General features: G+C 37.9%; 1 protein-coding gene across 1 annotated transcript; it reads right to left on the bottom strand.

The window, feature by feature from the left end:
- Positions 1 to 36,271: 36,271 nt before the first annotated feature.
- On the bottom strand, positions 36,272 to 36,983 carry LOC137248830 (uncharacterized). The gene is made up of 3 exons (XM_067779726.1): positions 36,918 to 36,983; positions 36,662 to 36,839; positions 36,272 to 36,604 (listed from the first exon to the last, which is right to left on the bottom strand). Coding segments are annotated over exons 1-3 (513 nt in total). The 5' UTR covers positions 36,920 to 36,983.
- Between the last annotated feature and the right edge of the window lie 23,254 nt (positions 36,984 to 60,237).

Here is a 60,237-nt window from a genome sequence, read left to right as displayed (position 1 = left end):
CCTGCCCTCTTTTCTCTTCTCTAGTTCTTCTTACTCTTCTCCATCTTCTTCTTGTGCCAGCCCCTGCCCAAGTCAAAGTTCCAGTTCAAGTGTTGTTGTTGCTTTAAGGCACTCCCCGAAGGCCTTGGGGAGTGTTATCGATGTTGATGGTCCTTTGCCAGATGCAGATCCGGTACGTTCCGGTAACAAGCACCATTAAGGCACCAACCCGACCATCTCGGGAACGATTAATATGACCACATGAAACCTTCAAGGCCATCCCGCCCTCACACACCCTATATATATGAGGAATTAGGAGTCGCCAGTGCTTCTGCTGTTAAAGTAACAGGATTCGGCACGCGTAGGTGTGGCTAACAATTGGGTTGGAGAAGCTATATTTTGGAAAGGTTTGGTATTTGAGCCGCTTATTACGACAGGCATAATTCCCGCTGGTATATTCTAAGCCCCCTAACCCGGTGCGGGTCCCAGACCCAGTTCCAGTCCCAGCGCAGTTGGTCCCTGGTCCGTTTTCCAGCAAAAAAATGTCGTAAATACTACTCTTCTACTACTTCCGGGAAAAAAGATCGTAAATACTAATCTACGCAAGGGACTTCTTACAAAGGAAAGGAAAGGAAAAGAATATAAAGAAGGGGGAAGAAACGGAAAGAAAAGAAAAAAGGAAAGGTGGGTGGGAAAAGAAAACGAAATATTAGAACTCAAAACCGAAACCGGACGACATGTGATCAATTTACTCTCGAAGTGCAAACGGGTTGCTATCGATAGCTATCGGTTAGTTTGCCGCGGGTTATAAGCGTGTTATCCATTTCTTTTAGATAAATTATCAGTTTTTATAGTAAATAGTGTTACCCAGAAGGCATAGACGAGTTATCGATTTGTTATTGATGTTCTTAATATGCTATCGATGGATTTCCATAAGTTATCGGTTGGTTTTGAAGGCTAATCGATTTGTTATCAAAATTTTGTCGGTTTAATGTCGAAAGTTTATCGATTTATTATCGGATTTCTTATGGCGTGTTATCAATTTGTCATCGACGATTCTTCGGTGGTTATGAATCAGATACCAATAGAAACTATATATAAAATCGATGATGCAGATCGATAACAAGCAAATAAGAAACCAATAAGGAGCCTATATATGTTTTTCAGCGAACACCTAAACGTTTACACATCCAACTTTGCAAGTACTTGGTACCCACGCCACCAAGTACATAATGGACATCCCAATATACAAAACTAGGCCTATCCCTATCCCCAGGTAGGCTTGAGCATGGCGCTGGCTATTCAATCGACGATTTCTTGAGTGTGATTTGGAAAATTATCATTTGTATACTGCACGAAAATCTATCATTAATTGTTTAAGTATTTATCACGCGAAAATCACGCAATTAATCACTACTGTTTTGTTGACACAATAATTGCAGGACGTAGATATAAGAAAGTCATTTCTTTCCATTGAGATATAAGTAGACCCAATACAGCCATCCCTCCTTCGTTCTACACAATTTAAGCGTACATATTAATTGTGACACTTATATTATCATCGTTGTTGTTTCAAAGTATAGAATCTGATGAAATCGTTGTTGATAGCTGTTGCTGCTATTAACTTGCTTTGATAAATTAATGAAATGTATCTGCCTGTTTCTCGTTCTATGGCTGCCTTGCACGATTAATGTCATTAGATTGACTTATGCTACATAGTGACAGTGGGTCTTATTCAACACCTACGGTTAGTTTGTAAATGGTGTTTAGAATGTGACTGTGTATATTAACGTATCAGAGTATGTGTTTATGGTAACATTTCTTGTTCAAAGTAAATTTCGATACGTATATGTTTAACATCACTCCGAGGATTCACTCTTATTACAAGATCATTGGTTCGAATTGAGCTCGAGGCATAAACAATAATTTTTTTGTCATTACCTGTTATGATATATTAAGGGAGTTTAGAATTTTGTGTATTTGGTGTTGGAAACGTTGCTATAGCAAATTAAAATTACGGATCGTGAACAACTTTTTTCGTTTTAAATTTTTTTGCCAATTTGGTTTGGTTTTGACAGTTGTTAATTTGCTATTCAAAATTGAAATAATAAACTACGGTTTTTGTTGTTGCGTATTTTCCATGACGTAGCAAATGCATAGTCGTATAATTTTTGGGCGTCTTGTGTAAAAATACTACACCAGTTTGCAAATATTATGATGCTAGACCATTTTCTCAAAATCCTGAACTCCCCTATTGTTTTTCTTATCTAGAAAAAACAAATTTTTTAGAATATAAGAAAGTAAGTTCTAAAACAACTCGTATATCTCATTGTATATACCCATTTCGAGGACTGCTAAGCACATTTCTCAGGCCCATCAGCCACCACTCAGCTATCACAGCGCTGATTCTTTTGTCTTTATAATTTCTATTTCTGCTCTGTTTCTTGCCAAACGAATTTTCGTGTGCTAGAACATTTTTCGAAGAAACATCATGAGCATTAAAGGTCTTGAAGAAACGTTTAACCCACAGATTGGGATCTCCGTGACAAGCTTAGCTGGCAGGCTCTAGAAAAAGGCCTTATATTGCCTTTTCAATATTTCGGTAGCTACAAGAGTAAACTAATGTGATAACCTAAGACAGAAATCTTACCTACCACACCGAATGTCAGAAATTTAGTTTATGGAAAAAATACCATCTTATTTGGAATAAATTTTCTAAATGAGGTCACCGTTTGACAAACACTCCGACTGCCATAAAAAGCTTCTCAGCTTTTCAAGATATTTAAGATTTTAAGACTTTGACGTTGTTGATCGCTCCCATAACTGGCATATAGCAGCAGAGAAGTTAAAAATAAATAAATGCAAAACGCGATAATCTACGAAGCGATTTTCGGCCGAGCTTCTCTTCCAATTTTTGTTGTGCTACTTTTAACTTTTCCTAAAAATTGGCGGGGCAGGACGTACACGTCTTACGCCAACTCCGAACTGCATATAAAGGCAGATAACTTTTCACTAAGAAGCCTTTCATGGCAATTCACTGCTTTCGGTGCGACTGTTATCCCTTACGCCAAATACAAATAGACTGCAGGGAAGCCAAGTTCAGATATGATGATATCTTGGCGAGAAAGGTGATGCAAGTCAATTCTGTATTTTTCTCTGCGATTTTACGGAAACCGAAAATCTTAGAAATAGTGGGCATGCCAGGTCTGAAGCCTCATTGGCGCAATACTCTATACATAACCTCATATGCCTTATTAAGGAGATGGGAATACGGAATGTAAGCATAAAGTAAGTGTCAGCGAAAAGTGGCATGTTTATGGAGAAATATAAACACTAAGAAAGTGTAGGCTTAGCGCGTGGTATTGTTCAGGGCAAAGTAAAGCTTTGCTAGAGATATATTATCGACAAGGTATGGATGACCACGGCCACCTTGGTGTGATGGTAGCGTGCTCCGCCTACCACACCGTATGCCCTGGATTCACACCCCGGGCAAAGCAACATCAACATTTTAGAAATAAGCGGGGTCGCCCCTCGGCAGTGTTTGGCAAGCGCTCCGGGTGTATTTCTGCCATGAAAAGCACACAGTGAAAACTCATCTGCCTTGCAGATGCCGTTCGGAGTCGGCATAAAACATGTAGGTCCTGTCCGGCCAATTTGTAGGGAAAATCAAGAGGAGCACGACGCAAATTGGAAGAGAAGCTCGGCCTTAGATCTCTTCGGAGGTTATCGCGCCTTACATTTATTTTTTTTTTATTTTTATTTTTATGGATGAGTTATCGATTTGTTTGAAATTTTGTATCGATAACAGAGGTTATCGCTTTGTTATTAAGTTTTTTGTCGATGAGTCATCGGGTTTTCAACGAAAATATATCGAATGTCAACTGAAAAAACCGGAACTCGATCGGTTATTTATATAAAAGTTGTATAGATATTATAAAAAATTATCGCTTTTGTTATCGAAAATTTTTTATTAAATTAGAATAGAAGAAAGAAACAATTTTGAAAACTGCCAAAGCTCGTTGTATAGATCCATTTCGGGAACTGCTAAATTTCTTCATCGTATCCCTCCTTTTCTGATTAGCTGCAAAGCGAGATGATGAGGTGGAATCGTCAATCTTGTTCACTCCTTGATATCCAGTGAAAACATCATTTTCCCTGCTGGGTGATTTAGAGGTCAGTCTTTTCTCTAGTTATGTTGCTGAATTGCAACGCTGCTAAAGTTGACGTCAACTTTGGCTTGTATTATCACAAAAGCCGCCCATGTTTCCAAACCCAGTAAAAGCCCAAAAGTCCTCCTAAGTAACATTTGCGTATGCTCCGGTGGTTATTATTTGCTCCGGATTTACTCTCTGCTCATACTTAAAGTAAACCGCTTTAATAATTGTAGATCGCCCTTCCCTAAACAATTGAACTAGATTAATGAAGCCAGCATTTTAAACAAAGGCCGTTCATTTCAATAAAAGAAATCAAGACGATAACTATCATTAAAAGTAATTGACTTGAAAAGCCCATGACTTACTTTTTAAACGACTATTTACCTGCAGATTGTACGTAGGTTGGTGTTTAATATATGCCATTAGAAAGTTTCTTATTTGTGTTAAATATTTAATTCCAAGCGAAAAAGTTATTAAAGTTAATACAAGTGTACAAGATAATAAAAAAGTACAAACAGAAGCAGAAAACTTTTTAAAATACAAGAAAGTACAAATGTATTCCACTTATCACGACTCGACAATTCTTGTCTGCGCTCTTTCACCACCAACTGTCATTGTAAAGTTTGCACTTGTTATTATTGTGTTTTAAAGTTGTCATTATATGCCATTTTAGTGTTTACTGTTATTACCTTTAACTCGTAGTTCGCCTGAGATATGCGACCACCAGTGGCGTAGATAGTTGCGAAATAAAATGGGGATATGAAATCGTGAAACTCGATACTGATCGCTAATATTCTCTATTTCTATGATGACACTAATCATCCGATTGCTTGGAGTTGGTACGTAAGTAGCTCATATTCTGAAATGGATCAAATTAAAAAAATATCTTGTTTATGGTGCGACTTTTTTCCGAGGATAATTTTTAAACTACATTCTTTCAGAAAGTAGTGAGCCAGAAAGTAAGCCATGAAATTTCTTTAGTTATTTTTAAAATTATCCCAACATCACACCTGTAGATATTATGGGCAAAAACATCGCGTTGGCAACTGCAAGAAGTCTTATGGCCTCGGGGCTGCTTGAGTGCAGGCCTTATGGCCATAGCATATAACATAAAAACCCCCGAAGTGATTTCAAGCCTATATTCTCTTCCTTTTAATTTTTGATGTTGCTTTTCCCGCTGCGTGAATTCAGAATATTCGTGTGGTAGGCAAAGCACGCTACCACTACACTACGGCGGCCGTCATAGCAGTATAACGCCATCTAATATCGGGCAAATGGAATATTTGGACCCGTGCCTGAGCCTTGTAAGAGATCTTGGGGCCACAATTAAGTCCGAGATCTGATGCCAGGGTGCAGAAATTGCCGAACGTACTGTACACGTGTATACTGATGGCAAAGTAGCAGAAATTCTGGAGGAAGCGTGCTTAAGCTGCAGTCGCGTCAATATATATATTGATAGTCAGTGTGTTCAAGTGGTATTCTGGAATGCAAAGAAGCATTGGAAAAATTTGGTTCAGGTCGGACCATACATCTATACTGGCTTCGGGTCATAAGGGGACAGAAGTACTGAATAAGTTGACTCTGTGTACTTTTCTGTATCAAGTCATCAAAAATGCTGTCATATCACTTCACCTGTCTAAACTAAATAACAAATTTCAACTGTACAAATATAGAAATGGACAGTTAAGTAAAATAAAATTTTTCTTAGAAAAAGAATAGAAAACTATTTTACTAAGCTAATTGCATTTCGCTGGAATAAATATGACAACCTTAAATTTGTTATTTTGGTAGAGCAACGGTGTTTGTTGAATTGGTTAAGAATTAACACATAAAAAAAATTATTAATACTTGGTGCGATTTAGCTGTGAAAAGATCAAGGCCAAATTTCTTTCTGAGTTTGCGTCCTGAGTCCTTTTAATTTTCCTTACAAATTTGCGGGACGGTACCTACATGTCTTATGCCGAATCTGAATGGAAGCTGTTGCAAGGCAGATGCATTTTCACTGAAAAGCTTTTCATAGTAGAAATACGCAAGGAGTGTATGCCAAATCACTGCCGATGGGCGACCGTAGACCGGCTTAGACAAACTTTTTTCCAATTGTAAAATTCATTTTGAATTCTTGAGGACCTTCGGTATGGTAGACGAAGCACGCTCTCTCCACAACACAGCGGCCGCTTTTTATCAATAAGTGGTTTAGGATTTTGGCAGACACGCGTTTAAACGTTTGAACCTAAATCTCAAACTTTTTTGTACATGTGACCAAGCCAAATTTGATTTAAATATAGATTATACCATTCTTCCTGAAAATGAGTGCATAGAATTAGGTTTCAATTTGAGAGTAGAAAATATGCACCAAGTCGAAATATGAAGAGTGTATTTTATCAATTTAATTCAAAATGCAGAAAAATTAATATGGACATAGTTTAAATTAAACTGGATGCATCCCTTGGAAAAGAGTAGCGATATAAAGATAATACCACTTTGTGATATTGAACTTTTAAAGTACACAAAGATGTAATTTAGTGGATGGAGTGGACCACTTCAACGCTCTGCGAAACCTGTGAATGATCTACAAGCAACTTGCGTATCTATAGTAAAATAATTGGAATGCTAGACTGCTTCAAAAGAAAAGTAAACAAATAAAATGTGTTCTGCTAAAGGTAATAAAGTTTGTATCTGTAATAAAGATTGTGGAGCAACGGGCCTTGTGAATGGAGAACTTTGTGCGGTGGTAATATTTGATGAGACTTGTGGGAATCACATAAGTCCGCAATTATATGTAAATGCAGATGATAAAAAAGTTCGAGCTTTTATAACAGGATTGATGAGAAAATATGGACGAAAATGTTAAAAATCGAATGCTACTCTATCTCGGCTGAATGCTCCATTTCAGATTTATTTCATAAACGCCCCATATGTCCTGTAAAACGGGGGACAGTGTGGATACAAAATATTAAATTTAACCTTTAAATAATTCTCAATATCTGTGTTTTTTTTATAAAGTGCCGACTTAACTTTTTCAATTAGTTTCAACCTAATCGTTCTAAAAAAATGTCGTACGATTTTTTATTTAATAAGGAAAAGGCTAGCTGTATTCATATGTATTTAATGAAACTACTTTGAATACACGGTTAAAAGTTTGAGCCTAGATTTTAAACTTTTTTGTGCTATATATACAACCAAAGCAAATTTGGTTCAGATTTAGAACACCTAGAAATGGGTTTAAATTTTAAAGCAGAGAAGTCTACACTTACACCAAAACAAAAGAAACAAAAAACCTAGTGGACTGTGACCAGGTTTCTCTTCCCACTGAGCTGTAACATCGGTATGACAAAACATATATTAACACTTCGTAGGTATAGAGCTCGGATTCTTCCAGGTATGTACCATTTTTAAGGGTAAATACCAGCAAAATACCCGGAATATTCCTTTTTTGTATCTTTTGTTGGGTATTTAAAAATCATTTGAATCGAGGCTGCTTAGAATTACAATTCAGCAATTAAATGTATACGTCATTTGAAATTAAAAAATTTTCGTTTTTATTTTAAACAAAGAACCCAGCAAACAATTAGTCTGAAAGGAGTCAAAACTTTGGAACTTTTGCATTCGTTATGACCTCATTAAAGAGCCTGAAGCGAATGCTATATGCTCATATTTTTCCTCGGACATAAGTATTATACAGGCCTCCTTTCGATATCATATATGAGCCTTATTGGCGTCATATACTGCTAATTTTGAGTCTTTTAATGACACTATTTCAGGACTTTTAGGAAGAATTTTCGACATATATCCGAAGCGAAAAGCATAGGGGAGAAATTTTGTTGTGATAAAACTTCCATGAGGATAAGATAGAAATTAGATAAATATTAGTTGAATTAATTATTTATTTAGAATAAATTGTCACAGAAAAATTTGTGAGTTTTTATTCCGGAGCTGCCTAATTTACTGATTTTAATATTTTTCGTTTGTTCATAATTTCATCAAATTGCAGTCATAAAAGGCTCTAAGGTGATAGCATTTTTGAAGCTGATATTTTTCAGAGCCATACTGAAGTCAAGAACTGTAAGAGAATGTTTATGGGGTACACATGTTTACGCAAACAAAGCTACCCCTCAAACATGCTCACGGCGCTCATAATTTAAGAATCCGAAACGAGTCCAAAATAAGTGAGCAATGTAGGAATCACAAAACGGTCGAAACGCGTAGAAGGGTAAAAGAAAATTTAATTTTTGCCTTTTATTAAACAGCCTAAACGCTCCTAACCTAACGTGCAAAAATTATCATTTATCAACTATCTATGTTCGTCACAGCGAGTTTGGAACAAATTTTGAAACTATGTTACAATTTTTCATTTAATACAAAATTAATTATATTTGTACATTATTGTTGCCCTTGCTATTATCTTTTTGTATAAGCACCAACGTTTTTCCACTCATGAAAGCTTCTCGGCATTTTTAATGGGACCGCAAAGCTGCCATGCTCTGTGCAGGTGTGTTGAACTATATATGACCCAATAAATCAGATAATCAGAGTGTACTAGAGTTAGCAAGTAAGGAAGGCTAAGTTCGGGTGTAACCGAACATTACTCAGCTGAGAGCTTTGGAGACAAAATAAGGGAAAATCACCAAGTAGGAAAATGAAGCTACGGTAACCCTGGAATATGCTTGTATGAAATGTGCATCAAATGGAAGGTATTAAATAGTATTTTTAGAGGGAGTGGGCCATAGTTCTATAGGTGGACGCCATTTAGGGATATCGCCATAATGGTGGACCAGGGCTGACTCTAGAATTTGTTTGTACGATATGGGTATCCAATAAAGGTATTAATGAGGGTTTTAATCTGGAGTGGTGGTAGTTGTATATGTGAAGGCGCTTTCGATATATCTACCAAATGTAGACCAGGGTGACCCAGAACATCTTCTGTCGGGTTACGCTAATTTATTTATATATGTACTACCACGAACCGTATTCCTGCCAAGATTCCAAGGGCTTTCGATTTCGCGCTGCAGAACTTTTTCATTTTCGTCTACTTAATATGGTTGGTAGGTGTCACACCCATTTTACAAAATTTTTTTTCTAAAGTTATGTTACCATGTTTCATCCCTTTTTTCGTATTTGGTATAGAATTATTTCATTTTTTTCACATTTCGTAATTTTCGATACCGAAAAAGTGGGCGTGGTCATAGTCGGATTTCGGCCATTTTTTATACCAATACAAAGTGAGTTCAGATAAGTACGTGAACTGAGTTTAGTAAAGATATATCGATTTTTGCTCAAGTTATCGTATTAGAGGCCGAGCGGAAGGACAGACTGCCGAATATAAAACTGGGCGTGGCTTCAACCGATTTCGCCCTTTTTCACAGAAAACAGTTATCGTCATAGAATCTAAGCCCCTACCAAATTTCACAAGGATTGGTAAATGTTTATTCGACTTATGGCATTAAAAGTATCCTAGACAAATTAAATGAAAAAGGGCGGAGCCACGCCCATTTTTAAATTATCTTTGTATTTTGTTGCACCATATCATTACTGGAGTTGAATGTTGACATAATTGACTTATATACTGTAAATATATTAAATTTTTTATTTAATAATTTGGAAAGATTTTAAACAATTTTGAAATTTTAGACTTAATGTTCAAATAAGTTTAAAACTCAAGCCGAATGTTTTTTAAAATTTTGTAGGTCGTCCTTGTATTTGATATTCGTTGTACACTGTTAGAACTTACTTACTTAATTGCCGATTAACCGTTTAAACAGTTATGGCCGTCCAACAAGGTGCGCAATCGCTTCTTCGTTTGATTAACTGGCGCCAATTGGTCAGACGAAAAAAACTTAAGACTTTCTTAGCCAGAGCATCATCTTTTATTCGCATAACATGGCCTAGCCAGCGTAGACGCTGCATTTTAATTCGCTGGACTATGTTGAGGTCTGCGTGAAGCTCATACAACTCATCATTTTTTCGTCTTCAGTACTCGCAGTCGCCAACGCGTAGAAGCCCGTAGACCTTGCGAAGAACTTTTCTCTCGAAAACTGCCAGAGCCGCCTCATCTGATGTTGTCGTGGTCCATGCTTCCATGCACCATAGAGAAGGACGGGTTCGTTAAGTGCCTTTTGAAGCTTGACTTTCGTTTGCTATATATATATTTTAAATATATCCAACAATTCAGTTTTGAATTCTTTGAAGTTGGTAAGGAATTACTTAACAATTAGGGAGGACATTAACTGGTGATGAGAAAATCCGGTCCCAAACTAGTACGAAGTTAGTACTTGTTCGATAGACACTAGAGCTTTTCTACTTCGAAATTCTACATTTACGAGTTTTCGTATTTAATATCTGACATATATTTGATAAATATTCTATCTAAAATGCCGATGAGGTGGCAAAGCAAGGTGCAACACTCTCTGAATCTACGATAGAAAGCCCACTTGCTTATAATTTAGACCACGTCAGTAACAGCAGGTGTAGGAAGTGCGAGCTGCAGGGAGCAACGATTGAGCACATTTTGTGGTCGTGTCCTGCGCTGGCCAAGTCAAGGTTCCAGCAATAAGGGGCGGTGAAGTTGCCAGATTTCGAGGCAGAAATTAAGCTATGTCCTAGAAAATTTTTAGTATTTACTAAGAGGACGGAGTCCATCTATAACATAAGCCCTGACACATGATTGCGGTTCTGCCAGCACTATGGACATATGCAGTCTATGCGATGTCTAAACATCTTAATTAGGTTAAGATAAAGAATACATTTTTTCGAAGAAATGAACCAATAACCGATCTGTTCCAAATAATAGGCCAGAAACCTCATAAATTGGCCATTATATGTCAAATAATTTTTCCTGACAATAGACCAGGGACCGATCTTTTAGAACAAATTGAATTAATGGTGTAATTTCTTCATTGTAAGATGAAGAGAGTGAGAGGGAGGGAGGCAGCAATTTAAGGAGAGCGAGAGATATTCGCATACATGCTCTTGATGTTTGCAAAACTGTCGTGAGAACAGTTCCCCAGCGCATCTAATGAATTTGGAAGGTCTACAAAATGTTTTATAAAAGCTGACAACTCAGATTTGATTATGTTAGATTGATAAAGTGCGGAAAAGAACTTCTCACTTTTCCACACGGAGATATTTTTTTTAAACTGTTTTTCCTATATAAACTTAAGTCGAAGCGAAAGATCCATTTTCCCAACCCCCGCTAATTTATCGAAAAAATGCACCATGAAATCTGACTCGTCCCGTTTGCAGTTCTAGACATCGGCAGACGAAGTTTCGAATCGCCTTCTCTTCCTCATTATCTCTTCCGCCTCCTTAATATCTTTTTCTGGACCTTTATTTACTATCTCAGCAGCAAATTCATTTTTTTAAGTTTTTCAGTGCTCGATGGTACAGCAAAGGGACACATCCAAGCGATATCCAATATTATCAAATAGGATTCGAGCATGCCCACTAGGGCGTATTTCTTGCATTTCAGATATTTCTCGATAGCACTAACTATTTCGTGAAGGGTGTTTGAATTTCCGATAAGCGTGTTGAGCTATTCTTGAGAGGGTTCACAAAATCTTTGGCTGCCCAATTCTTCTGGGTTTACACCCCGGGCGAAGCAACATCAAAATTTCAGAAATAAGGTTTTTCAATTAGAAGAAATTTTTTCTAAGCGGGGTCGCCCCTCGGCAGTGTTTGGCAAGCGCTCCGGATGTATTTCTGCCATTAAAAGCTCTCAGTGAAAACTCATCTGCCTTGCAGATGCCGTTCGGAGTCGGCATAAAACATGTAGGTCCCGTCCGGCCCATTTGTAGGGAAAATCAAGAGGAGCATGATGCAAATTGGAAGAGAAGCTCGGCCTTAGATCTCTTCGGAGGTTAATGGGCCTAACATTTATTTATTTATTTAAATGTACCTCAGCTTATACTTAGCTTCGGGCTTCTTCTTTGTTTACTCACGTATTAAGCTTAGGTGTATATATAGGCAGTATACCATCTAGCAGTAGCCATTGAGTGAGTCCTCATTCCATTTAAACCTACCTTCCTAGCTTAGCTGGAAAGAACGAAGTATATTGGTAATGAAAATTTGTACAACATTCTTATTCTTCATTGTTGTTTCCTCCACAAATTCTCTTCTTAATTATATGTTACTACTACGCCCATGTATGTATGTAATGTATGTTGTCTTTGTAGAAATAATACTTGAGATGAAAAATGAATTGCCACGACTACTCAAGAACGTTCAACAAAAGTTCAAAAAAACCTTACGGTTTCAACAATATTGAACCATAAAATATTGCTGTTAGAAGCTTTGGTACCAAATTGCAATTGAAAAGATAATATTTGTAATTAAGAGTACGTATAAGTAACTGTTTATCCGGATGTGTGAAGAGATAACACTCAAGAAAACCAGGATCCGTCCCAAGTGCAACAAATCGCCTGTACAAAAACACAGTAAACACACACACGTAGCTTGAAATATTAGGATGACTACAGCTTTGAGCACCAGGAGAGTGTTAAGTGATGGAGCAAGGTGGCCTGTAGCCGCTAGAGTCATTCTGATAACGGTGTCGGATCCTGCGCTTCAAACCGCATTTGAATACATTTGTCACATTTAACAAACTCGACATTTTTTTATTTGTGGTGCTGTAATCTTTCCTGTGGATGCTGTAGCCATCGGAAGTGTGGAGTTTTGGTCTGGCGCTTAGCTAGTAGCCTGTTCATTAAATCTGTTGTTTTTTAGATATTTCCATTTGTTCGGTTACAATTTAAAAAATTACCCATATGGTATGGTATGGGTGCTGGTTCAGCCCTGAGGTACAAGATGTAATTGTTATGAGAAGTAGCCGTGTGAGCTGAAAGCGCCTTTTGACGCTAACAACAAGGGGTATTTAGTGTGTCTTCCTAAGCAACATCGCTTCTAAAAAGTAGTCGAGGTACGCTTGGGCGTGCACTACAGAACGTGCTTGGTTTTTTATTTCGGTTTTATTCTGCCTCAACTTTCCATTATGTGCCAGTTTTGGTTTAAGTTGCGATATCAATATCAACTTGATAGAATAAAGGCTCAATCGCGGTTTTAGTTTAGCTCTTAAATGTTTATGTAAATTTCACCTTTGTGAAGTGTTTCGTTTTGGCTTCTACTTTAACGGTTTCGGTTTCTGTTTTACGAAATGTTTTGGTCCAGGTTTTGGTCTCGTTCTTAAGTATTTTGTTGGGTTCCAACTTCAGTTTGTTATAGTTTCTGTTTTGTTTCGGTTTTAGTTTCGATTTCAGTTTATTTTTTTTTTTTTTTTTTGTTTCGGTTCTAGTTTCGTCTTCAGTTTGTTGCTTCGTTTTGTTTGTTTGCTTCGGTTTTAGTCTCGATTTTTGCTCCAATTTCACAGAATGTTTGAATCATGGTTTTATGTAGTTTTTAGAAGTTTTTTAATTTCAATTTTGTACAGAGTTTCAGTTGCGGTTTTTTTTGTCTCCTCGTTCCATTCCTTTTCACTTTAGTTTCGGTTTCGAATTAAACTACGATTTCATTTTCAATTTCACGAAGGTTTCAGTCCTCGTATTTTCACCATCTCACATATTTATTTCTGTTTCAGTATTGCAAAATATTTTGGTTCCGGGATTGGGTTTCGTTTTGAATAAGTTTGTTAAGATTTTCTTTTCATTAATATTCCCGTTTTAGTGTTTCAAATTTCACCTGTCTGCAGCATTTCAGTTCCAGTTCGGGAACTTCTGTTCTTGTTCCGTTTTAGTTTCGTTCCAATTTCAATTTAAGTCCCGATTTAGATTTCAATTTCACGAAGTGCTTCGGTCCTCGTTTTTTTTTCTTGTTCTTAAATACTTAATTCGATTTCACTATTCTGAATTGTTTCGGCTCCAAATTTGGTTTCGGTTTAACTTCAAGTTTGTTTCATGAAAGATTTCGGTTTCATTAAGATTTCGGTTCTAGCTTTGTTTTCTAAAATGAAATGTCTCAATTTCGATTTCCGTAGCGTTTTCAGTGTTTCAGTAGCGTTCAAATTTTTGTTCTTAGAAATTCTTTTGGGTAAAGTTTTCTTTTTCTTTTCTGACGAGGGTTCTATACCTACCAATAAATTTCAGTTTAAGCTTTCGTTTCCACATGGAAAGTAAATTTCAAAAATTAATACGTGGTTTGATCCGGTTCCATTTTCGTTAATATTTTGCTTCGTGTTCAGTTTCCTTCCAAATTCCGGTTCGTTTCGGTTTTGGTTTCGACAAACTGAATTTATTGTTAATGAGTGGTTTGCATGTGAAAATTCAGGGAAACGATACATCCTCCTCTACTGCGTAATTTTAGGCGCATTTTTTACAGATTTGAAGTATTCAGATAATTTATAGCTCATCATTTTTTTAATTACAAATATAACAGTTTAATATCAGTTATTTGTCATGCAACCACAATAGACAAATTAAATTATGCAAACCCTCGCACACATATCCATGGAATGCTCCACACGCGTATTAAAATAGTGAAAAGCCAATGTCACATGATTTTTAATTTTCACCATCATCATGTCCTTCCTTTTGCCCCCTTCATCCTCGGTATGCCAAATCTCGTTTGCTGACACTTAATTCGCGCAATTTAATTTTGACAGTTTGTTATTTGCAATCATATGTGGCAGAGCATGTTGCATGTTGCAAATTGCCTTACAAATGACATATATAAAATTTGAATGACATAGAGACTTGATATCGGTTCGTACTTACTTATGCATTCATGCCTATATGCAGTTGCCACATACGCACTAATATCGACAAAATCAAAGCATATTTGATAAGCCTGCAACGATTATACATGCAACATTGTATAACCTACATACTTCGATAAATGTACATGTGTGTATATGCGCGTGTAAGTATATACAATATACTTAGTTAATGCGTGGTCTGACCACACATATTGTGTACGTAGAGATATTCATTTTATGCAACAAACGTAAAGCTAATAGCAAAGTGTTGCTTGCATCATAATGTTGCATGTCATTGACTGTCACATGCGCGCCCCTTTTGTAGACGAGCACCATGTGCAACCAACATCATTGCGTTCGAATTTTACTAACATGAATGTTTATTGTTTTTATCAGAGAATGCAAATAATTTTTAGTGGTCAAAATTTGAACATAAAATCCAATTATCTGATTGTTATCGTCGTGTTATCGGCGAGCTATAGGCGATTTGGCGACTTTTTTCGAAGATTTATGAATTCGTTATCGAAAACATATCGACTTTTTATCTAAAAGATATCAATTCGTTATAAAAAAAATAAATGATTTGTTATTGAAAAGTTATCGATTTGTTATTGATTTGTTATCGAAAAAAGAATTAAAATTTTACGGAAAAACAACAATTTCTTATCGAAAAGTTGTCGATTTTATATCGAAAAAATATCGAATTATTACGAGAGTTATTTATAAGTTATCAAAAATTGTAGATTCGCTAGCGAAAACTTATCGATTTGTTATCAATGATCTAACCCGTGGAGTATACGCGAAAAATTCTCCGAAAGTTTATGCTCCTGTCCGTGATGCCGACGAAGAGCATCGAAGGAAGTTTAGTGCTGAGCTGTATGGGCTTTATGCAGATATGAACATAGTGCAACGAAAAAAACAGAAAGGCTTCGTTGGCAAGGACATGTTAAGCGTATGCACGACAACGCTTTTTCCATAACAAATCGATACTTTTCGCTAACAAATCGATATATTCTCGGTAGATAGTCGATATCTTTTCGATAACAAATAGATATTTATTCGAAATCAAATCGATGTTTTTCCTATAATGCATCAATTATGTTACGATAACCCATCGATAATAACAAGCCGATAACACGTCGATAACAAACCAATAACATGTCGATAACAATCATACTCATAACTGAATTGTTGCTGAACTCTGCTAAATGATTCCAGAATAGTCCAGAAGTGATCCTGAAATAGACGTGAATTATATTCTCAAATTATCTCGAAACCGCTCCGCAATGATCCCAAGGTGATCCCACAACGATCTCAAAAAATTCCGCCGTACATTATCTCTTTATAATGCCTAAATATTTCGTGACACTTTCCGGAAATGATGTCGAAAAACTACCTAAAGCAATCGCAACAAATCCACAATGTTCCCGAAATGATTTCAAAATAGTATCGAAATGATTCCTACAAAATTACAAAAAACTCTGGACAAGATTCCAAAATTTTTCCCGAACAGTCTAGTAAAGCTTTCAAAATGTTCCTGGAAAATAGCATAATGAAATATTTACATTATGTAATTGCAACAGAGCAGATCAGCGATTTACCATCTCCGAAACCTGCAAAATAACAATTTAAAAAAACCTGAAACAATGCATTACACCAAACCATCTCAGTGATGTGAAAGACGGAAGAAATTGAAAAAACAAAAAACAGATATGTGATATAGGTTTTTATCCGTGCTTTTTTCGATTATCCGTAAAATGCAAACTCTTTTTACATTTGTTACGATCCCTGGCTTATATGTAGCACACTTGTAGTACTATATTGTTAGTATAGGTCGTAACTTTTTTATACTCAGTTGAGCAGAGCTCACAGAGTATATTATGTTTGATTGGATAACGGTTGGTTGTACATATATAAAGGAATCGAGATAAATATAGACTTCCATATATCAAAATAATCAGGATCGAAAAAAAATTTGATTGAGTCATGTCCGTCCGTCCGTCCGTCCGTCCGTCCGTCCGTCCGTCCGTCCGTCCGTTAACACGATAACTTGAGTAAATTTTGAGGTATCTTGATGAAATTTGGTATGTAGGTTCCTGAGTACTCATCTCAGATCACTATTTAAAATGAACGATATCGGACTATAACCACGCCCACTTTTTCGATATCGAAAATTTCGAAAACCCGGAAGAGTGCGATAATTCATTACAAAAGACCGATAAAGCGACGAAACTTGGTAGATGAGTTGAACTTATGACGCAAAATAGAAAATTAGTAAAATTTTGGACAATGGGCGTGGCACCGCCCACTTTTAAAAGAAGGTAATTTAAAATTTTTGCAAGCTCTAATTTGGCAGTCGTTGAAGATATCATGATGAAATTTGGCAGGAACGTTACTCTTATTACTATATGTACGCTTAATAAAAATTAGCAAAATCGGAGAAAGACCACGCCCACTTTTAAAAAAAAATTTTTTTAAAAGTAAAATTTTAACAAAAAATGTAATATCTTTACAGTATATAAGTAAATTATGTCAAGATTCAACTCCAGTAATGATATGGTGCAACAAAATACAAAAATAAAAGAAAATTTAAAAATGGGCGTGGCTCCGCCCTTTTTCATTTAATTTGTCTAGGATACTTTTAACGCCATAAGTCGAACAAAAATTAACCAATCCTTTTGAAATTTGGTAGGGGCATAGATTTTATGGCGTTTCTGTGAAAATGGGCGAAATCGGTTGATGCCACGCCCAGTTTTTATACACAGTCGTCCGTCTGTCCTTCCGCATGGCCGTTAACACGATAACTTGAGCAAAAATCGATATATCTTTACTAAACTCAGTTCACGTACTTATCTGAACTCACTTTATCTTGGTATGAAAAATGAACGAAATCCGACTATGACCACGCCCACTTTTTCCATATCGAAAATTACGAAAAATGAAAAAATGTCATAATTCTATACCAAATACGAAAAAAGGGATGAAATATGGTAAGGTAATTGGATTGTTTTATTGACGCGAAATATAACTTTAGAAAAAACTTTATAAAATGATTGTGACAATTACCATATTAAGTAGAAGAAAATGAAAAAGTTATGCAGGGCGAAATAAAAAACCCTTAAAATCTTGGCAGGTATTACATATATAAATAAATTAGCGGTATCCAACAGATGATGTTCTGGGTCACCCTGGTCCACATTTTGGTCGATATCTGGAAAACGCCTTCACATATACAACTACCACCACTCCCTTTTAAAACTCTCATTAATACCTTTAATTTGATACCCATATCTTACAAACTCATTCTAGAGTCACCCCTGGTCCACCTTTATGGCGATATTTCGAAAAGGCGAACACCTATAGAACTATGGCCCACTCCCTCATAAAATACTCTTTAATGCCTTTCACCATTCTAGAGTCACCCCTGGTCCATCTTTACGGCGATATCTCGAAACGGCGTCCACCTATGGAACTAAGGATTACTCCCTTTTAAAATACTCATTAACACCTTTCTTTTGATACCCATATTGTACAAACAAATTCTAGGGTCACCCCTGCTCCACCTTTATGGCGATATCTCGAAACGGCGTCCACCTATGGAACTAAGGATTACTCCCTTTTAAAATACTCATTAGCTCCTTTCTTTTGATACCCATATTGTACAAACAAATTCTAGGGTCACCCCTGGTTCACCTTTATGGCGATATCTCGAAAATGCGACCACCTATAAAACAACCACCACTCCCTTTTAAAACCCTCATTAATACCTTTAATTTGATACCCATATCGTACGAACACATTCTAGAGTCACCCCTGGTCCTCCTTTGTGGCGATATTTCGAAACGGCGTCCACCTATAGAACTAAGGCCCACTCCCTTTTAAAATACTCATTAACAGTTTTCGTTTGATACCCATATTGTACAAACAAATTCTTGGGTCACACCTGGTCCGCCTTTATGGCGATATCTCGAAACGGCGTCCACCTATGGAACTAAGGATTACTCCCTTTTAAAATACTCATTAACACCTTTCTTTTGATGCCCATATTGTACAAACAAATTCTAGGGTCACCCCTGGTCCACCTTTATGGCGATATCTCGAAACGGTGTCCACCTATAGAACTAAGGGTTACTCCCTTTTAAAATACTCATTAACACCTTTCATTTGATACGCATGTCATACAAACACATTCCAGGGTTTCCCTCGGTTCATTTTCCTACATGGTTATTTTCCCTTATGTTGTCACCATAGCTCTCAACTGAGTATGTAATGTTCGGTTACACCCGAACTTAACCTTCCTTACTTGTTTATTTTCAAATTATGTATGTAGCAAATTTTAATGGTCAGTGAAATGTGTGTGGTGGCATCATTGCGTGGCAGTGGCACGCATTATGTGTGTCAAATGTGTCACATGCCACAAAAGTATTGCGTACACATGCATATGGGAGGATTTCATGTAAAAATTTGCTTTGCGCACGCATTACAACCACAATAATATACAGTGATGCCGTGGCCACTTTGAGCCGCCAAGCCGCAACAACATTGTTGCACTTTATTTGGTGTCGCATTGAAATAGCAATTAACACATATATACATTGCCCACTTACTTGATTGTGTATGTGTGCTGATGTGTTTCAATTGGTAAGAATGTGTAATATTATACCAATTTATTATCATGAATACAGTGATTCTTAAAATTAAGTGTCACTAATAAATATGGATCGAATTTATATGCAAAAGTTTATGCGCCTAATGGTATGCACTATTTTTAAGATTAATCAGTGGCGGGCTTAAAAAATTTACTAGTGGGGGTCGAATTAGTAAATTTATTTACTTTAAATACCTGCTCAGGATGAGGGACCAAAACTATTAGTTTTACTATAAAACCTCAAAATAATATTGCATTCGGTGGTCATTTTTTAAACTTGAATTGTTTTGACTGAATAATTTTGGAATAAGTGCAAAATGAACTAAGGATCAAAATGGGCAATCAATTATCGTATTTGAATTCACTAAATCTATCACTATCACGAATGGTAATATTTGGCTCTTGTCTGGGTGCTCAAAGCTGTGAGTGAAGTTTGCAACTCAATGGGCTTCCGCATCGCGATATTCCCGCCGTCCCTGCGATTTTATAAATACCTCGATCCGCGCTCCTTCTAAAAGAACATTTTGTGCTAAATATCTTTCTCCCTTTGGCTTGTGAAATATGTTTAAAATTTCAAAGCTCTACCTTTCAAGGAAGTTTAATAAAAGGTTGTATAAATTTATATATTATTTCGATTTGTGCGCCACCTAGCGTATTTTTTGCTCCTTTTATTGCATTATCTAGATCGTCTGAACTATGCGTAAGGTTGCAAATTTATAGCTCAGTTTACAAATGAAAATTGTTCTGTTGGTTATTGAATTTCTAGTATCCCGGCCCGGACGACACTTATTGAATTTTTTTCTCTACCGGTGCGCCACCTAACGCACATTTTTCTCCGTTTGTTGCATTGTCACGATGGGCTGCCAGGTATAACAGACTAGCTTTTATGCATTTACATAGGACTTAGGCGATTATTACTTATTGCCACATGGTAATAAATATTGCATTCTTTTCTGCGCACTTGATACAGTGCTAGGATATCTTTGGCGATGCGGTTTAAACATTAGCGAAAGCTAGAATTTAGTGGTTGCTTTTGCAAGTGTTTGAAAAATTCGAACGGCACCTAATTTTGAAACCGACTGTAATTATTCACACATGCACACATACGTGGATTTGAATGTCAACAATAATACAAATGACGAGCGTAAATTTAAATTACTTAGCGAACTTTCAATATTCTGAACTGTATTATGGCAACTTTTGGACAATAAATTAAAAAGTTTGTAACCATAAATCATTTTTTTTAATTTTTAGTATGGGATAAATTCCATACATTTTTGTTTTTCTGACTTTCTAAATAATTACAGATACTTACATTATGGCCGTGTTTATTTTTGCAGTCGAACCCCAATGCGCGGCGCGGCTGCGGCGATGTTCGGCGCATTTCTATATTTTCTGACTGTCTAGGCCATTTATTGTTCATGTCGATATGGTCGAAAGGGGTATCAACAGATAATCATCACTTCCAGTTATAAGAAACCGATTGCGAAATTTAACTGTTTAAAAGTTATCTAAAAAAACAAGCGCTTTCAATACTAGCATAACATGGATTTTGCATCACCGAATTCACCAAGTTATTAAAACAAAACACTAAAAGAAAAGTTATATAAAAAATCTAAAAGCTGACTTTGCAAAATTTATTCAAAAAATTAATAAGCAACATTTAATTCAAATCAAATGGCCCAAGTCGAACCTGTTTTCAAATTGTCCTTAAGTTGTTAAAAAAGCAAGTTACCCGAAAAATGTGTCGAATTTTTCAAAAATTCTATATTCAAATTGCCTAAAACAGCGATAGTCAAGCCATAAGCGCTTTCACGCAATTGATTTTGTAAATCGCTTAGACAAGTGCACCACACATTCCCACGCACACGCATTCTTTCTTCTCGCATACAACCGCAGGTAGTGTGCTGTGCCCATTAGGAACTTAACTGCTATAATTTCGTGTAAAATTACTTTTGAAGTGATATTTTTATACTCAGTTGAGCAGAGCTCGCAGAGTATATTAACTTTGATTGGATAACGGTTGGTTGTACAGGTATAAAGGAATCGAGGTAGATATAGGCTTCCATATATCAAAACTGTCAGTATCGAAAAAAAAATTTGATTGAGCCACGTCCGTCCGTCCGTTAACACGATAACTTTCAGTGAATCTCAGATCGCTATTTAAAATGAACGATATCGGACTATAACCACGCCCAATTTTTCGATATCGAAAATTTCGAAAAACAGAAAAAGTGCGATAATTCATTACCAAAGTCGGATAAAGCGATGAAACTTGGTAGGTGAGTTGAACTTATGACGCAGAATAGAAAATTAGTAAAAGTTTGGACAATGGGCGCGGCACCGCCCACTTTTAAAAGAAGGTAATTTAAAAGTTTTGCAAGCTGTAATTTGGCATTCGTTGAAGATATCATGATGAAATTTGGCAGGAACGTTACTCCTATTACTATATGTATGCTTAATAAAAATTAGCAAAATCGGAGAACCACAACGCCCACTTTAAAAAAAATTGTATGAGTCGAATTTTAACAAAAAATTTAATATCTTTACAGTATATAAGTAAATTATGTCAACATTCAACTAGAGTAATGATATGGTGCAACAAAATACAAAAATGAAAGAAAATTTCAAAATGGGCGTTGCTCCGCCCTTTTTCATTTAATTTGTCTTAGATACTTTTAATGCCATAAGTCGAACAAAAATTTACCAATCTTTGTGGAAATTGGTAGGGCCTTAGATTCTAGGACGATAACTGTTTTCTGTGAAAAGGGCGAAATCGGTCGAACCCACGCCCAGTTTTTATACACAGTCGACCGTCTGTTCTTCCGCTCGGCCCTTAATACGATAACTTGAGCAAAAATCGATATATCTTTACTAAACTAAGTTCCATTACTTATCTGAACTCACTTTATATTGGTACAAAAAATGGCCGAAATCCGACTATGACCACGCCCACTTTTTTGATATCGAAAATTACGAAAAATGAAAAAAATGCCATAATTCTATACCAAATACGAAAAATGGGATGAAACATGGTAATTGTATTGGTCTATTAACGCAAAATATAACTTTAGAAAAAAAACACCTACCAACCATATTAAGTAGAAGAAAATGAAAAAGTTCTGCAGGGTGAAATCAAAAGCCCTTGGAATCTTGGCACGAATACTGTTCGTAGTATTACATATATAAATAAAATAGCGCTACCCGACAGATGATGTTCTGGGTCACCCTGGTCCACATTTTCGTCGATATTTCGAAAACGCCTTCACATATACAACTACCACCACTCCCTTTGAAAACCCTCATTAATATCTTTAATTTGATACCCGTATCATACAAACAAAATCTAGAGTCACCCCTGGTCCACCTTTATGGCGATATCTCGAAAAGGCGTCCACCTATAGAACTAAGGCCCACTCCTTTTTAAAATACTCATCACCTTTCGTTTGATACCCATATTGTACAAACGCATTCTAGAGCCAACCCTGGTCCACCTTTATAACGATATCTCGAAAGGGCGTCCACCTATATAACTACCACCACTCCCTTTTAAAACCCTCATTAACACTTTCATTTGATACCCATCGTACATCGTACATATCGTACAAACAAAATCTAGAGTCACCCCTGGTACACCTTCAAGGCGATATCTCGAAAAGGCGTCCACCTATAGAACTAAGGCACACTCCCTTTTAAAATATTCATTAACACCTTTCATTTGATACCATATCGTACAAATAAATTCTAGAGTCATCCCTGGTCCACCTTTATGGCGATATCCCTAAATGGCGTCCACCGATAGAACTATGGTCCACTTCCTTTTAAAAAACTCTTTAATACCTTCCATTTGATACACATGTCATACAAACACTTTCCAGGGTTACCCTAGGTTCATTTTCCTACATGGTGATTTTCCCTTATTTTGTCTCCATAGCTCTCAGCTGAGTATATAATGTTCGGTTATACCCGAACTTAGCCTTCCTTACTTGTTGGTTATATTTTTGGTTCACCTATACGAAAACAAGAAAGCTTTGTTTCATTTATTAAATTGAAGACATGTAGAAGTATTTTTAAATGCATTCAAGACAGCAATGCGATACGTCAATTTTAAAAGATACCAAGTCCGACTGGGTATGTATACGTGCCAGCGCCATCTCTGCTCGCTGATTGGTTATCGTTATTTTTTTGAGAAATCAAAATGAAGAATAGACCTTCACTGACAAAAATTTAATAGAATATAATAAAGATTGCTTAAACTTTGATTGCTTATCGTATTTTTTTATTAGTGCGTCGCAGAACGTAAACTATTTCGTCCCTCTGTTGGCCAAATCCTCTGACGTACATGCGCAGACCGTATTTTTTGAATTTTGAAGTAATAAAATAAACTTTGAATATTTCTAAAAAATTAAATATATATTTAAATTTGTTTTTACAGTGTACTTTTCACTAGGTCCGTCGCCATTTTTTTTACTGTTGGCCATCAATTTTGTTCCATGTAGTTGTGCTCACGCATCCATAAGAAATTTCTGGTGATCGCTGATCTATACAATCAACTAGTTTTCTCAAAAACAGAAATGTTTTTTCCTTGGTTATGGGAATATTTTTTTAAAAGTACCCAAGTACTCTTGATAGAACAAAATTAAGAAAAATGTTTCCTCAAGTTAATGAAGTTTTATACAAAAACGAACCGACCCGTGCGCATCTTGCGGAACAAATATAAAAGTCTCATATCAAATATCAACAGAAATCAGCTGTTCTATCAATCAAGCATCTATAAACTTACATGCGCTCGCGCTGCCATCTGGCAGCAAATAATTAATTTCAATAAAATAATAAGAGGATTGGATAAAGATTGTCAACAAAAACAGTAAAGTTCAGTTTAAATTTGAAAAATTAACTAAATAACTATTTGTTTTCTTACATTAATTGCAGCATAAATTTGCGAACTAATCGAATGTTATTATTATACTCAGCTGAGCTGAGCTCACAGAGTATATTAACTTTGTTCGCATAACGGTAATCCGTAACGGCATAAACTAATCGAGATATATATAGACTTCTATATATCAAAATTATCTGGGTGAAAAAAGAAATTCATTTAGCCATGTCCGTCCGTCCGTCCGTCTGTAAACACGACAACTTCAGTAAATTTTGAGGTATCTTGCTGAAATGCGGTATGTAGTTTCCTGGGCGCTCATCTCAGATTGCTATTTAAAATAAACGAAATCGGAATACAACCACGCCCCCTTTTTCGATTTCGAATATTTCGAAAAACCGAAAAAGTGCAATAATTAATTACCAAATATGGCTAAAGCGATGAAATTTGGTAGGTGGGTTGACCTTATGACGCAAAATAGAAAATTAGAAAAATTTTGGACAATGGGCGTGGCAACACCCACTTTTAAGAGAAGGTAAGTTAAAGAGAAGTTAAGTTTTGCAAGCTCTAATTAGGCAGTCGTTGAAGATATCATGATGAAATTAGCGAAATCGGATGACGAACACGCCCACTTTCAAAAAAAAATTTTTTTTAAAGACAAATTTTAACAAAAAATTTAATATCTTTACAGTATAAAAGTAAATTATGTCAACATTCGACTCCAGTTATGATATGGTGCTACAAAATACAAAGATAAAAGAAAATTTCAAAATGGGCGTAACTCCGCCCTTTTTCATTTAATTCGTCTAGAATACTTTTAATGCCATAAGTCGAACAAAAATTTACCAATCCTTGTGAATTTTGGTAAGGACATAGATTCGATGACGCTAAGTGTTTTCTGCGAAAATGGGCGAAATCGGTTGAAGCTACGCCAAGTTTTTATACACAGTCGACCGTCTGTCCTCCCGCTCTGCCGTTAACACGATAACTTGCAAAAGACGATATATCTTAACTAAACTTAGTTCACGTACTTATCTGAAGTCACTTTCTCTTGGTATAAAATATGGCCGAAATCCGACTATGACCACGCCCACTTTTCCGATATCGAAAATTACGAAAAATGAAAAAAATGCCATAATTCTGTACCAAATATGAAAAAAGAGATGAAACATGGTAATTGGATTGGTTTTTTGACGCAAAATATAGCTTTAGAAAAAACTTTGTAAAATAGGTGTGACACCTACGATATTAAGTAGAAGAAAATGAAAAAGTTCTGCAAGGCGAATTCAAAAGCCCTTGGAATCTTGGCAGGAATACTGTTCGTGGTATGACATATACAAATAAAATAGCGCTACCCGACAGATGATGTTCTGGGTCACCCTGGTCCACATTTTGGTCGATATCTCGCCTTCACATATACAACTACCACCACTCCCTTTTAAAACCTTCATTAATACCTTTTATTTGATACCCATATCGTACAAACACATTCTAGAGTCACCCCTGGTCCACCCTTATTGCAATATCTCGAAAAGGCGTCCATCTATAGAACTAAGGTCCAATACGTTTTAAATAATCATTAACACCTTTCATTTGATACACATGTCATACAAACACATTCCAGGGTTACCCTAGGTTCATTTTGCCAAATGGTGATTTTCCCTTATTTTGTCTCCAAAGCTCTCAGCTGAGTATGTAATGTTCGGTTACACCCGAACTTAGCTTTCCTTACTTGTTTTTAAATTATATCCACTACCGTAGCATCGTCCAGTAATGATTGAATACTTCAGTTATCTATCAGTGGCTTATGAAAAAAAGGTTACCTATATACCAAAATTCAGGCAAATTGAATCACGAATATAATTTTTTGGAAGAGGCCGTTCCTGGCCCAATTACCAAAAAAAAACACTTAAAGTACTTATTTAGGCAAAGGACTACCTACAACCCAAAGTTCAGGCAAATCGAACATTGAACTGAATTTGATCGAATAGATCGGCCCCTAGAGGCGCTTTTTCTATTTTGTTGGTAGCTTTTTTTCGAATAAAGGCCCCTATTATGAGATAAATTCGATCTTCGACCGTGGTCGAACGAGTTCATCGAACGAATTTTCATTTGGTATTATGGCGTGCGTTCGATGAAGACTAGCGTCATTGTGAATTTAGATCGTTTCAATTATTCACAATAGCTTATTTCTATCAGCTGTGAAACAAAAAAAATAAACAAGGAAAATTGTAAAAAAGTAAACAAAATATAAATAAGGTAAGTGTCCCTAATTTCGTGGTACTAAAACAAATGAAGGAAAATTAAAAAAAAGTAATTTTTCCCATTTAGTTGATCAATTAAGATAATTTTCCACCTATTTTCAAACAAAACTAAAAAATATTTTAATTTATATAAATCAAAATGTGTGAGTACCTCAAATGTACCTAATTTCGTGGCAAAAATTTTCTGATGTACCTAATTCCGTGGTATTTAGTTAAACTCTAATTTTATGGAAAAAAATAGTTATAATTGATTTCAAACGCAAATTCCTAAAGATACACAAATTGATTTACTGAAATTCATATTCAGAAATTTAAAATTTGAAACTATTTTTTTTTTTTTATTGTTATTTTATTAATGAAAAGAAAGGGTTTCAAGAACAAAATTAATAAGTAAGAAAAATTAGTTTAATGTACGTACTTTTCAAAAACTTTTTATTTTTATTTTTTGTTGTTGTTTTCTTTTTGATTCTTTAGTTTTTCTTTTTTTATTTTTTCATTAAATCTAAGATATCTTAGAACTTTAGACATTATTGATATGAAATAAGTAACATTAAATGAAAAAGGTTTAAAACAAAAATAAACAATAAAAAAAAAATTATTCAATTGATGTTACTTGTTACTTTTATTTATTTTTACTAAAAATGTTTTTTTTTTATTTTTGTTTTTTATTTTTTTCATTAGTGACGGCGGCCACCGTGGTGTGATGGTAGCGTGCTCCGCCTATCACACCGTATGCCCTGGGTTCAACTCCCGGGCAAAGCAACATCAAAATTTTAGAAATAAGATTTTTCAATTAGAAGAAAATTTTTCTAAGCGGGGTCGCCCCTCGGCAGTGTCTGGCAAGCGCTCCGATTGTATTTCTGCCATGAAAAGCTCTCAGTGAAAACTCATCTGCCTTGCAGATGCCGTTCGGAGTCGGCATAAAACATGTAGGTCCCGTCCGGTTAGGTTAGGTTAGGTTGGGTGGTAGCTTCCCTGATGAGAGGAAGCTCACTTGGACAACATGACGGTCCGTTGTGATACCACATATAATAAACTAAACTAACGGTGACGTAGATATAACTACTTAGAGAATCGTTGGGTAGCAACGATAAAGTTCCGAATGATCCCGATCTCAACCTTGGATAGCTCCTCGGGAGATCCAAGTGAGTCACGACCAAAATACTTTCGCCTAGTTCTGGCAAAAGCTGGGCAGTCAAGCATAAAGTGATTTGGTGATTCCACCTCATCATCCTCCATACAGCTGCAGCAGGATGGAGTTTCCAATATATTGAGACGTACCGCATGGATACCCATGGGACAGTGCCCTGTCAAAACCCCAATGACCATTGATAGGTGAGCCTTAGTGAACCCAATTATTTCAGCAGACCTCCTGCCATCCACTTTCGGCCAGAAAGATCTTGATATCCTACAAGACGTAGTGTCCGCCCAACGTTTGCTGAGCTGACTCGAGGCCCAGCTATGGAAGAGCAATCCACAGGTGGCTAGCGGAATCCCGAAATCCCTACAGCCATCTTCATCCGGTTCAGTTGTACCGATTCGGGCTAAGAGATCCGCTTGACAGTTACCCGGAATATCACTATGGCCCGGGACCCAGATAATCTTAATTGTAAAATAATTCGATGCAATCGCAAGTGTGGTCAGGCACTCCCAGACCACCCTCGATCGCACTGTAGTTGAGCTCAAGGCCTTTATAGCCGCTTGGCTATCAGAGTAGATGTTAAATTCCCTAACCGTAGTAGCGCTGGATAGCATTTCATCCACCGCATCCTTAATCGCAGCAACTTCCGCTTGGAATACACTGCAGTGATCAGCCAACTTAAACTTGCGGCTTACATTTAGCTCTTGACAAAAGACCCCCCCGCCAACCTTTCCGTCCAACTTCGACCCATCCGTGAAAGAGTTAACCGGTCCCATGCCCCAGATAATTCCTCTTCTCCACTCCTCCCTCGGGGGAATGACTGGGGTGAAGGTTGTATAGGGAGCGGCCACCGGCATGCAATAGTCCGTCCTGTCCGGGATAAAGTCGAAACTAGTAAGAAGGCTAGAGTGTCCGAAATCAGAAAGCATATAACCCATATCACGAATCCTGACCAACGACCGGGCCGCGGCTGCCTTTCCCGCAATATCTACTGGATGTATATTCAGCATGACATTCAGTGCCAAGGTAGGTGTTGTTCTCATAGCGCCACTGATGCCGATAAGCGCCGTCCGTTGCACTGACACTAGCATTTTGGAGGTGCTCGCCGTGTCCTGTGCTTTCCACCAGACCAGCACCCCATATAGCAGAATCGGTTTGACCACCATCTCATAAAGCCAGTGTACTACTCCTGGCGAGAGCCCCCATCTCTTTCCGATAGCCCCCCTGCAGCAGTACAAGGCAACCGCGGCCTTCCTGGCCCTATCTTCCACATTGGGCCTCCAGGACAGCTTCTTGTCCAGAACAATTCCCAAATATTTAACCCTGTCAGTAAGTACCAACGGTACCCCTCCAATCGAAGGAGTTCTGAAGTCGGATATCTTATATCTCCTTGTAAAAAGAACCAATTCTGTTTTTCCCGGGTTGACCGCCACTCCACATGATTCAGCCCACCTAGCCACAATATCCAGGTATCCCTGCAGAACATCGCGCAGGGTGCCCAGAAATTTGCCCCTGACTAGGATAGCGAGGTCATCTGCATAGGCAACCACCCGACAGCCATTGGCTTCCAGCTCCACAAGAAGCTCGTTGACTACCACAACCCAGAGCAGAGGAGATAGGACACCTCCCTGTGGCGTGCCCCTGCACACCTTCCTCCTTATTATGGCTCCTCCCCACTCCGCTGCGACAATTCTGCCGCATAGAAGTTTGCTAATAAATTCAACCAGAGCCGCTTCGACTCCTAAACCCACCAGAGCTCTTTCGATTGCCCCCGGTAGAACATTGTTAAAAGCCCCCTCGATGTCTAGAAAGGCACCCAGAGCATACTCTTTATGTTCTAGAGACCCCTCTATTTGCTTTACAATCGAATGGAGAGCCGTTTCCGTCGATCTGCCTTTGCAGTACGCATGCTGTGAAGCCGACAGTAACCCCCCAGGTATCCTTTCTCGTAGGTACAGGTCAATCAGCCGCTCAAGCGTCTTAAGAAGAAACGACGAGAGACTGATTGGCCTGAAATCCTTAGGTGACACATGAGAGCCCCTGCCGGCCTTCGGAATGAAGATGACCCTAACCGTGTGCCACGACCTAGGGATATAGTTAAGCCTGAGGCAGTTAGAGTAGATGATGGCCAACCAGCGGCAGGAAATCCCTAAAGACCTTTGAAGTTGCGCAGGAATGATGCCATCCGGACCGGGTGACTTATAGGGCTTGAACGAATTTATAGCCCAGGATATTTGACTTTCCCGTAGTGGGATGGCAGGCATTTCTGCATGGCCAGCAACCGCCGATCACGCAAGCGAAGATCCCTGCGCAACTGGGACATCGGGAAAATGATTGTCCAGTAAAAGTCTCAGGGACTCCTCGCTACTCATCGACCAGTCCCCACCATCATCTCTCAGATACCCCCGAGGGGCGGGATTCCTAGAGAGTATTTTTCTAAGCCTCGCGGATTCATTGCAGCCCTCTACGTTTTCGCAGAAGCTTCGCCATGAATCCCGCTTGGCTAACCTTATTTCATATTTATAAATCCCCAGACTCACCTTATAGAGCTCCCAGTCCGAGGGTAGTTTACTCCTTCTGGCTCTATTAAAGGGCCGCCTACTGGACGCTCTTAGGTCGTCAAGGGAATCAGACCACCAGGGCGGCTTGCCCTTCCCCCTGTAAGTTTTCAGTGGGCAGGACTGTTGAAAGGCGCTATTGCTTGCCAAGGTGAAGTTTTCCACCAGATCGTCTATTTCAGATTCGGACAGGTCCGAACCAGCGATAGGCGCCTCAGGCAATAGCTCTCCCAACTTCCTACAATACAAGTCCCAGTTGGTACTTTTAGGGTTCCTAAAAGATATTTTACCGGGACGTTCTTCATTCACCGAGAACTGAATATATCGGTGATCAGAGAAAGAGTGCTCGTTGAGAACCCTCCATCCAGATATCCGATCTTCCAGTTCTCTGCTAACCAGGGTGAGGTCCAAGACCTCCTCCCTTACCGCAGTAATAAAAGTCGGGTCATTCCCCCTATTACATATACAAAGTCCCTCATCTACAATAAAAGTAAATAAAGACTCACCTCTGGTGTTCGTATCCGAGCTCCCCCATATGACATGGTGTGCATTAGCATCGGCACCTATGATTACGCCAACACCTCTCCGCCTTGCCTCAGCGGTGATTTCGCCCAGTATCACAGGCGGTGGTCCCGTTACGTCCCCATGGGGCATATACGCTGAGACCACCCACAATTCGCTACTGCCTCGCTCGAGGCAGACCGTGGTTACGTCAGCATTGCTGAAATTAGAGAGAATAAAAGCTTTAAATTCCTTTTTAATAAGCACACAGGATCTAGGCCTACCTGCCTCCCCATGCACCAAGGTGTTGAATTTTCCCGTCCTTAATCCAGAAATTTTTCCGCCGTTACTACTCAGCCACGGCTCCTGGACAAGGACAATATCCACTCCGCCTTTCTCAAGACAGAGCAACAAGTTTGCGGAAGCCGCCTTAGAATGCTGAAGATTGATTTGACGGATTTCCATCAACACCACTCTTCTTCTTCTGCACCCCATCCTTGGCGGCTTCGCCCTCGGAGACTAGGAGATCCTCCTCCTCCCCCAACAGACGACTTACACTGATGACGGATCCCGCCATCGATGATTCGCCCTCGGAGGCCAGGAGCTCCTCCTCGGCCCTATCAGCCAGACGACTAGCACTGATGACAGATCCCGCTATTGACGGGACGTCAACAGTGATTTCGCTGTCCAAATTAGCGGAGTCAGCATCCACAACCATGGGTACTGGCTCCCCTGCGGACGCCTCCACCTCCCGAACAGTCTCTGTGGGAGAGGAACCATCCCCCCTGGAATCGGCGTGGTAGATTTTAAGAACCACACGCTCGAGGCCATAGGAGATAACCCCCCTCGTGTCAGAGAGAGGACCGGTGGACTCTGCGTTTAGCAGAATCAGCACTTGCCTACGTGGCCCAACAGCCTCCTCTACTCTGAGGACCCTCCAGTTATGCGTCGGAAGGTTCGGGTTGCAGTAACGCATTAGTTCGAGTATTTTCTCCGGCTGAGATGGCCCGGCAGGCAACCACACCCGAGCCCTCGGTCGAAGGGGGAGATCCCTCCATTCCACGGCCTCGAGTCTGGCCCCCCTCCAGACCTCCCCTACCAAAGAAATTATTTTCTTAAAGATACAGGCCGACCGCTCGTCAGCACAAGTAATCAGTCTAAAACCATGATACCACCCCGAGTATTCGAAGCATGGCCGCGTACCTGGGCTCTCCATAACAGCGGTCATATAGGCCGCTGATATGGCGCTGGCGACCCACGGCCACTCCTCTCGGGAGATGGCACCATCCTCCCTACTCCTATCCAGGACCCCGAGGGTGATGGAGCCTGCACGTTTAGCGATTTCGCTAAACGAAATTGCGTCCCCACCTCCTCGGGCCCTTTTTGTCGTTGAGGCATTCCGCTCATCCGACCTTTGCCGCTTCATAGCCCCCAAACCCTGCTGCTCACCCTCATCGTTCGACACCGGTGTGTGGTCGTCGCAAGCTACGACGCTCCTGGCCCACTCCAGCGTCCGGGAATGCTTCTCAGATATCTGAGCTGTATCCCTTCCGCCGTAGCGCTCCAAGATCTTCTCAGCTAAGCGCCGATCACCCAGAGCTTTCCTACGCGGCGTCGATCGCCTACCTTTCCCGGCAGGCTTCGACCCCAGGGCTCCCGTTGGGAAAGCTCCTCGCGACAGGGCTTCCCTACTAGTACTGGGCTGCTCCGTCGCATTCGTCGGACCTCTGCCTTTCCCTGTCACAGCCCCATATGGGCCTACATTGGGTGTCGGTTTCGACACCCCTCCACTACCCGAACTACCCGTACCTACGGGGTTTGAAACCAAACCCCTGCGCTGATCCGTCTGATCAGCCCTTTTGACCCGCCGGGAGCTTTGCCGGCTGGCGGCGACCTGCTTCGGAGCACTCTCCGCACCTGTCGCGTCCCCCGCACCATGACGACTTTCGCCGTCACTCCTACCCTCCTTTTTATTCGTCTTCGTGTCCATTCTAAGAAGTCCCCCCCTCAAGGCCTCTATCCGGAGCCGATTGTGTAGTCGCCCTTCAACGGTCCCGTGGTTATCTATGCTGCGCAGGGAGGCCACGCGAGGGTTGACGCATTACCTTATGAGTAATGCGTTCAGAGCCAGACCGGACGCAAAGCGGGAAAATCTTCAACCGCACCTACACCACCAACTTAACGGCGACGGAGCCGGAACGTACCTTGAGGCCCGCCACGGTTTTAACGGGACGTGGACAGGTGCAGCATTAGCCTACCAGCCATTTCGATAGGGTTTCACCCCGACCTACTAAGGTGGCAGAATACTGCACCTACCAGCCCAAAGTCATCAATTCCTATCCATAGTCAAAATCAAGTCCCTAACAATCCGGTTCGTCACCGTTGAGTACCGATCTTGACCCTTAACAGGGTCCTCCCTCCCCTGAGCTCGGCACAATGACTCAGGGGTGCGGATTTTATCGAGTTGTCCTCTCTAGATCCGCCATTATCAGTAGAAGCAGGGGCACCTCGTGCAGGACGTGACAACCAATCACGTGTGACAATTCGTCACTATGGCCGGTCTAAGACTGATACCAGTCCCTGATCCAGAGCCTGGAACCACGTATGATATCCAAGCCAAGTATCTTAACCCCCTCCCGTCCGGTCAATTTGTAGGGAAAATCAAGAGGAGCACGACGCAAATTGGAAGAGAAGCTCGGCCTTAGATCTCTTCGGAGGTTATCGCGCCTTACATTTATTTATTTTTTATTCATTAGTGACACCATTAACCGCTTCTATCAAATCTTCTTTTGTGTAACGAGCTTTTGTAATTTTTTCTATAAAATTAAGTTATTAACCCAATAATCAACGAATAGCGATTGAATTAAGTTTGAGGCAGTTTTCTTAAATTTATTTGAAAAAAAAACGCGCTTAAATAACTCCACTCCAAAAATGCGTGCTTTCCTGCTGAAATGTAAATGCGCAGTATACCACGAAAATGGGGGCATGCACAAAATTTGGTGTACGTAAATTCGTGGTATCGCTTAAAGCGGTAATTTGAGGTTTATATTCAAAAAAATTTTTTTTCTCTTATCAATATGCATTCAAAATAATAGTAAAGAAGTTGATATCTTGATACATTTTTTTAAATTAAATGAAAAATTATTGAATAAACAAAAGTTCCATAACTCCATTATTTCGTTGTGTTTCGCAAAGTTTTTTGATTAAAATATTGACGAATAGATTAATAAAAGTGTACCACGAAATTACATCAAAATCTTCCTCGGGGGTTCACTTAATAATTAAAATACTTAAACAAATAGGGTTTCTTATGAAATGTTAAAGAAAATATGAAAACATAAAGTATTATATTACCCTAATTTCGAAATTAGATTCATCACAAAAAAAGTGTGTCCCTAATTTCGTGGGTTAGAAATATTTAAAAATAAAGTTAAAAAAAATTATTGGAATGAGTTTTGCAGTAATAGAAACGTTTAAGAAATGTTCACTAAATACCAAAAAATTATCATCATAAAAAAAAATTTACCGATACAATTTTTACAGGCTTAACAAATTACACTGGACTCCTTAACACTTTTCTTCAGAGGCCTCCTTACAACAGGCTCATTTTCCGAGCTTCCAACTTTATATTGCTTGATATTTAATATTAGGTTTAATATTGAAAATTAGTAAAATATCAATTATTATATAGTAAAAACCAATCTTTATTATGAAATTTAAACAAACACTCCCCCAATTCCTTGTTTGGAAGAATAAATCGAAATGCCACGAAATAACGTACTACCACGAAATTAGGGACACTTACCGTAAACCTAAAAATGAACACACAAAAAAGCCTCGACATATAAAAACATATCTTCAACGGAATTTTGGTTCGATGATTCGTCAGATGAGGAGGAAAGCATATTGGAATTAGCCAGAAATAGAAAACTATTGAGGGATGCTTCCAATCCTTTAGAAATGAATTCCGCAGCGTAAGTGTAGCGTTTTAAACAAGTCATTGAATGTGTGGCAATGAAAATTTTGTTTATAGATTTATCAAAAACTTCAGGCTGTCCAAGGAAGCTTTCATGGACTTGCTGTCCAGTACAGACAATCTTCTGCAGCAATGCTCAAGAGCTAAATCTATACCAACCATTCTAAAATTGGTCACATTTCTAAGACTTTGTGCTCAGGGAAGCTACCAATTGAGCATTGATAACGAGAATACACTCGGACTTGCACAACCCACGGTGTCTGTGGTGCTATCAGAGGTGTTAATTGAATTGGAAAACTCCTTTTGTCAGCGATGGATAAACTTCAATTACAACGAAGCTGAACTGCAACAAGTTAAATTGTATTTCTTTAACATTAGCAGAATTCCAGGGATTATTGGCTGTATTGACGGCACTCATATTAAAATTGTTGCTCCCAAAAAAGAAAAGGATTCTACAGCATTAATGCCATGATTGTAAGTATACCAATGTGATATTAATTTCAGGTTGTTTTAAGGTTTGCGACCTTTCTATGACTATACCGTACATAAATGCAAAATATCCGGGAGCAACACTTGATTCTATGGTGTTCAATATGTCGGCATTGAAATAACATTTGGAAGAGCAACATCAAGATGGTATTCGACCCACCTGGCTTCTTGGTATATGCTTTTTTTACATATAGATTAAATTTATTCCTATAAAACATAAATTTTCCCATGCAGGTGATGCTGGATATGCATTAAAGCACAACGTATTTACAACACACAGCATGCGAAAGGTAGAAATATCATAGAGCGGACAATTGGAGTCTTAAAAAATAGGTTTAGGTGCTTGCTGCAGGAGCCCTTCACTACACACCACAAAAAGCAAAAAAAATTATAAACGTGTGTGCAGCTTTGCACAATATTTGCATGTTTTACAAAGTAGAAATTTCTGTAGAAGAACTTTCAGATGAGGAGCACGACCATGATATCGCACTCGCCGAAATCGAATCAACCATCTACTCAGAAGCAGAAGAAATCAGAAATCAAATATTAAGAACTTTGTAGTTAATCAGTTTTATTGAAATATAAAACTATTATTCATGTATATATATTTTTATGTATATGCACTTATATTCTTCGTTTTCATTTCATGTGTGTATAAAAAAAAAGTTGGTAAATTCATTGATAATACTTAAAAGCTGAGCTTAATTCTATTCTAAACTGGGTAAAAAAATAACACTTCAGTTGCAATTTATTAGTTAACACAAAACATAATTCAGGTCATATTACAGATAAAGCGCGGAGTGGAGTTCTATTTTTGCATTTGAAGCTTGTACAATTCAAGCTTCTCTTTTTTTAATTTTATCATTTGTTTCTTATAATAATACTTCAACGCATACGTCCTTTGCGCATATTTTTCTGTCTCATTTGCACTTTTTTTTATTTCTTTTAGAGTTTCGAGCATTTCTTTATGGAACTTTTTTGATCACTGGTTTGGTCTTCCAATAACTTTAACCATTCCGTTCTGCTACATCTTCTTCTGGTATTTCCTCGAAAACAGCAACACTATGCTCGCTTACCTCCAAATCTTCAATAAGTTCTGTATTCTCATCGTCCAATCGCTCCTCATTCATGCTAACTTCACACTCGACGATCTCACTTACATTTAGCCCATGCTCTTCTCCAGGTGGATCTACGCTGGTGTGAAGCTGTAGTAAGCCCATTATAGCCTCTTCTGCGTGCGTATATGTATTCAGTCTGTTTGGCCCACTACCAGTTGCGCGATCTTCCACCATGTTCTCTGACATTTTCTTTTTCGTTTTCGACTTCATGTCAGCCCACACCTAAAACGACAAAAAAAATTTTTTATGCTGAAGGACATCTATGGTTCCTTAGTTTACCTTCATCCACTTCTTTGTCTCTCTTACGGGTGGTCCCAAGCAGTTCAGCTCCGCTGTTATCTCTTCCCACTTTTTTGTAGATTGGACTTTTGTGCAAATTCCTTTTGCTATCACGGGATTTTCCTCCATTAATGAAATCAGTCTTTCCAGCTGTTGTTTTGTATTCACCACTTTCGACCTATACAAAACAGATAAAAATAGTATAAGGTTACTATTAGGTACGAAAAAAGTAGAAAAAAATATACAAAAAACTTACATTTTAAACAATTTTCATTCAATTCGTTCGGCGTTGTCAACAAAACCTTGTTCGATTGAAGTTTAGATACACAACGAAAATTTCGACAGAGAAAGGTGTCATAATAACAATTTCAAATTCGATTTTGGATGTTCGATAGCCAGCTAAGATCGAAGATCGAAAAATGCTCACAATAGGGGCCAAATACATACATATATCCATATACATATAGACATCCCAATCAAAACAATGCTGCGCGTACAATTGACAAACTGACTTTTTCTAAAATTTCACTCTCATCAATTTTTCATAACGCGCTTAAAGAAGCATAACATAAATAAAATTTTAAGTTAAACGGTTTTATTGAAAACAATACTTACATGAAGTAATAATTTATACTAAAAGCTAGAAAATAATTAGGTAGGTCCTAGTTACTAGTCATCACACTCCTAATCAATCGAGGGCGTTGATCAGACAATTAAATAAAAGCGTTGGGCGCGTGAAATTTCTAAAAATGTGAGGCGTAGCATAACCTGATTAAGGTTCAGTTGGTCTTATATATGACTATCAATAGAAATTTGACGCGTCCATTTTGTTTAGAGTTTTTATTTTCAAGTTTTTAGTCTTTTTTTAATTGCTTATTATTTCTCATTGTATTTAGTTCATTTAGTGACTCATTATTACGGGGACCCTTTCCTGACAATTTGCTACGATCTAAGTCCTCAATACATAATACAAAATATTTTGATGTCACTTCTACCTGACTGTATGTAATATTTGTTCCAAATATAAGCCAAATCGGACCACAAATACGATTTTTTTTAATATCGCGATCCTTGCACCGCCTAGCGGCGATTTTTTTATAGCTCGCTTTCTATTCATGTATGTATTATGTGTTCGAAATATGACCCAATTCGGACCACAAATACGATTTTTTTAAATATTTCGATCCATGCGTCATCTATCGGAATTTTTTCTTATTATCGGCTGAACTATATTCCAAGTTTCAAGCTTGTAGCTTATCGGGAAGTTACTTAAATTTCAATTACAAAATTCGTTCACAACGGCCGTGCGGCCGGCCTGTCAAGTCAAGCTAAATAAAACCGTTTAAAAAACCGTTTAAAAATGTAATAACTTCACAAAATAGTAAATGCAAAAAACTGCTAACAAGCTGCACAATCATTAACTCACCTACTTAGCTAAAACATTTCAAATGAAAAATAATTATTACGTTCCATTGGTGCGTGAACCAGATACGTATAGAAATTTAACATGCAAATGCAACAACAACGTTGTGATCCTCATATTTATTGTGTATTGATTGTGTAGACCAAGGCTGACCTATTCTACATAAAACAGTTTATAGTGCGTTTTGCTTGAAATTTGGTATAGGGGTACTTCTTTATTTTCGGAAAGTGGACCAGGGTTTGATCAATTGTAATTAATCGTATTTATTCGTGCAAACCCTGAGAGTGTTCCTGTGAAAGCTCTTTCTAGGAAGTGGAGCAGGGACCGATTTATTCGATCAAATTCAATTCAATGTTCGATTTGCCTGAACTTTGGTTTGTAGGTAGTCCTTTGCCTAGATAAGTACTAACGATGTCTTTTTTTGGGGAGTGGACCAGGGACCGATCTATTCCAAAAAATTATATTCATGATTCGATTTTGAATTTTGGTATATATGTTTATTGGCGGCCACCGTGGTGTGATGGTAGCGTGCTCCGCCTACCACACCGGATGCCCTGGGTTCAAACCCCGGGCAAAGCAACATCAAAATTTTTAGAAATAAGGTTTTTCAATTAGAAGAAAATTTTTCTAAGCGGGGTCGCCCCTCGGCAGTGTTTGGCAAGCGCTCCGGGTGTATTTCTGCCATGAAAAGCTCTCAGTGAAAACTCGTCTGCCTTGCAGATGCCGTTCGGAGTCGGCATAAAATCATGTAGGTCCCATCCGGCCAATTTGTAGGGAAAATCAAGAGGAGCACGACACAAATTGGAAGAGAAGCTCGGCCTTAGATCTCTTCGGAGCTTATCGCGCCTTTCATTTTTTATATATATGTATATTTGGCTTTATTATCATAATCCACTGATAGATAACTGAAGTATTTGAAAAATATGAAATATGTATACGGATATATGTATTTGGCCCCTATTATGAGCATTTTTCGATCTTCGATCTTAGCTGGCTATCGAACATCGAAAATCGAATTTGAAATTGGTATTATGACACCTTTCTCTGTCGAAATTTTCGTTGTGTATCTAAACTTCAATCGAACATTTAATTACTTTATGCTACAATTAATGAAAGAAAACAAATATTTATTTATTTTATTTTTCAAATTTAAACTGAGCCTTATTGTTCTTGTTGAAAATATTTTGCGAGTCCTCTTATTATTTTATTGAAAATAATTATTTGCATGCAATTAAAAGCTATTTTTTAATGATGAGAAAGCAGTATAACCTCACGTGCGTACATAATTACATACATGTCTTTTTTGTTTGTGCCGATGTAAACTCAGTTTCTATATTCCAATAGATGTCGCCTTAAGATCATTAAAAAAACGTCCCATCAACACTTAATACAAGATCTTGATTATGTCAATCTACTTAGCTTCGAGCACTGTTGCTGCTCAAAATTTAGTGCACTGCCCCTAACTATGCTTTTGTGGCGGGAGAAAAAAAAAACATTTAGCAATTTGAAAACAGATAGAACTAATTGCAAGTGCGCTTTTGTACTTTTCTTTATTTATTCATTAAAAAAAACAGTTATTGTACACCTATCATATGATCGTTCTCAAATAAATAAATCTATTCAAATGTGCAAACGCTTCCGCATATAAAAGTAAACAACTACCGGGAAATTTCCACTAGTTAGTTTGATAGAAAAAAAGCTGTTTGTTCAATATTTATTGTACTTGAAATTTTATCAGGTTATTTGCCCAAAAACTTCCTCAAGCTAAAATGGACCGAGTGAATAAACTAATTAGTATCTACTTCAATTCATTTAACCTTAATTAAAAAGTATTGTTATTCCTCAGATTCAGAGGAAAAAGATTTTGTTGTTTTCTTTTCACACAACAAAATTTTGTATAAATAGCGCCCAGAAAATTTAACTTGCTTCACTTTAAACTTAACTATCGACGGAAAGTTTTAAACCAAAATGAATTTAAGCAGTTCTTTCGGCATCCTGTTTTTCGTTCTTACCTGCCTTTTGGCTAATACAAATTAGGAATATCGCGTTCATCATGGCAGTGATTGTGATATGCTGAAGAGCCCTTATTTGCTATCCATAAATTATCGCGACAAATATAACTGCACTGGTTCTTTAATTACTATGCAGTTAGTGGTTTCAGCAGCGCATTTTTTCAATGATTTAAGCGCATGTTACTACACTGTTGGAGCTGGTGTATCCACTTTATATGATTTACCGGCAAAAGGACAAATTCAGAATGCACAGAGTATACATGTTCCACATGAGTTTAATTTCGAAAGTTTTGAGATGGATATCACTGTTGTGTGAGCCCTTTATCGATCGTGATACAATAAAAGCAATACCATGTCGCACCCCATACACTAACTTTCATTGTCGTGCCCGAGTATAATGTAGTACTGCAAAGTGGTATTGCTTTTATTGCATCACGATCGATAAAGGGCTCACACAATTTAATAACAGTGATATCCATCTCAAAACTTTCGAAATTAAACTCATGTGGAACATGTATACTCTGTGCATTCTAAATTTGTCCTTTTGCCGGTAAATCATATAAATTGGATACACCAGCTCCAACAGTGTAGTAACATGAGCTTAAATCCTTGAAAGAATGCGCTGCTGAAACCACTGACTGCATAGTAATTAAAGAACCAGTGCAGTTATATTTGTCGCGATAATTTATGGATAGCAAATAAGGGCTCTTCAGCATATCACAATCACTGCCATGATGAACGCGATATTCCGAAATTGTATTAGCCAAAAGGCAGGTAAGAACGAAAAACAGGATGCCGAAAGAACTGCTTAAATTCATTTTGGTTTAAAACTTTCCGTCGATAGTTAAGTTTAAAGTGAAGCAAGTTAAATTTTCTGGGCGCTATTTATACAAAATTTTGTTGTGTGAAAAGAAAACAACAAAATCTTTTTCCTCTGAATCTGAGGAATAACAATACTTTTTAATTAAGGTTAAATGAATTGAAGTAGATACTAATTAGTTTATTCACTCGGTCCATTTTAGCTTGAGGAAGTTTTTGGGCAAATAACCTGATAAAATTTCAAGTACAATAAATATTGAACAAACAGCTTTTTTTCTATCAAACTAACTAGTGGAAATTTCCCGGTAGTTGTTTACTTTTATATGCGGAAGCGTTTGCACATTTGAATAGATTTATTTATTTGAGAACGATCATGTGATATGTGTTCAATAATAACATCAAGCTTCTTTGAAACCGCCTTACCAACGCATAACTTTACCACATGATGCCATACGACGTATGGACTGTGAATAAAAGAAAATATGCAAAGAAGACAATTGGGATAAGGTTTACAACAACTAAGGCATGACGTGGCTGAATGCGTTTGTAACACATCAACCATCGTAGGAGTGCGAGTTCAAATCCCACTCCAAAGAAGAAGAAGAACGCGCAAAAGACCTCAGAAGTCGGGAACGCACCAACGAAGGAAGTAACAGAGTTAGTGAAAGAACCAGAAAAAGGAGGAGCTTGGGCGACGGTTAAAAAGCAAAAGCGCCCGAAGCAGAGACCAGCCCGCCCCGACGCAATCCTGACCAAAAGCTCAGGCGATTGCTCATACGCGGATATCCCTAAAGCTGTTAAAAATGAAGAGTCACTGAGAGAAATGAACACAATGGTTCGTAAGATCCGCAAGACTGCTAATGAGAACTCCTCTTCCAACTCAGTAGGCAGTCGGACAATGACACTGCAAAACTTGAAGCAGCTGTAGGACAAGCTCTCTCAGGGAAAGCCGATGTCAAGTCCCGCAAGGAGGAGTCTCTGTGCGAAATACGCGATATAGACGAAGTAACGACGGTTGAAGAGGTCTGCCAGGCGCTGAACACACAGCTTGCAGGTTTCAATGCTAAGCCGTCTTGTGTGCGATCCTTGCGCAAAGCGTACGGCGGTACGCAGACTGCGACTATGTCTTTACCCACCGAGTTAGTTCGGGAACTTACGAGAAGTGGTAAAGTCCGAATCGGATGGGTCATATGCCGAGTCCGAGCAAAAGTTCAGCCGAAACGATGCTTTAACTGTCTCGAGTTCGGACACATAGCAAGAAACTGCGGCACCGAATCCAATCTCAAAGGCGTTTGCTTTAAGTGCGGGGGCCAAAGGTACGCGGCGAAATCATGCATTAACGCGCTTAAGTGCTTATTGTGCGCTAGAAGAGGGCTCAGCGGCACAGACCATCACACTGGTGGCTATAAGTGCCCAGTATATAAAGAAGCGGTCCAGAAACAAAGACCTTTATGAGATTATTGCAACTTAATCTTAACCATTGTGAAGCAGCCCAGGACCTTCTGGCACAAACAGTTTTGGAGTTGAAGATTGACTTAGCACTTCTTAGTGAGCCCTACAGAGCGAAGACTGCGAATTGGATACAAGACGAATTGAGCAATACTGCTATTTGGTCCTGCAGACATAATCCCTTATATGCGGAATTAATACTTAAGGAACGAGGATTCGTATGCGGTAAGATTGATGGCATTTACGTTTACAGTTGCTATATACCACCTAGTACGCCGCTGGACGCGTTCGAAGAAATCGTCGGAAAAATAGCCATGGATGCGACGTTGCGGAAGCGTTTCGTCATCGCGGGAGACTTTAATGCATGGGCTATAGAATGGGGCTCACAGAGAACATCTCCCAAAGGGAGGGCTCTGCTCGAAGCATTTGCATGCCTTGATGTAGCGGTCCTTAACGTGGGTGGGCAAAACACCTTCTTAAGAAGTGGGTTCGGCTCCGTAATCGACATAACGTTTGTCAGCGCCAATCTCTACAGGTTGGCTGAGTGGAAAATCAGTGATTGCTATACCCAAAGCGATCACTCAGCGATTGTGGTGGACATCAACCTCGAGGGGGGAGGGCGGTCCACTATACAGCCACCCCTAAAGAACAGAGGTTGGAATAACAATACTTTCGACCCCGACATATTCAAGCTAATGTTGACAACAGTCGAACATAGAGGAAGTGCTAACGACATGGCGAATAAATTAATGGCGGATATTAGAGCAGCATGCGATGCGTCAATGGCTAGAAAGACCAAGCGCAAACAACATTGTTCCACATTTTGGTGGAACGAGCGCATACACTCCCTAAGGAGAGAGTGTATTCAGGCTAGGAGGCGCTATCAACGAGCCAGAGGGAGACCGGAATTTCTAGAGTGCAGAGCTACCTACAAAAGAGCGCGACTCGCACTTAAGAGAGCAATAAAAGATAGTAAGCGCGAATGCTTTCTCAAGCTTTGCGATGACGTCGAGAATGACCCTTGGGGCACAGCTTATAAATTGATTTTTAAGAAATTGAAACACAAAGGAGAGGCGATGCCAACATGCCCCTCTTTTCGCAGAAACGTGGTAGATACTTTATTTCCCACGCAAAGGGAGCTAGTGTCTCCCACATCAGGCGCCGTACTATACTCATTTGACGAGGTTACCGTCGTCGAGGTCCTTCAAGCGGTGAATAGACTGCAAGACCGCAAGTCTCCTGGCCCAGACGGGGTACCAAACAGAGCACTAAAACTAGCTCTCACTTATAACACGCCAACATTTGCGGAACTATTTAATGCATGCTTGACTGAGGGGACATTTCCTACAATATGGAAACGACAAAAGCTGGTCCTGCTGCCAAAGTTTGGTAAAAATACTGCGGAACCATCTAGCTACAGGCCCATTTGCCTGCTCGACTCCGCCGGTAAGGTTCTTGAGCGAGTCCTCTATAATCGACTCGAAAAAGAAATTGAAGATGTGGGTGGTATTTCCGATAACCAGTTTGGGTTTAGGAAAGGAAGATCCACCATCCAAGCTGTGAACATGGCGAAGGAAGTGGCCCAAGAAGCCATAAGTGGCACCCGATGGCTCGAAGGATCTAAGGAATATTGCCTTATCGTAAAAAATGCCTTCAACACTGCCAATTGGGCAAAAATTCTAGACACGCTGGAGCAGATAGGCATATCCCTTTACCTGCGTAGGATCATACGCAGCTACTTTGAAGGTAGAGTGCTGGAATATGAAACGGCTGCTGGAGTAGAAAAGCTTCACATCACAGGCGGTGTTCCTCAAGGCTCCATGCTCGGTCCACTGCTTTGGAATATTATGTACGACGGAGTATTTCGACTCAAGGTACCCAATGGGGTGAAAATTATCGGCTTCGCGGACGATATCGCATTGGTAATCACCGCCAAGCACCTAGGCGAAATATGCGCCAAATCTAATACTAGCATAGCGATGGTTCAATCGTGGCTTACGAAAATGGACTGCAGCTGGCGGAACAAAAAACAGAGGCTGTACTCATATCAAGTAGGAAAAGGGTGGAGCAGGTCACTATAAGAATCGGCCGCCATGACATCGACACGCTGCCTGCAATAAAATACTTGGGGGTTGTGATAGACAGGAGGTTGTCATTCAAATCCCACTTAGAGTATGTCAATGGAAAGGTAGCAAAAACCGTAGCAGCATTATCTAGGATAATGATAAATGCAAGAGTACCAAAGCAACGACGGCGTCAACTTCTGGCTGGCGTTGTAAAAAGACAAATACTTTACGGGGCTCCTGTTTGGCATCAGGCCACGGAGTATAAACCATACTTCCGCGGGGTAAGGTCGACTTACCGCCTGTGTGCACTACGCGTCTGTAGCGCCTTTAAAACTGTCTCTGACGACGCAGCACTAATCATCGCAGGAATGTGTCCTATAGACATATTAGCAAAAGAAGCAGCGACGATTTATCGGGATCAAAGCTCAAGTAACGGAGCACGAGAGCGAAGCGTGCAGAACTGGCAGCTCAGGTGGAATGCCTCAACAAATGGTCGTTGGACACACCGATGTATCCCAGATATTAATATATGGATATCTAGAAAGCACGGCGAGGTGGATTTCTACCTCACACAGTTTCTGAGTGGTCACGGATGCTTTAAGGAATATTTGCACCGATTCAATCACGAGCCTAACAACATATGCGATCACTGCGGCGGCGATACAGTAGAAGACGTTTACCATGTATTTTTCGAGTGTCCTGGGTTCTATAGCTCGAGATGCAAACTGTGCAGAATATTTGGAGAGGATTACACTCCTGAAACAATTGTTGGATGCATGCTACAAAGCAAGGTAAAATGGTCAGCGGCGTGCGATGTAATAGCGGAAATAATTAAGTGTCTACGAAGTCTTGAAAGGCTACGGCGCAGCAGCGAACATTGAACAGTCGAGTTGTGTGGGTGGATAACAAATTGCTAAGGTGTAGAAACAACGAGTATGAGGGTAAACGTCTCACATGTAGTCTCACATGAAATCAGAGTTTATATTCGGATTGGAGAGAAGACCTCTCCAACCGGTGGAAGTACGAGGAAAGCCCCGTTACGTATTGTGGAAAAAAAAAACAAATTCAAAAAAAAAATTTCTATTTATACATATATAATTTATTTACACATATATACATATGTAAAAAACAAAACCCTACAATACAAGTAGTCGAACGCACAAGCATGCCACAAGCACTATATGCACAATGTTTAAGGTAGGCTTGCAAATATTCGTAGAAGTGGTATGCGTCAAGCACATTCAGGTAGTAAGCAGGGCGTGTCAGTCCCAGCGTTAACCATACCGCGGCACTATCTAAGTACAGCAACTTGACCCCGACAGACGTAGAGCTTAGTGCTCAACCTACCTCCCGACGGAATACTTGACGGTAGTACCGGGGGGTAAATGGTACTGAGACGGTAGGAGGTTTAGTGCGGTTAAAGTCCCACACTGACTATGAGGCTTTCGATGCTTCCTCCTCGTAAAACAAAAAAAAAAAAAAAAAAAACAAAATCCCACTCCCGGGAGAAAAGGTTTTGAAGAGATTTACAAGGCATAATCAAAAGAGCTGTCCCCTTGTCCATCCTGATGTCACGTTGTTTAAATTTTTCCCAAATTATTAAATAAATTATAAATTAAAAATTGCTTAAAAAAATGATTTCATACATTTAAAGCAACTCATAAAATAAATAATTATTTGTTTTATTACATTAACTGTTGCATAAATTCTCTAAGTAATCAAATGTTATTATTATACTCAGCTGAGCAGAGCTCACAGAGTATATTAATTTTGTTCGCTTAACAGTACCCCGTAACGGCATAAACTAATCGAGATTGATATAGACTTCTATATATCAAAATGATCTGGGCGAAAAAAAACAAATTAATTTAGCCATGTCCGTCCGTCCGTCTGTCCGTAAACATGATAACTTGAATAAATTTTGAGGTATCTTAATGAAATTTTGTATGTAAATTCCTGGGTACTCATCTCAAATCGCTATTTAAAATGAACGAAATCGGACTATAACCACGCCTACTTCTTTTGCGATAATTCATTACCAAAGACGGATAAAGCGATGAAACTTGGTAGGTGGGTTGACCTTATGACGCAAAATAGAAAATTAGTAAAATTGTGGACAATGGGCGTGGCACCTCCCACTTTTAAAAGAAGGTAATTTAATAGTTGTTGAAGATATGATGATGAAATTTGGCAGGAACGTTACTCGTATTACTGTATGTGTTCTAAATCAAAATTAGCAAAATCGGATAACGAACACGCCCACTTTTAAAAAAAATGTTCTTTAAGTCAAATTTTAACAAAAAATTTAATATCTTTACAGTATATAAGTAAATTATGTCAACATTCAACTCCAATAATGATATGGTGAAACAAAATGCAAAAATAAAAGAAAATTTCAAAATGGGCGTAGCTCCGCCCTTTTTTATTTAATTTGTCTGTAATTCTTTTAATGCCATAAGTCGAACAAAAATTTACCAATCCTTGTGAATTGTTCCTTTTGCAGTTATAACCGGCCTTATTGTTGTTGCTTATTAAAAACTTTAATTCGAGCTCAAGGCCACACAAAGATATACATATATCAAAATTTCAAAAACCGATTTTGATTTTACACATACAATATTTATTGCTGTCGATATTTCGACCCCAGTTTTAAATCATCTTCAGGACTGAAAATTAAGATAAATATTACACTAAAAACATTAAATGCACATAACAATTAACAACATATACCTATGAGTGTTGCTTATCAACTAATTTTAAACATGAAGTAAAACAATATAAGAAGCACTTAAGACAAGATGTAAACAATTAAAGAACCGTAATGGTAACCAAAATTTAACAATAACAACCATATATGAACTAATAAAGTGTAAGCGACGTTCAAAACATATTTATCACCAACAGGTTATTTGTTGTTGTATGGCGAGATGGCGAGAGCACATACAAAGGTGGTAGGAGAGAACACGAACAAATGAGATTCAGCATTGATTGTAGCTATTTTTGATGAGTTGTCTGTAGGCTTGTGCACAGTGGTCCGTATCACTCTTAAAATTCATACGTATATCCGTTGGAGTATTTATAATGTGCAACATTTCCAAAATGAAGCGCTTATTATAATGCTTTTCTTTCTCTAATATCTCTATATTTTCTAAATCTGAATAGTGTCCCGTGGCCCTAGAATGTTGTGTTAAAGCCGTTTTGTTGTCGATTGTGAGCGGAAATCCTTGTCTTCAATTCTGATTTAGATGTCCCCACATATACATTATTGCATACGTGGGACCCGTCGCCATTGCATTTTATTTTATAAACTACATCGCATTTCTCGTATTTTCGATTTTACTTTTTGTTTTGCTATATATTTGTTGCAGAGTATTGTCATATTTAAATGATTTCTAACTTTTTATATGTCATACATATTAGAATGCTTCATTCTGCTTGACAATCCTGGTGCAAAGGTGACTGACTTATATATTGTATTTGCCTCCTTTTTATTATTTTCTCTTTTAGCGAAGTGACCTTGTATATATCTGTTTATAAGATGGGTTGGAAATTCATTATCCTCAAGTGTTTGCCAAATTATTTCTATATTTTTCCTGTGATATATCTCATCACTGATTGAAAGTACTCATTTTATAAAATGTTTGGCAATGTTTATAATAATTGCTTGGAATAAAAATGTATTAATCTTCCAGACGCAGTCGGTTTTTTATACCAATCGAAGGTTATGTGGTTATTTTTCCTTGTTACCAATGCATCTAGGAAAGGCAATCGTCCATCGCTCTCAACCTCAAATGTTAATTTTATAGATTTATTGTACGAATTTAAGGTTGCCAGCATGTCTTCAATGGCACCTGTTTTGGCAATAGCAAACAAATCGTCAACGTGCTTGGTTAGCAGACGCGGTTTGTGCTTACATCCCTCTTCAAACTTTGATAGTAATTCTTCCATTACTATAACTGCTATTATTGGTGATGCTGGTGACCCCACAGGCATTCCTGAACCTTGTTCATAAATTTTATTGTTGTATTTAAAATATCTGTTATCCTTTATGTAAAAACGTACTACTCCTAAAAAGAGTTCTTTGGTTAGAGTTGTGTGTTGTCTTATTAAAAGCCATTTTGACGAAATGATTTTTATGGCATGGTCCACCGGTATACTGGGAAACAAAGAAACGACATCAAACGAAGCAGGGCTCTCATCGTCAAATATGTATGTCTCGTTTATTTTATACTTGAACTCAGTCGCGTCTTTGACATTGTATCTAAATATTTTAGTGGTATTTTCGAGAACCTGAGCAACATATTTACATAAATTATACGACGGAGAATTAACGGATGAACATATGGGTCTAAATAGAACTCCCTCTTTATGGATTTTCGGCAAACCATACAACCTAGGCAGATTTGCAGTTTTACTGAGGAGACTATATTTTTCTTTTATATTTATCATATTATTTTTAAAAAGTTTTTCTACAATTTCATTATTCATGTCCTGTAACTTGTTTGTATGGTCGCGTTGCAAAACCCGATATGACGAAATATCGTTTACCATTTCCTGTAATTTCTTATCATAATCAGATTTTTCCATCAAAACTGTTACGTTGCCCATGTCAGCGTTCAGAACTAATAAATCCTTATTGTTTTTTAAGAGCTTCTTAGCTGACTGTAGGGTGTTTAAAACAAATTGATCTCTCAATAGTTTGCTTCATTGAAATAGTCACGTATTAGTATGGACAGGCCTGGCGAGAGGGAAGGGGGGATGGGGGATTCCCCCAGGGCTCGGGGTTTCTTAGGGGGCCCGCGAATTAGAGGTACTAAGACATCTTTTTAAATTCAGGAGTCTTTAGTTGTTCCAGCAGAATTTCAAAAGCAACGAATATTTGCATTTCGTTTTAATATTATAGTAAAGTGTGAAAAATAATTAGATAAGAATAAGAATAATTAGAAAAGAATAAGAATAAATATTTCATTTGGCAGCTGGCCCAAAAGCATTCAGGTTCCGCATCCGATTCGACTATATGATCTTTTGCCTTGGCCTTCGAACAGTGAGGAGACAATAAAAACATCAAACAAAAATGTATCTTTACATGAATCCGATATCGTAGAGTTTCGTGGTGACACTGATGAAGGTTCATCTTCAAAAAGTCTTCCAACAATACCACCAACTCTGTATCAAAGTCCACAATATTTAAACGACTTCGACATCGGCACCGTGAATAATAAGTTTTTGTGATCAAAAGTGTCCTGTTATTGTGGTTATTGGAGCTTTTCGGCCGATAATTTCAAAACAAAACACAAGTTTTTCTTTTTCTCCTACGCGTTTCGATGGGTATTTTCCATCTTTCTCAGGGAGGCTGTATATTTTAACATAAAAATATAAACATGTCCTGTTATTTTTCCACGTGATCGTCATGACGAGGCATTTCCTACCTCGTTGTTAAATAGAATCTTGCCAAATTAAGAGAAAGTGGAGCGTGACTGGTTAGTGTGGAGTGCCAGTAGCAATGCTTTTTATTGCCCACCATGTCGTCTGTTAAGCATCAATACTTTAAATCGGCCTAAAATGTGTTGTACTGGCGGATATTCGAACTTTCAGGTGGGAAGAAGCTATACGATAAACTGCCAGCACACGAAAATACTCAAGATCACATTAAATGTTATATTCAATGGCGATCAATTTTTTGTTGTTGTATCGGCCTATTGATTTTTAAGATCGCGGGTTTGAATCGAGCTCAATTGGCAAGAACCAGAATAGAAGTAAACATAATGAAAGCAAACAAAAAACCGCTGTGATAGCTGAATGGTTATATACAACGAGCTTTGGCAGTTGTCCAAATTTTTTCTATCTTCTATTCTAATTTAAAAATTTGTTCAATTAAGAAAAAATGTATCATAACAATAATAATGATAAAATAATTATTGTTAAGCCTTGAGCTCGATTCAAACCCGCAATGGCGATCTTTACAAAATCTAATTCAATAGGAGGCTACAATTGATACACTTATCAAAGAACAGCTAATCACTGAAACTCAAAAGTGGAAAGAAATTTTATATAGAATTTTGGACACTATTTTATTTTTGGGTGAAAGAGGCCTAGCTTTCGAGGCGAAAGTATGCATATACATATTAGGGTGGGCCAAAAAAATCGATTTTCGTTTTTTTCAAAGGGTACACAGATTTTCGAATTCCTGACCATAAATGGAGTATAATGACCAAATATGAGTTTTTTATGTTAATGGGAAAGCGTGCCTCATCGACGTTTTTTGTTTTCGTGAAAAGCTTTTATGTAAATGAATATATCTTCTCACCCAATAATCGTACAGCCAACTTTTACCCCAGCTTTTGCAGGGAATTGAACGCTATACAAAAAAGGTCTTATAAATTTTTTTCATTAATGTCATCATTACAAAGTTCTCCGAGGTCGAAAATTGACTAATTTCTGAAACCCATAAGGTTTTGTTAAAAGTTGTGTAGCTCAAAAACAGCAAAATATTAAGTAACGAATTTTAGATATTTAAATGGGAAATTTCACGGTCTACAAAAAAGGTAAATGCATTTTTTTCATTTACCAAACCATAAAATAGATATTCACGGTTAACAACGGAACATTTAAAATCGGCATTAAAATTGCAGAATTTGGATGTTAACATTTTGTAGTTGCCTACATTGCTGCCCATATCTGGTTTGCAAAAACAACAAGAACCGAAAATAACCAGTTTTGCAAGAGACATAGAGAAGATTTAATGTATTTAATATTATAATGTATTTACGCCTGCCTGAGATTCTTTACGAATACATAAATGTGCCCCGCACATGCATACATTCATACACGTACCTAACGCTCGTTAACAGTGATTCTTTTTAAAGAAAGGATTAGGTATATATTTAAATTTTTAGCCCACTAGCAGGTAGCTATAGCATTACTTTTCACTTTATACAAAACAAAAGAAAAAAGTTGCACATCATATTTAAAAAAAAAATTCTTAAATAAGTAGTCGTTATCAATCTGTTAACCGTATAAGATGAATAACGAAATGACTTTCATAGGCATCCCAATGCCGAAAATTCTCGAGCTGAAATTGCCAACCATGTACGAAGTTATGTGCGTATTTTTTTACCAGTTAAATAGTCTTAAAGCTTCTGTCTCAAAAAGTGCTAAAAATGCAGCAGCTTAGGTTATAGAGCTTTGGAAAAAATATGGTATTCCTACTACCAAACGTCAAAATATAGAGAGAAGAATTGTTCGATGTTATTACAAGTGGCGAAGTATAAAAACAATTATAAACGCAAGAAATCACCATCCCAGAAGAAGAAAGAATCGCCACTTCAAAAAGATTTTAAAATGTTTTTCGATGTTGTTGATCGGATGTCCTTAAAATCGTTTAATATCAGCATTAAGGACTTGTATTTGAATCAGAAAAGCGGCAAACGTTAAGCATTTATCCATCACAATGTAATTTCTCCTAACATAAGTGCAAGTTTGATGGCAGCGGAACAAATAAGGATAAGGATTTATTTTTCATCAATAACTAGCACAAAGATTTGTGGTCTTTTAAATTTCCGAACTTGTCATTATTTCGTTTCCCAAAACAATATTTTTTTGTCTAGATCTAAGTCAACCATGGCCATCCTGCAGTAGGATTAGTGAGAGTGAAATGTCGGATCCCGTATCTTTATTCAGTCCAACTACACATTTTGGTTCGGATTTTACTTATGAACAGCCAATACAGAAAAACTCAACCAAATTTAATGTTCTAACCCCAGAACTCATCTCTGCTCTTGACAGAGCTAATGTCGGTAGTAGACACGCGATGTTCATAATAACTCCAGTTTTGTCAAGTGTTGGCATCAGGATTGAAGATACAACTCTTAGTTATAAAAAAAATTCAACGAACCCGTATGATGCTAAGAGAGGACATTGCTCAAGGGCTGAAAGACGATTTTAAAACACATGATAAATACGTCGTACACTGGGATGGGAAATTGCTGCAAGATATTTCTGAGTCAAAAACCGTAGAGAGCCTTCTAATTCTTCTCACTGCATTTGGATATGAGTTACTAGGAGTTCCAAAAATGGAGTCCGGATCATCAGAAAACCAAACATTAACAATTTTGAGGACTTTAGATAAATGGGGTATTACTCGATATATCAAAGCAATGTGTTTCGACACGACTGCTGTGAATACAGGTAATAATCGTAAGCATAGGTCTCATTTCAATTGTTCTTCAATTCATGGATTTAATTGTTGGTCTTTTTTTAAGAAATAATTAAAATATAAAATTTACTTAACAAAAACTTTTTTTTTCTGAAATGAATAATTTTATTACAAAATGCACTCAATACGCATGAGTTCTGTGGTATACATACATATGTATATTTTCGATTGTGTTGAGTAAAATGAAAATAAAAGATGTAGCTACCTGCTAACTACTAAATCCTTTCTACTTGAATCGCTATTAAAGAGCGTTAGGTACGTGTATGCATGTGCGGTGGCACATTTATTTATTCGTAAAAAATGTTCCGTTGTTAACTGTGAATATCTCTTTTACGGTTTGGTAAATGAAAAAAATGCATTTTACCTTTTTTGTAGACCGTGAAATTTCCCATTTAAATGTCTAAAATTCGTTACTTAATATTTTGCTGTTTTTGAGCTACACAACTTTTAACAAAACCTTATGGGTTTCAGAAATTAGTTAATTTTCGACCTCGAAGAACTTTGTAATGGTCACATTAATGAAACAATTTTTAAGACCTTTTTTGCAGAGCGTTCAATTCCCTGCAAAAACCGGGGTAAAAGTTGGCTGTACGATTTTTGGGTGAGAAGATATATTCATTTACATAAAAGCTTTTCACGAAAACAAAAAACTTCGATGAGGCACGCTTTCCCATTAACATAAAAAACTCATATTTGGTCATCATACTCCATTTATGGTCAGGAATTCGAAAATCTGTGTACCCTTTGAAAAAAACAAAAATCGATTTTTTTTTGGCCCACCCTAATACATATCTTGGTGAACGAAACAATGGAAATTTTTTGTGCATCTTAGAACTCATAAGCCATTATGATCCGATACTTAGAGATCATTTGGGGGAAGTTAGGATTTCACAACAGCAGCACAAACTTTTGCAAGTTCACTATCTTTCCACAGACATTCAGAACGAGTTTATAGAAATTTGTCCAAAGCACGTAAGGTAAACTATATTAGATCAAGGCAAGAAAGCCAAGTATTTTGCTATTTTCGTTGATGCTATGCCTGATGCTAGTCACGTTGACTACGTTAATTTTGCGCCAACTCCAATTCGAAAGCAACAAACTTTACAATTCAAGAACAGTTTTTGACTTTCAAGGATTGTAACCAAAAACTGGTCAGAAAATCACTGATTTAATTTGCATTACTCTAGGTATACATGAAATCCCATTAAAAGATTGTCGTGTACAAGAGTACGATAACGGCGCCAATATGAAAGGAGCTTACAACGGAGCCCTACGTCACATTCTCGACAAAAACTAGAATGGTGATTACTCGCCTTGTGCAACCCACAGTCTCAATTTATGTGGTGTTGATGCTGAAGAATGCGCTACTTCTTCGGAGTTGTACAAAAATGTTTTACTATTTTCAGCAGCAGTCCACAATAATGGGACATCCTCAAAAAAATGTACCGAGCTCTCTTCACAGTCTTTTAGACACTATGAGGTCGGCTACAATTGAGGCAATCAGACCATTCGCAAACCACTCCAGGATTAACCGAAGCACTAAACGCTTTACTTAAGCTAAATTTGACTGCAGAAGCACACGGAGATATTACCGGAATTCTCAAGTACATCAACAAGTTTGAATGTATCTTGCTGTACTCAATTTGGTTCAAAATACTGACTACCATTAATGAAAGAAACGTCCTACTCCAAGCTAGAGATGCCACCATAGATGTTGAGGTCCGACATCTGGTTCCCCCATAAATTGAGAAAACAAAAATTCTGAAACACATTTTTTCAGAAAACATTAGTCAGGACCCTGAATTTTTGCTTCTGAATTTTGACTTCTGAACTTTGCCTTCTGAAATTTTATTTTTGCAATTTGACTTCAGAAATTTGACTTCTGAGTTTTGATCTCTGAATTTTGTCTGACTAATGTTTTCTGAAAAAATGTGTTTCTGAATTTTTGTTTTCTCAATTTATGGGCGGCACCCCGATATCTAGATGCCTTATTAGCTGATTTGAAGTTGATGAAGAACCAATGGGAAACAATTCTAAACGAATGCAAAACAGTTCCTATTCAATTGAACATCTCGCCAAAGTTTCCGGACATTCAAAAGAGAAAACCCAAAAGACGTTTTGAAGATAATGGAAATGAGATGATTACGGATGATCCAGAGTCTGATTTTAAAAACAATACATTCTTCGTGATCGTCAATTCGGTAATCACTGGCATTACTGAACGATTTGCAGCTAAGAGAAATTTGAACGAGACGTTTTTCTTTTTGTGGCACCCCATTTAACTTGTTACGTCCCTTCCACAATTTGCCATCCTCCCACCAGCTCCTTGCAGCGGGACTGCATCATACACTCCTGCTCCGGTAAGGTATCGAACCCAATCCGGGTCCGTCTCCTGACCCCGGTCCTGAGAAATGGTTTTGCTGCGTTTGCCGGAAGAGAATCTTTTGAGGACGGTCATACTCTTGTCAGTGGGTCACGTGCAAGGAATGGTTGCATCGGAGAGGTTGTTCTGGGCTAGATCCCAAAACCCCCATGCAAACATCTATTGAAAAATACTCTTTCGTTACATATTATAATCAAAAGTTCTATTTTTTGGTATATTTGTATGTACATATATGCTAATGTCTGTGCACTAAGGAGACTTAATTCTCCAATATATTTTTATACTCAGTTGAGCAGAGCTCACAGGGTCTATTAAGTTTGATTGGATAACGGTTGGTTGTACAGGTATAAAGGAATCGAGATAGATATAGACTTCCATATATCAAAATCATCAGGATCGAAAAAAAATTTGATTGAAACATGTCCGTCCGTCCGTCCGTTGACACGATAACTTGAGTAAATTTTGAGGTATCTTGATGAAATTTGGTATGTAGGTTCCTGAGCACTCATCTCAGATCGCTATTTAAAATTAACGATATCGGACTATAACCACGCCCACTTTTTCGATATCGAAAATTTCGAAAAACCGAAAAAGTGCGATAATTCGTTACCAAAGGCAGATAAAGCGATGAAACTTGGTAGGTGAGTTGAACTTATGACGCAGAATAGAAAATTAGTAAATTTTTGACAATGGGCGTTGCACCGCCCACTTTTAAAAGAAGGTAATTTTAAAGTTTTGCACGCTGTAATTTGGCAGTCGTTGAAGATATCATGATGAAATTTGGCAGCAACGTTACTCCTATTACTGTATGTACGCTTAATAAAAATTTGCAAAATCGGAGTAGGACCACGCCCTCTTTTAAAACAAAATTTTTTAAAGTAAAATTTTAACAAAAAATTTAATATCTTACAGTATATAAGTAAATTGTGTCAACATTCAACTCCAGTAATGATATGGTGCAACAAAATACAAAAATAAAAGAAAATTTCAAAATGGGCGTGGCTCCGCCCTTTTTCATTTAATTTGTCTAGGATACTTTTAATGCCATAAGTCGAACAAAAATTTACCAATCCTTTTAAAATTTGGTAGGGACATAGATTTTATGACGTTAACTCTTGTCTGTGAAGATGGGGGGCGAACTCGGTTGAAGTCATGCCCAGTTTTTATACACAGTCGTCCGTCTGTCCTTCCGCATGGCCGTTAACACGATAACTTGAGCAAAAATCGACATATCTTTACTGTACTTAGTTCACGTACGTATCTGAACTCACTTTATCTTGGTATAAAAAATGAACGAAAGCCGACTATGGCCACGCCCACTTTTTCGATATCAAAAATTTCGAAAAATGAAAAAAATGCCATAATTCTATACCAAATACGACAAAAGGGATGAAACATGGTAATTGGATTGGTTTATTGCGCGAAATATAACTTTAGAGAAAACATTGTAAAATGGTTGTGACACCTACCATAGTAAGTAGCAGAAAATGAAAAAGTTCAGCAGGGCGAAATAAAAAACCCTTGAAAACTTGGCAGGTATTACATATATAAATAAATTATCGGTATCCAACAGATGATGTTCTGGGTCACCACTCCCTTTTAAAACCCTCATTAATACCTTTAGTTTGATACCAATATCGTACAAGCACATTCTAGAGTCACCCCTGGTCCACCTTTATGGCGATGTCTCGAAAAGGTGACCACCTATACAACTACCACCACTCCCTTTTAAAACCCTCATTAATACCTTTAATTTTATACCCATGTCGTACAAACACATTCTAGAGTCACCCCTGGTCCACCTTTATGGCGATATCTCGAAAAGGCGTCCACCTATAGAACTAAGCCCCACGCCCTTTAAAAATACTCATTAACACCTTTCGTTTGATACCCATATTGTACAAACGCATTCTAGAGTCACCCCTGGTCCACCTTTATAGCGATATCTCGAAAAGGCGACCACCTATACAACTACCACCACTCCCTTTTAAAACCCTCATTAATACCTCTAATTTGATACCCACATCGTACAAACAAATTCTAGAGTCAACCCTGATCCACCTTTATGGCGATATCCCTAAATGGCGTCCACGTAAAGAACTATGGCCCATTCCCTCATAAAATACTCTTTAATACCTTTCATTTGATACACATGTCATACAAACACATTCCAGGGTTTCCCTCGGTTCATTTTCCTACATGGTTATTTTCCCTTATGTTTGTCACCATAGCTCTCAACTGAGTATTTAGTGTTCGGTTACACCCGAACTTAACCTTCCTTACTTGACTTATCTTGTTTGGTTGATTTTCCGACAGGGTGGATAAATGATGTATATTGGAACGATTTTCCGTCATCCCTTGTCAAATTTGGATTTGAGACAAACCGGTTTCGGCGTTGTGCCATCATCAGTGTCGATGTTCGTTCTGATTTGTTGTTGTCGTTTGTCTTGTATATATAGTTCGTAGGTATATGAGCAGGTATTGTCAAAATGATGCTTGTATATATTTAGTTATGTGTATATGCTGTGTGTTCATTCAGAACCGAGGGTGGCTTACTAATCGATTTGTGTGGCTGACTGGGGTAGGTAGAAATCTGTGATTTTAGTCGTTTGACCTTATTTGTCAGTTTTTTGTTTTGGTGTGTTAATTGTTTTGTGTTTATTTGTTGTTGTGTGTTTGTCTGTTGTACTTGTGTGATTAAGTTGTTTCCTGTAAACAAGTTTTAAAGGCTCGAACATTGTGTCAGAAATTGTGTTTATCTGTTCGTTTGTTATTCTACCGTCGAATGTTTTCTGTTTGTAGATTTCCATGTTTTCGAGTACGTTGAGACGTCGGCCCTTTTCTTGTATGTGAAGAACCCTAACTGTTTTATTGATGTTTGCTGGGGAACATTCATTCTTGACCATGTGATTCGCGAAGTTAGACTCGGGTATAATGTTTGGATTCCGTATTTTTTTGTTGTAATCTCTAATATGTTTTCTGAACCTCGTTCTTATTTGCCGTCCTGTTTGTCCTATGTAACTATGCTGGCATCCGCAGCTAAGCTTGTATACGCCGTGGCTGCTAAACGGATCCTCTGAGTTAATGTTAGTTCTTAGTTTTCGCCCTAGATTGTTCGATGTTTTGAATGCTGTGTTAATGTTGTATTTTTTAAAGAAGTTTGCCAATTTATATGTTGCTTTTCCAGTATATGTCATAGTCGTCCAGCTATTATTTTCCTTTTCATTATTTCCTTTTGGTTATCCATTTGTCCTTCTGAGCTTATCTACTAGTGCTTTTTTATATCCGTTGTTTGCAGCGATATTATATATGACCTCAAGTTCTCTCTTATATGCCTCTTGTGTAAGAGGTGTTCTTTCAAGTCTATGTACCAAGTGCCTTAATGATGCATTTTTATGCTGTTGAGGGTGATTTGAGGTATTGTGTATTATTGTGTTGGTGGCCGTTGGCTTTCTATATTTGTCATAGTTAAATCTTTTGGCTTCTTTATCAATATTTATCGTGAGGTCTAGATAGTTGATTCCTCCGTCTTTTTCGGTTTCCATGTAAATTTTATATTTCCGTGCTGCTTGTTGAGGTACTTCCTTACTTGTTTATGCTAATTTGTATGCTGATCGCAAAGACAAAATGACTGAGTGCAAATTTTTTATATTTTTTCATGGCGGCACTAAATGTGTTTTTGGCGAATTTTCTTATTGAAATTTGTTTTTAATTTGCGTAAGCTGTGCTCATAGCGAATTATTGATATGACCACAAAAGTGCTATTTTTTAACAGAAATAAATAGCCCGAACGAAATGATTACAAGTGATCAATATTTTTCGTAAATAAAGTTTAAATTACCGCGTACATTTATCAAAATAGCTGCAAACGTGTTCAATGAGCTTTTCTGAAAGAAAAGAAAAGAAAAGAAAAGAAAAGAAAAGAAAAGAAAAGAAAAGAAAAGAAAAGAAAAGAAAAGAAAAGAAAAGAAAAGAAAAGAAAAGAAAAGAAAATAAAAGAAAAGAAAAGAAAAGAAAAGGAAAGAAAATAAACGAAAGGGAAGTAAAGAAGAGGGAAGCAAATAAGAGGAAAGGAAAGAAGGAAAAGAAACTGAGAAACAGATCGAGTTAGATGAAGATATACAGATATAGATAGATGGAGCGGAGGAGTAGGGAGAGGTAGGTAGAGAGAAAATATGGTTGGGAAAAGCGGAGGGTGAGAAAGAGGCCGAGAAAGAGAGAAAGGCCGAGAGATTAGTGAATAAAAGGATAGAGAAAATGGGGAGAGAGGGGGAAGGAGAGTAGGAATAAAAACTTCCTAAAAATTATGCAGATAGATGGAAGTTAGGGTAGAACAAAATTTGCCGGGTCTGTTAGTCCATAATATGAAATGAGTCGCTGCTAAGCGCAAAACTCGAGAACGATTTATTGCTTTTTTTATAATATTCCTTAAAGTGCGAGGATGATTCTTAAGGAGAGAAAAATTCCAAGAAGTGGACCAGAGACCGATCCATTCGAACGATTTCTATTCACGTTTCGATTTGCCTGAAATTCAATATATAAGTTGACCTTTGCCTAGATTAGTATTTACGAAACTTTTTTCCGGAAAGTGGAGCGGGGATTCGTTAGATTTGCCTGAAATTTCGTATATAGGTAGCCCTTTGCCTAGATTCGTATTCAAAACACTTCGGGCCAGGGACCGATATATTCAAACAAATTATATTAGTATTAACGAACTTTTTTCAGGAAATGGACCCGGGAGCGACTGGCGGGGGTGAGGTAAGAGTTAAAAACTTCTTAAGAGATATACAGATAGACCAAGGTTAGAGAAGCACAACGTCTGCGGGATCTGCTAGTTACTCATAAATGCTTAACGCAGTTTTTGGGGGGCAGTTACATACATATATACAAATTCACATATACTAGGTATTCTATTGTGTAAGTACTCATGTTTGCATTTGTAACTAAGTTACATTTGCTTATGTGAATAAATACATTGAGAGCACTTTTGCTCCTTTACTTATACTTAGGCATGTTTCCTAGAAGAGTGTTTTTTGCTGTACTTCAAAAGTTCGTTGTACGTCCATGCATAATTCGAATACATACAAACAGCAATTGAAATAGTGCGCAGTTGTTGTTGCTTGATAGTAACGCTGTTGCAGTCGTTACTATTTAAGCTACTACGACTTGCTAATGTCTCACTTGCTGTTGTTATTGCTGTTGCTACGCT

Source organism: Eurosta solidaginis, chromosome 4, assembly GCF_040869045.1.
Source record: "Eurosta solidaginis isolate ZX-2024a chromosome 4, ASM4086904v1, whole genome shotgun sequence".
NCBI classification, from domain to species: Eukaryota; Metazoa; Arthropoda; class Insecta; order Diptera; family Tephritidae; genus Eurosta; species Eurosta solidaginis.
This window is presented reverse-complemented; position numbering and strand designations above follow the sequence as displayed.

Bases quoted from the DNA above. Each gene is read 5' to 3' on its own strand.
- LOC137248830 (XM_067779726.1), bottom strand. The intron at 36,605-36,661 runs GTAAACTAAGGA...TTGTCGTTTTAG, and splicing joins AGACAAAGAAGTGGATGAAG to GTGTGGGCTGACATGAAGTC.